Source organism: Cryptomeria japonica, chromosome 6 (assembly GCF_030272615.1).
Source record: "Cryptomeria japonica chromosome 6, Sugi_1.0, whole genome shotgun sequence".
Classification (NCBI taxonomy): domain Eukaryota; kingdom Viridiplantae; phylum Streptophyta; class Pinopsida; order Cupressales; family Cupressaceae; genus Cryptomeria; species Cryptomeria japonica.
The window spans coordinates 137,520,271-137,591,451 of record NC_081410.1 but is presented as its reverse complement, the minus strand read 5'-3'; the positions used below and the strand labels follow the sequence as shown (position 1 = coordinate 137,591,451).

The following is a 71,181-nucleotide window of genomic DNA, read 5'->3' as shown; positions in this document are numbered from 1 at the left end:
GTGGAAATTGAAGATGGAGGATCTTCTAGAAGAGAGAGATCAATGGTTGTTAGTTTCACAAGAAACAAAGCCATCATCAAAATTTGATGAAGAGTGGAAGAAGTTAGGCAAGAAGGCATGGGGAGCCATTTGATTGTGTCTTACAACTTTTGTCCTCTTGAATGTATCCACAAAAAACTCCGCATACTAGTTTTTTTTAATTAAATATACTTTATCGAAATAGTGAGTACATTATGAGGGGCGACAACTCCAAATAGTATCAACAAGGACCACCTAGCAAAACATAGTAAGATGAAGTACTCGTAAATGCATCAGATACATATCTTACTACATAAAAAGCTAAGGGGAGTTAATCCCAAGTACTAGCAACACTATTGCTGCATTAAGATTAGTCACAGTCAAAAGTGTCAAGGGGTGGCACAATCAGGTTGGGGTCCACTTTTGTAAAGGTGAATTGATTTGCTATCTTCATCTTACTAGTACCTTCATCTTCAGCTGGTTTAGGAATTTTCTTCTCCTCCATGAATTTCCTAATAAATTCAAGTTCTTGTTGATTCAAATTATTCCTTCCTTGTGGGAGAAAGTGAGTTGACTTGTGTAGACACCTAAAAATTGTGCAACTAATTAAATCATATCAAAATCAAGAATCATATTGAAATCAAGTCTCATATCGAAATCAAAGTCTCATATCAACATCAAAGAATCATATCGAAATCAAGAATCATATCGAGATCAACTCTCATATCAAAATTAAAGTATCATATCAAAATCAAAGTCTCATATCGAAATCAAGCAACATATTGACATCAAGAATCATATCAAATCAAGTATCATATCACAATCAGTTGAATCAATCAATCTAGGACACATATCAAGCATCCTATCAACAATAAGTTTGACCCATATCGACAAAGTGTGACCCATATTAACAATGTTTGACCCATATCGACAAGTTTGACCTATATCGAATCAGTTTGACTCATATTGAATCAGTTTGACTTATATCGACAATGTTTGACCCATATCGACAAGTTTGACCCATATCGACAAAGTTTGACCCATATTGACAAGTTTGACCCATATCGACAAGTTTGACTCATATCGACAATGTTTGACCCATATTGAATCAGTTTGACTCATATCGACAATGTTTGACCCATATTGAATCAGTTTGACTCATATTGACAAAGTTTGACCCATATCGACCAGTTTAACCCATATCGACAATCAATTTGACTCATACCAACTATTGAACATATCGACACTTGACTGCTATCGACAATCAAGATCCATACCAACTTGACCTATATCGAATTTGACCCATATCGATATTTGACTCATTGAACAACGACTCATATCGACCCTAGACCGACTTTTCGACATCTTGCATCTCAATAGACACAATCGACGCATATCAACACATCGACAAGGTGAAAAACATCACAACGAACCCAAAAATCTAATTTGCACATGTTATAACTTTCAAAAATTTCAACACTGTTTCGTACATGCGCTAAAATAGTGAACAAATGCGCTATAACAGTGAACAAATGCATTGTACAACTTAACGTATGCGCTACGGGAAATTTCATATGCACTAAAAAAAATCAACGAAAAAAAACAAAAACCTACCCGTACCGCACGAAAAACTTGAAAAATTCAAAAAAAAAAAGAGGAAATAAATTGCGAAAAATCACACGAGAGGGTTAGGAATTCGAACTTACTGGTGGGCCATACTCCGCTGGTCGATTGTAGTGCCTGACCTTCTCAAATCGATGCTTGTGATAGGGGGGGGGGGATTTTCTCTCTCCTCTCCAAGCTCCACTCTCCAAATGCCACGTGCACAAATGAGGTAAAAATGGGCCCTTAAGTGTTTATATAGCCCATGCTGACGCATTCGATTGTGGTGCCTCGGTGGATGTGTGGGGCATGTACGCGCTATTCCCACCTAGTCTCTTCATCATTTTAATCTATTTTTTTAAATAACATTTATTTGGGAGATAAATATCAAAAAATTCAAAAATTCAAAAAAAAATTTAAATTAAAATCATCCAAAATTTTCAAAAATCATCATGCATCGCGACACTACATCGAAAATCGTAATTTTTCTCAATTTATCTTTTGAGGGGGCATATCGACATCAATACCATATCGACATTAGTTTTATCATCGAATCTCATATCAAATCAATTCTTCATATCCAGGGTTTCATATCGACAATTTTGACGACAACACCATATTAAGAATTTTGGCGACATATCGAGTGTTTTTCTTTGAATCAACATGTGGTCACACGTCGCTTCAAAGAGGGGCAAAATGTAGACACCTAAAACTTGCGTAACTAATTAAATGAATTTTATTCATCATCATTCATTTACCTATTAATTAGACTAAGGTTTAATTAATATCCCTATTCCTCCAATCAACCTATTAATTAAATTAAAGATTTGATTAAAATCTTTTTCTTCTAGCCTAACCTATTAATTAAACTAAGGTTTGATTAAGTACCCATTCAATCTTATTTATTTAATTAAAACCCCTTTTTTTCCTTTTAATTGAATTTAAAGCTGATTAAATCCCTTTGCATTTAAATAAATCATTATTATTTGTGAATAGTCCCCCCACTTGCAAAATCCTACAAATGCAAGTTGCACCCCTTTTGGCTAAAATAAATCTTTTATTTTATCTAAAAATGCCTATTTCCCTCCACTTGCATTCTCCTACATTTTCCATTAGCATGCTAATATTCTTCTAGAATCCCTCTAACCCCTCATTATCCTAATTAATCCAAAGCCTAACCAATGTTAGTATTTATTCAAATTAAAAATACTACACATCTACCCAAACCCACATGTGACTAACAAGTCACTTCACATGTCCACATTACCTTTGACCAAGGGGTTCTCACACGTGTGACGATCCTCTTCCCCATAGAGCCACCCTACTATTTCCCCTTTTAGTTCATATGTCATAAACTCTCTTCCTCTAGCCCTTACACCTTTCCACAAGTGTTTCCACTTGTCACCTCTTGGACTTCCCAAGATTTGCTCACACATGTGTGAGCACACTTACCCTTGCACCCACTTCTCCTTGTGACACTTGTCACAAGGCTAATCCTTCAGGCTTGGGACCACATTACCTTTCAATCTAAGCCCTTGATCACCCTTTTAATCTTGACCATTGATTTCCAAGCCTCCAACTCTATAAATTGAGCCTCTATCCATCAATCAAGGAGATTATTTTTATCATAGCCTTATAATGCCTTTTTGATTCTAGATCAATCATCTTATGCATCAAACTTACAGTCATTTTTCAGGTTATCAAGGAGCTCAATTTGTCATCTTCAAGCACTTAGATATTCTTAGTTGCATGCTAGTTTAGCTTTCATCATGTTGATAGTATCATGCTAATCCCATTTTCATGCTAGCTTAATTCATAGCCATTGTATATCAATTTCATAGCAATCTCCATGTTAGTTAATTAGCACACCTAAGCTTTCAATTTTGAATCAGTCTTAGTCTCATATCTTGCATTCCATCTTTTCATATCATTTGATCATCTAGCTAGGATCTTAGTTGCATTCATTTCGATCTTGGAATATCCTTCAAGCTCGTTCTTTAGGTTGACATCTAAAAGATCAAGTGCTCTTCCAAGTGAGAGCCACCTTGAATCTTGAAGATCTTTGGAGATAGAGGAACATGAGGCATGCTTGGGGTTCTTGATTTTGAAGCTAACTTAGTTTAGTTTCTATATTGATCTCTAACTCTAACATAATGTTTCATGTGTGTGTTTGATGTTGTTTGATTCTCTTTTGTAGATTCCACACTTTTCAGCACACAACTTGATCTCTATTTTGTAGATTGTGGTGAGGTCCTCCTTTAGCAGAATCATAAATCAGTCCTTAGGAATTTCAAGAGCTATTGAGACCTAAAACATAATAAAAAGATAGGTGAGATCACAATTACTCACTAAGATGCCTCCTAATGCCTTAGAAAATCTCTACATTCCTCTTCTTGCAGATAAAACACATAATCTCATTTGAAAAAATAAGCCAAAACTTATTCAACTCGATATTAAAAGCATCAACGTAGCCAACAAGGATTTCATGCCATGAAAAACCACATGGATCGGTCCATTTAATAGGTAGTCCAAAAAAAAAGTGACCAAATTGCAATTGCACATTTATATTCAAAAAATAGGTGCTCAAAAGTCTCAGGAACAAAACATATATCAGACATTCTAGTAGACAAACCATAAGAATTTAAAACATGGCCAACAACAAGTTTTTTAAGTAACAACAACCAACAAAAATAAGCTTTCTTAGGTTGGACACAAAGTTATGCCAAATGTGAAGAAGCCTAGTAGACCATTTGGTATCATACCAGTCAAGGTTTTAGGAAAGATTAAGCTAGTTATAAACATTCCTCAAGCTAGTTAGGATAGAGTATATTTTGTTTACTGTCATATCATGAAATTTAGAGCCATCAAATGTCGTTGAGAAGTCTCAATTAGAAATCACTTGCCTCGAGAATGTTTCCCTAGACCCTTCCTAAGCATAGAGCATTTCTTCTAATGGGTCAGAGGAATACCAAATTAGCCACCTTCTTATGGGTTAGATGATAACTAGGACTAATAGATTTGATAATTTGTAATAGCAATTTTAGGAAAGTAAAATGTAATGTATGATATTACTTTGTTGCATGTTTGAAGAATGAATGATTTAATTGAAAATCTTAGAATTTAAGGAGTATATTATCAAGAACATGTGATAGTTTAATATTCACCTTGAGATCAAAGTACTTCTTTTCTTTTTTATAGGATGAGTTTGGAGATTAGTGCCAAGTTTGTAGTTGCAACAATATTCTATACCTATAGACTCGATATGATAAAATGATAGCTTTATAATTCACTTCACTTGGTTCATTTTCATGTCTTCATCATTTTCTAATATGCAACGATTACAACTATTTAAAATTTTCTTGGTACGACTTGTTGTGTAGCTAGAGGTATGTTCTCCTAGGTTAACATGTAGAAATATGTGTAAAGATTGAAAACAACATTCTTCAAACATATATATGCTCCTAGAATGACCATGTACATCTCGATTCTCTTTAGTGCATTAAATCTAAATGTTCAACACCTTAGAATGAGATAGGAGTTCCTAATTTAAAATGATGTAAAATGAAAGCATTGAATGCCTTTAAATATAAGGACATAACAACATTGTAATGTCCCCATTTTTCTAGTGACATCTCAAGAATCCTAGTTTTGCCTGTTAGCCACCTCCACGGGCAAATTAATTGGTTAGGAGGTGAAATTTTCCATCTTTGGTGGCTTATACTTAGTCATTTATTTGACTTGGATGGATAAATACATGTACTTTATAATATTTTATTATAAAGTAATGATAAAGTTACTTTTTCTTAAATTAGAAAAAATAAACTTATAAAGCAACTTTATAAAAGCACTTTATATTAAGTGTTTTCTTAAGTGAGCACTTGGGCCCACCTTGCACAACCCTCAAGAGGATATAACATTTTAAAATGTTTTAAGATTTTATAAATTGCATATCCAAGGTTGGGCATGGCTTTTGGAAGAAGGGAAGATTGGAATCATTAAAGATGCCTCCAAGTGGTATGAATAGGGCTTGGGATGATTAAAAACATTTTGGGAAAGCAATTTGACATTATTGTTATTGATTGTTTTAAGAAAAGAGTTGTTTCAAGTCTACAACGATTTGGAGGTGTGCTAGAAGGAGAATTTGGGACATAAACCTCAAAATTCTTCAAGATAGGACGAAATCCCTATCAAATTATACATACCAATTTGCTAGAATTGCTTATATCTTGCCAAAAAGAGTCAAATTCATTGTTTCTTCAGCTGTAGCAGTCTAGATAGGGTCTAATATATAAATCTAGGCCATTTATTTGGCAAAAAATAGTGATTTATTGCTTTTGGTGGCTCGTTGTACCTTCCCTAGCTGGGCCGTACCATTCCCCATGCCTGGGTGAGCAAATAAAATAAATGTGAGGGTTTGACATTGAAGGTTGTGCTCATATTTCATTGTCAGGGATTAATAAAGGCAAATTTGTGGTTAATCCAGAGATTTCATAATGTGTGTGAGCTGCACCAGCATTTATATGAGGAAAATTGACCAATTTTAGAGAATTTGCCTGGCAACATTTGGAATTTCTATCTGGGTCTTCTAATTTATGCTATATTTGATTTTGGTAATTCAATTTAGAGTCAAATAAGATGTGTGGAGATTCTACCTCAGTTATTGAGCATTACCACTAGCATTCTTCTAAATATAGTCAAATAAAGGAGGTGTCTTGGGCAAGCTTTGGACTCCTGGTAGGCCAATTTTGGCTTTGGATGTTATTTATAGTGATTTTTATTGATTTGTTGGTTTTTGATAATAAAATCTAGATGCTGGTTATTTATTTCAATCAATTACTATATTTTTTTGCATTAGTTTTCTTGCATCATAGCAAGAATCTCAAGCAAAAACCATATTAAACATCAAAAACTGCAAAAACATCTCTTCAAAACTTAAAACTTCAATCGCTGGCCAAAGAAAATAGACTTAGAAAATATATTAGGTTGTGGGAAAATTTGGTTGGCATCTTTCAAGGGTATCAAAGCAATGATCCTGCCAGCCTGGGGGTCAAAAGAGTAATTCTATGCAACGGGGCAGATTTGGTATCTACAGATATTACACACGCAAGAGACCTAGAGTGGATTTAAATTTTGTCACGGAATCGCCCTTTGAGACTAATATGGGTGATATACCAGAAGGACAGAGGAGCCCATCTAGACATGAGAGACAGATTCCACTCAATCCTGGTGAGATTATGAGGAGCCTGGCTGAAGCAAAGCCAAGAATTATTCAGACAATCAATAGGTTATAGGACACACTTGACATAATGGATTTGGGAAATAATAGGGGAAGGCACATGAGTTGTAGCAGGACAATATCAGTTGCAGGAAGTAGGGGCAGTAGTAGAATTCCATCTTCCCTGAGTAACGCATCCATCTCACCACGAAGAGACATGACCCATACTAGGACAACATATAGGCCTATGCTCCCTCAATTCACTCCTAGAGATGAACCACCGTTGGCTAATCCACATAATGGAATCACCTTCTAGGACACAGTTATGGCTGCCAACGATGAGTGGGCACGTCTACCAGCACATGTTAGAGATGCATTTTCGTTGCATCAATATTGTATGCAGCGTCGTGATTCTATGAGGGGACAGAATGACAGGGGACCCAGACAACAATGGAATACTGATCTCAAGAAGGCTACAGATAAGTTGATCTTATCCACTTTTGATGGCAGTGGCTCCACTAGTGCACGAGCATGGGGTCACAAGCTAGTAGATATATACCTCTCTTTGAAGCCCATGGTTGAAAATGAGGCCATTCAGTTTGATGTCCTGCATTTGGAGGGTGTTGCATATGTCTGGTGGCACCATGGATTGGTCACGCAGAATCATGCTCTCATTCATTCATACGTAGAGTTCATAGAGAGGTTGATTTCCAGATTTGACAGGAAAGATGTGGAACTTTATTACATGGATTTAGCTCTCTTGAAATGGTTAGGACATATGAATACATATATTAATGAATTTCAGCGTATAGCAGTGATGGTACCTGAGATGCCTAATAGGAGGCTAGCTATGCTATTCATAGAGGGACTTCATGAGAGATATCATGGTTTAGTCAAGGCTTTGAAGCCTAAGACTTTGTAGGAGGCTATACAACTTACCTTGGGCTTGGACACCACACCTCCACCTTCTACATTTCAGCAGAACATGAAATCTTCTGAAGGTTCTAAACCTTCTCAGAGTTCATCTTCACAATTATCCAGTGCACCACTTCCACCTAAGATGGATCATGAATCACGAAATGAATTAAGGAGGAAGAAATTGTGTTTCTCATGCAAGGAGCCATGGGAACTAGGTCATAGGTGCCTTGGAAAAGGCAAGGCACATCTTATAGAGGTCTTTTTTGATGGGGAAGATGAGAAGATGTAGGATATAGGTGATGGGGATACATTGGCTTTTGCCAACATTATGATTGCTTCATTGTCAGGAGTACCTTGGTATTACCCCTTTCGATTGAAAGTAACTCTTAGGGGGCAGCCAGTGGATTGCTTGGTAGATACTGGTGCTACCTACAACTTCCTTAGTGAGCAGACTGTAGAGAAATTTGGATTACAAGTTGAGAAATTTTCAGGATTTAGAGTGACAACTGCTAGTGGCAATACCTTGAGTTGCACTATGAGAGTTCCTCAACTTAGCCTTTAGTTGGGAACTTATCTCTTGACTGATGATTTATATGTGATATCGAGAAAGCAATATGATGTGGTTCTTGGTATGCAATGGCTATAATCTATTGGTAGGTACACATTTGATTATCATAAGATGCAGTTAGAGTTCTCAGCGGATAGGAAGGAAGTGGTGTTGAGAGATTCAACGGATGGCAAGCCTAAAAGTAAGACAACATACTGGTTGGAAGCTAATAGTGATGCATCTTGTAATAAGTTAGATTTTGTGCACTTTGGAACTGCTGATATAGAGCAATCCCAGAGGTTGAATGATGATTGGTTGGCAAGAGCACGACATGCCAAATTGATAGCCCAACAAGCTAAGAAGCGTCCCCTTCACATTCATGACATTTGCCACACATATGATAAGGAGAAATTAGAATTGTCTAGTTCCAATTTTTCAGTTGAAGTTGGTCATCTTCCATATAATGTTGATGAGATTGGATTTAATTTTAGAGTAGGGACAACAAAGGGGATGTTAGTTAGCGCCAACTTGGATGGCACCAAATAAATGAATACAAGGGAACTATTCAGTTCTAATTTTCAGATTTATAACATTAGTGAATTATTGTTCCCTCGTCATGGCATTGATGCATATAATCACGTGGCAGTGAGCCATAGAAATTCTGCAGTATTGAATACACGTGACACATGTTTTGACTCTTCCTATGATGGCATATATACTCCACCTTTGAGATTGTTACAGGTTACTCTTAGTGCGGTATCGTTATCCTTGTTGTGTCAAGGGTTATTTGACATCGTGCTCTCCTACTTCAGGTACTGTAGTGGATCTCTCATTTTGGTATGGGATCCGGGAATTGTTTTGCTTGGGAAATTTTATCAGAGTAGAGCAATGGGTTGCTTGATGTTGCTTGTGGGCAAGCAATCTCAGGAAGGGAGGACTGTAATGTCCCCATTTTTTAGTGATATCTCAAGAGTCCTAGTTTTGCCTGTTAGCCACCTCCATAGGCAAATTAATTGGTTAGGAGGTAATATTTTCCATCTTTGGGGGCGCTTATACTTAGTCATTTATTTGACTTGGATGGATAAATACATGTACTTCATAATATTTTATTATAAAGTAATGATAAAGTTACTTTTTCTTAAATTAGAAAAAATAAACTTAGAAACTAAATTTATAAAAGCACTTTATATTAAGTGTTTGCTTAAGTGAGCACTTGGGCCCACCTTGCATGACCCTCAAGAGGCATATAACATTTTAAAATGTTTTAAGATTTCATAAAGTGCATATCCAAGGTTGGGCGTGGCTTTTGGAAGAAGGGAAGATTCTTTTGGAATCATTAAAGATGCCTCCAAGTGGTGCGATTAGGGCTTGGGATGATTAAAAATATTTTGGGAAAGCAATTTGGCATTATTGTTATTGATTGTTTTAAGAAAAGAGTTGTTTCAGGTCTGCAATGATTTGCAGGTGTGCTGGAAGGAGAATTTGGGACATAAACCTCAGAATTCTTCAAGGTAGGATGAAATCCCTATCAAATTCTACCTACCGATTTGCTAGAATTGCTTATATCTTGCCAAAAAGAGTCAAATTCATTGTTTCTTCAGCTGTAGCAGTTTGGATAGGGTCTGATATACAGATTAGGACAGTTTATTTGGTAGAAAACAATGATTTATTGCTTTTGGTGTTTGGTCGTACCTTCCGTAGTTGGGCCGTACCATTCCCCATGCCTGGATGAGCAAATAAAATAAATGTGAGGGTTTGGCATTGAAGTTTGTGCTTGTCAGGGATTAATAAAGGCAGATTTGTGGTTAATCCAGAGATTTCATAATGTGCGTGAGCTGCACCAGCATTTATATGAGCATTTATTTGACAGGATCCTAGACATAAAAAGGGGTGAAATTAATGTAAGAATCAATACATGAGAGTATGTACATATATGTATAATAAATACATAAATAGAATGAATGTATTGAGATAAGTGAACATATGAATATGGTGAACAATAAATGTATAAGAATGTATGTAATGAATAAGTAAATGACATAAAATAAAAAATCTAAAATTTACAAAATTATATATTCCTTAATATATCAATGGATTAATACACTATCAAATCTAAAAAAATTAAAAAAATTAAAAACAAAATATTATAGATATACCAATTCCAGCATTACAAATAACTATTAATAATAATATAACACCCTTGTCCCATCAATTCCTTTGCCATTCAATGTTAATATAGATTTAAGACATTATTTAGGAAGTCAAAAAAGAAAAGAAAAAGTGCCATTCAAAAGCTTAAAAAGGAGAAGTTCCAATATTTAAATTGACCCCTGTGCTTTCTCTCGTTTGTCCAATGTCATGGTTTACTTCATCGATTCTCCACTGGACAAAGCTCCTTCCATAAACTTTACAGGATATTTGATATTCCATCTGCTCCTGCTTTAGAAACTCCTCTGGTTTGCCTCTACATTATCTTTGTTAACACAATTTGTACTCACATGACTCCTCCTGCATTTCTTGCTTCATTGAAATTTATGTTTTTCCCATTATAATTCAAGCGTTTTTCCTTTTAATTTATGTCTTCTGTATTCTACCAGCAGCCAAATCCTGCAAATCTCAACTTGAATAGACAGACTGTCTCAATTGCACAGCATTCTTGCATTTAGACACCCAAGTGTCTTCCAGGATTGATCACTGGGAGAAATGTTGTGAATTCCGTGAAACACCCGTTTCAATCACTTTCAAGCACCCCAATGGCCGTTTTGCTCTTATTGGGATTATCTGATAAATGTGTTCATGCCTACAGGTAAGCTGCCAGACAGCTTAGATTTCCTCTTTGTTATCAATTTCTCAAGCACCCACATGTTTGTCTAGACTGTTTTAAATTTCAAGTTGTTTTTGAGTTCTAGGCCCTACATGATAACCTAAATGTTCACATCATTATCCTGTATACATTCATTTAAATCCTCCAATGAGGTTCGGAAGTAAGCAGATGTATAACCAACTTGCAAGTTTATTTGCAAATCTAGTACTTAGGGGATAGGATTATGCTTTCTCCTCCTCCTTCATGGTGCCTGATTTACTGCTTCTCCTCTTTGTCCTCATCCATGCTTCCCTGATTCTATCTCTGATTCTTGTGGGTGTAGTCCTACTGTTAATTGGTGCACTGATCGTTTCTTTCCTTGTTATACTCTGGCTGCTTGTGTATGATCTCTATAAGCTGCTGTTCCTGGCGATGCATTGCGTGAAGAGTGTAGTGTCCTGTCTGTTTTGGTTTTTGCTGTTTTTTGCGTCCTTGGTGGTTAGTAGCGTGGTGGGAATTGTGAACACTGTCGTAGGCTTTGTTCATTCAGTGATCTCGGAGTATGGAGTATGGACAGACTACAACACTTCCAGCAATTGTTCCAGGGACTATACCTAATCATGCCTGTCTTACACTCACCCAAGTTAAGGCAAGGTGACACCCGACTGTGAATGATGGTTTGGTCCACTTTACATGGAGGGAACTGTTCAGGTAGCTTCTGATATAATGTGCATGCGCTTTGAGCAAGTTTTCTTACTCCACTTCTCCAACAGAGATATTTGTGCTTTACTGTTATATATCCTGCTTTTCCATTTTGAATTTCTGGCTGAAATTCACAGTTTCTCTAAACCCCCAATAAAATTGCACTTTTCATTTTTACTTTCTTTAATTTTACAAAACTGCACTGAGCTTGCAGCAATGTTTTCATTTCCGTCTTTCTTCCATTATGTTTATGTTTTTATGATTAGCTAGAGTTCCTTGATAATATGTATTCTAGAACACATCCCTCAGGCTCTATGTCCTCCATTAAACTGTTTGTATGTTGGATGCTAGAGGTTTGGTCAGCTGCAACAATGTGGAACCCAATATTTCAGGAATACATTTTGAGAACTCTATGAATTTATATAAACAAGTTTATCATGGACTTGCACATAAAAGAAAAATAAGAATAGAACTTAATCTGTTATCCTCTTATATCATTAGTAATTGGTTATTATTAAATCAAAGGCAAAATGCTATGGTTTATATCATTAGTACCTATTACTAAATCAAAGGCAAAATGCTATGGTTTTTCACATTCATGAATTTCTTTATTTTCATCACATTCATGGTATAATTAATCTCTCTAAGACATTTCAGATTTACAAACAAAGTCAAGATTGAAACGATTCAATTTATTCTAGAGTGTTGCAATCGATTCTCTTAAAATGTTGAAAATAAATTAGTTAGAAATCTTTGTTTTCCCCACTTTAAGTAGCTACTTATCGACTTTAAAGATTTTCTAAGCTTCTCCTGCAATTTAAATTCTGAAAAATAACTTGTGATATTTTAACTGCATCGTGTTCAGTAATGTTCAAATTTACGCAAGTAAAGTTTCAAACACATTTATATGGTAGAGTACCATGGCTTTTGTTTTCCAAATCTATCAACCTGTTCAAGCAACCCTTACACAGTGATACAAATCTGCATTTAGCACACCTGATACTATCATCTTCTGTAGCTTAATCTTATTTGATGAGAGTTCGTGTTTATGTTCTCGTCTATGAAAGCCTTCTGTGTGACATGCAAAACATCGAGTGTACAATATCTTAATTCCTCAACTTTTTAAAGTTTGGGTTCTTTCAATTGTAGGTCGCAATGTTGTTCCAAGTTAGGCCCTCGAATCGAGGCACAAGCTTTGGTTCGTTAATAACTATGCTCTATTAGGAACTATAAATTTATATTTCCCTAGGATCATCTTCCATCTGTCACTAAATGGGCAAGTTTGGGATCCCTTTGCATAAAACCATAGGTTTATCTTAGCAGAGTGGTGGCCCGGTGGGATACAAGAGTCAGAATACTGGTGAAGGTCGAGAAACATAGGCTTTGTCAGGTCCTAAATATTAGGGTATAAGGTGATTGTAAATGCACTTGTTTAGATTAAGTTTACTGATAAATTGCAATTTTAGAGAAGATTTTAGTATGATGAATTGCATTCTAGCTGTATGGTTAAATTGGATTTATTGTTATGAATCAAACCAAATTTTGAAAGAAATGAAAATTGCCCTAAAAGATGAAGTATCATTTCCTTAGAGTACAGGATACCTTTTTTATACGGAAGTATAAAGACACTGGAACTCTGATCTGATTACAACCAATAAAAAGAACAGTCCAAGCTCACAGGTAAGCCACCCACTTCAAAGACAACCATTCTCCTATGTTGAAGTGCTTTTTCACCAGATTGAACAATTTCGATTCTCATAAATCAACAATCAATAACTCCTATTTCAATCAGCCTTAAGTCTTAACTACATATTAACAAAGGACCCTTTTCTTTAATTGAATTATATTTGTGTAATCTTAAAGCAATAAAAAAATTTCTATAAAAATCTATCTTTAGCCTTTGCATGAATTTATTTATTCTAATTCCCCATATAATTTAAAATTTATCTAAAAATGCAGTTAACTAAACGAGATCAAATTCTATTTTTATATCATGCAAAATTCTACTTTGTTTGCATGAAATATTCTACCTTTGTATCCTTCATACTTATCCTTCAAAGTTTATTTAGATGGACATTTTATCTCGTATATACTTTATTTGTTTCTGCATGGATGTTATTACTAATAACCTTATCTTCTCTTAAAGATGTGCTCTGATGCTTAAATTCTACCCTACTTGACTTGATTGGTACCTAATCCAGTAAACAATGAAGTGTGTTGAAGTATATTAGATTCCCCCAACAATGTGTTTTGTATAGGGAGATCTTTCTACGCACCAAATTTAATGTAAGAACCCAGATTCTTGAACTTTCTATCTCTGTTTGGAGGCCATTTTTCTTCAAGATGGAAACTGGACTTGAGGCCATATTGGATTGGAGCTGAAACACTGCATCCTTCATCTAATTGTCAAATTACTTGGCCAAGATTGTTATCAAATCTCGGCTAACTATTTTCTTTTTTTCAACCCAATACTAAACGGTTTATCACTATCACACAAGTGAATGATACAATCTGCTATATATGTTTATCTATTGCTATGGTTTACTTCAATTTTTTGTGCACTTAAACTTTTGGCTTCATTTAGATGTTCTTTTTTAACCTACTTATTTTCAAGTTGAGATGCATATGTTCTCTACAATCATCATGAGTTGATGGGTGTGACCATAGTTAGAAGACTTGGACTTGGTGGACTGATTTTGCTTAGGATCAGAAAATTAAAAAAACCATGAAATATAGAGTTTTTTTAAAGATTTAAAGCTTTTACTATGAATTCTATAATTAATCAAGTTTAAAGACATAAAAATCTTATCAATTAGAAGCTACTTTTATTACATTCACAAAGTATACATCAATCAAATGAGTGCAAAAGTGGATTTGAGTTGAAAGAAACAACATTATTCAATATATAAATATTCTCAAGTGTTTTAGCTGCACAAAACTCATGGATTATGATATGTTTGATTAAGAAAGAATGAGATATAAAATAAGGACTCGTTGTTAAATCCAAATCCTGATTCTATGTCTAATGGTCACCTTCAATTAAACTAAGGAATTGCACAAAAAGATGAAAGAAATAAGGGTTCTCTCACACACAACTCGTTGTTGTACCAAAAGGTGGAGTGTGCTCCAATGGATTTGTGATTGAGAGATGTGATGTAGCTGCTCAAATTGACAACATGACTTTACATTTCATGAGCTTATAAAACATAGCCCATATGATGTGCTATTTATAGATTGGGAGGATGATTGATGAAGGGCTGAGATTGATTGGAGAGATCAATGGATGAGATTAATTTAGAGAATTGGAGTCATGATAAGCTTCCAAGTGGCATCTTGCAATTGGTGCATAAGAGGAGTTCCAAGGTCCAAGAGATTTGGGTGGTGGAAATCTTCTTGAGGAAAGATGAATGATGAGGATCAAAAAGTTTACTTATTTGGAAGTCAAAAAAGTCCTTTTTGGATTTATGTGAAGGGCTAGGATCTTCTTGATTGAATGCATTGGGCCATGTACATGAATGACATGGGCAAGTTTGACTTGGCTTAAGGGTGCCTAAGAATGTGCAAATGGATTTATTAGTTAACTAATTGCTTTTAGCCAACTAATAATTTGAAACAAGAGGAATTAAATAAATAGTTTGTATTTATTTTATTTTTAGAGGATAGGGATATGAAGGGTGAACTTAAATAAATATTGCATTTATTTAATTAAGGCTAGACTATAGAGGAAAGGGTAAAATGATACATGAATTAAATAAATGATTGAAATTTATTTGATTAATGCTAGGAAAATGATTGGAAAGGTTAATTAAATAATTGGTTTCAATCAATTAATGCTGGAAGGGGATAAATGCAGCTAAAGATTCATTTACTTGGGATTTAATTGGATAAAAACTTGGGAATAACAAAAGGTGTTTTTCCATTTGGCATGGCTCAAAATGATAAAATTACTCTGGATTTATTTAAAAAAGACTCAAGAATTAAAAGTGTGCTTTTTAAAAATAGAGTGGGGGTGGCGGAAGCCTCTAGCAGAGTCAAGGGGCAGAATCCCTTGCCACCAAACCCAACTTAAGGCCTTTGAGACCACACAGACATTCATGGTGCATGCTGTTTTTCATAATTTTATCATTTTTAACCAAGCTCCAAGAGTCTAGATTCGAAACCCTTGAAAAAACACGTGTGGAAGCCGTAGATTAGTAATTGGGTCCTATGTTCCTAACTACTTTTTGCTGGTTTTTGCTAACGGTCTTGTTTTCTCCTTGTTTGTTCTTGCAAATGAAATAAATAACCCAACAAAGTGATGTAGATCTCTTTCAAGTTTTGAGGTTATAGTTTTTTATTTTTATTTTTGCTTTTTCAAATCACTTTTACACCTCTGTTTTAAAGGTCAAATCTGAGGCTTGGGACTTGGTGAGTCCTGCAAGTCTTACCAGACTCACTAGCAACGGGGTCCAAATCTCTGGGACTCTTTTCATGCTGCTCGCCTTGGATTTCCCTGGTGTGTCTTGTAACACTGATTGTGACAGTTGCACTTGACACCCAAACCATCAATACTTCCTTCGATGCTTCAAACTGAAATTATGAATCTGCAGCATTCAGCATATGTTTTTCTAGTGAGCTTGAATCTCTTGACGCAAGGATTGCATCTTGTCAATAATATATACCCTTTGGATATATCTGTGCTATAATTTTTTGAGGTTGACTTACACTAGCTTGCAAAATTTCAGATCTTTTTAGAAAACTTAGCCTGAACATACATTATTCAACTATGGAAATTTTGTGTGCCATATCTGCAGGTTATAGGAGTTTTGCATGCAATATCTGTAATGTTTGTTGCAGAAATTTCTCATGTAGCATATGCTACTCCAAGTTGGAAGACTGCTTGTGTTTAACTGTACTTTTAGTGGATCCAACATCACGGGCAATGGAGATTACATCATGATGAACTGATAAATTCTTATTGACAATAGATTCATGTTGTTGAACCCTCAAAAGAAAATTTTTGACATCTACTCCAAGTGCTCGGCCTTATGTGATGAAGAAGAAAATGATCTATTTTTCATGTCCAACAGTAGTATTTGTAACTTGTATGGTTTTTGTCATCTGTGTCAAATCTCTGCTCATACTTTCCATATTCTAAACTTAGGGCTGGAGACTTTCTTGCATATCCTTTTTTTATGCCTCTTTTATCTCATACTTTCTTCGAGTCCATTCTGGAACAGCTGTTATCACTTCACAAGATGGTAGAATAACACTCTGATATCCACTGTAACAAGCCTAAAATTCTGGAATTCATAATTTTGGAATGGAAATTACCCTAAAAATTTTGAACATTACATTTTTAGAGTTAGGGAAAGAATTTATCTCATGGAGGACGCTGAAATTGTATGTGATAACTACCAATAACCCAAACTGCTGAAGCTAATAGGTAAGCCACCTCCAAATTTGAAGATAACTAATCTCCTAGGTAGCAGTATCCTTTCAACTATATCGCACAATTCCAATTCACATGAATCACGCATCACTAATCTCCTTTTACAATCATTGTCCACTACTTATAAAAAGAGAAAACTTGTCCAGAAATAAGTAATTTTTGATTCATCACAAAGCAGTCCAAAAATTCCTCTAAACTATCCATGTCTAGCATTTGCATGGCTTTATTTTTTCTAATTTCATGAATGACCAATAAACAAAACTTTATATTTTAACAATGCAAATAACTAAACTAGAATAAATTCTATCTTTATAGTATCACAAAGAAATAAACAGCATGACACGTAGGACCCAGACAAAAAACTAAAGAGTGCAATACTTCACCTGTACGGTGAAGTCGTACTGGCACCTCTGTACTGAATATCGTACAGCTACCACTCCTGACCACGTATAGTATGCACCATACTCCGTACGGTCACTCGACGAGTTTCACTCTCGGCAGGATCTTCGTCGATAAGATTATTGCAGGTGCGGGAATGAATAATCAACACAGAGTATACACCAACAACATTGAATGGCCAAGAACCAGATATTTGTAATTATATTCCACACGGTAGAGATAGATCCGACAATGAAGTACAAAGTGAAATATTAGAAATGATATCTCCAACAGTAGACTAGGGTGGCTGTTAACCACCGGAACTGCGATTACAGAATAGGGAGGGTCTTACCTCCGAAACTGCAACAATGCCAAACTCCAATTGTAATTCGCAAATACAAAGAAAACATCAAATTCACCATCATACCTACAACTATGCCAAACTCGGCCTTATAAATGGGCTCCGAGAAGTTTCCCGAAGTGTTACAAACGGCCGACATCAAAAGTTTATTATTTTATTAATTTGGGCCCCTTTATTTAGTAATTAAATTAATTAATTAAATAAGTCCTTATGATATCATTTAAAATTTAGGACCACTTAATTAATTAACTTAATTAAGTCACTTAATTAAAATTGGGGACATTACAAACTTCTAAACTTCGTTTTCAAGATATTTGCTTCTGAAATCAATATATTCCCTAATATACCACTCAGGAATTAGGATAGGTGTTTGTGGGGATATCTGGGTAAAGTGTAGATGCATCATCCATATTCCCACTGTCCGAGGAGCTGTCCAGTAGAACCTGCTGAATCCCTACATCAGGAATACCATCACCACCAGGATCGTGCTTATTAGCAGCCTAAATATAATCTCTATCCACTTTATGTGGAATAAAGCTCGTAGGAAAATTTGTATCTTCAGAGCCTGCATCATGCATAGGTTACCCATCACTTTTCTCATCTTGATGATGGATCATGGAGTGTGATCTGAAACAATGATGTAAAAAACTCTCACACAATCACATCCAGAAAGACTATCAATTATTGCTCCTTAAAAGTGATTGTCTGGAATGGGGGGGTCCCTCATTATCAAATTTCTTCACCTATTCATGTCTTTTGTTAACCTACTGATATGGTGGAAAAGTGATCCTAGGCTAACATGTACATTAGCCTAGAATCAATCTCTTCTTTTCACATACATATCTTTAGAAGAGGTGTAAATGGGTTTGACTTTAGTCCTCAAGAGAGAGCCAATTGTCTTGGATCCACACCTGATCTGTTTATATGTTGGTTATGTGTGGTTGGGATTGATTGAAATTATGCAACGAACTAGGTTAAAGGAAGCCAAAAATACAAAACAAAAGAATAGAAGAGAGTCATAGATCTATAAATCAGACACAAAGAACCTGGTGCTGAAATCTGGTGTTGATTATGTTGGACTAAAATGTTGGGTGCTTCTATGTTGAAGATTGTTTTGACAAAATCCGATGTCAGAATTGGAGTCAGGAGCCTATTGGGTTGCAGTCCTAAAAAATTCAAGAAGAAGTGTCCAGGCACTAGCGCCCAACACTAGTGTCCAAGGATTTTTCGTTGTTCAAAATATGGGATTGTTCGTCAATGTCTTCTTTGTTTGTTTGTAACTTTTGATCATCATCAATCTTTAGATCTGAACCTGTACACATGAAAAGGGGAAAAATGTTATGTTGTATATGGGCTTGCTTATGTCAAACCTTGTGTTGGTGTTCCCACCTCCACAATAATAGTGATGACTGATAAGTCATCGGGTGCTCCCTCAAGAGTAGAGGCAAATAAATAATGATGATGTTGAAACAACAATGATTGGCTTAGATGTGAAACCCTAGCTTCACACCAAGTGTTGATAAAGTCCTGCAAGTGTTAGTACATAACATGATAACAAATAAGAAACAAAATTACTTCAGTTGTGGATGACATCGTGCTTGATAATATCCTCAGATTTCTTAGCTCAGTTATTTGATTGTTTGATCCTTAGAGTACTTGGAGAGAATAGATTTCATTAGATTCCTTTGCTAGGCCCTTCCAAATGATAGAGGGAGTCACCTTTATATGTGACTTTCACCTTTTCACTAACAGTTATCTGAGACAAGCCAACAACGAGATTACAACCATTAAAGGCCTGAAGCTGGCATTCAAGTATTTGAATTTGGAGCCAAATTGGGAGGACACTAGATTGGGTGCTAGTGTCAAGCCCAATTTAGTTGCACAAAGGGCTAGGCACTAGATGGTGTGACAAATATTGCCAATCTAGACTCGAGACAAGCTTGTTTGCACAAGATCAGGCCCAACCACCAAAACAAGTGCTAAACACATCGTAACATTGGTAAGGATATACAATTTACGACGCTACACCTACAAGCTAACCTAGATAGAAAATCATGAAAATAAGGACTTCTCTAGAGAAGCCAGTGAGCAATCTATATTGTCCTTGAAACACATCTTTATTCCTTTCAATCCAAATGTACCATAAGATTTCAATAGAGAAAACGAACCAAAGCCTAGAAAAACATATAGACAACTACCACCATACTTAATAAATCTGAACACAATATCCCAATAGTCAATAATACTTTTGTTGAGCAAGCCAACTTGGATGGAAGAAAGCAATCTCAAACCAATTTAGATATGGGAAAATAAATTAATAAATGGTGCAATGACTCCAGACCAAACACAATTTAGCCTCAGCAAGAAAATAGTTAACACCAACAAGAAGTTTGTGATGAATTAACAACGAATGGAAAAATGACTTGTTGGGTTTGAGGAAACCAAACCAAATCCATTTAAAGCTTGTAGACCAAACATCCACTGGGTCATTAAGGTCACATAGGGAATTTACTTTGTAGAACTAGTCATTAGAGAAAGATAGCAAGGAGTAAATGTATCTAGTACATACATTCAACGTGTCATGTCCCCGCCATGACATTTCAATCATTATCAATAAGAAAATCCTCTTATTCATAAGACTCGCGATTTTCTGCCATTCTACATCAATGCATAACATAATGGACATAACAAGGGGATGTGCATGATATTAGCTAATGAGGAGGTGCCATCACATCCAAAAGCAACGGCCAATTGTTAAGTGAAGAGGTGTGGATTTAAGGAGTAATCTCATTAAAAAAATAATATTAAAATAATATGAGCGTCATCATTGAAGAGAGATGTCACCTTGAAAAGACATTTCAGAAAGGACATGACAGATCAGATGGAATATTAATAATTAGATACGACAGTTTGAACATACTTGTGGTTTTTGGTATGAGTTCTTGTACATAGCATGATAGATATTATCTGCTCATTGATGATTAATAATATGTTGTTGCTTATTTCTAATATATAGATATATAAAATACGTGACATAATATAGGATGTTCTATATATATTCTATTTTTCAACCATGGTAGGGGTAATGAGGGATTACAAAGAGGGGAACGGCGATGGGGTACTCTTCTAGGTACGCCATCTCATGGTGGTGACCAAATGGTCCCATGAGGCCAAGGGGGTACAAGGGGTATATTGCCTTTGGGCTTAGAAGGGATGGGCCTCCAGGGCAGCCTATTGTGAATATTTCTTATTCCTCTATCATGACGAGTTAATATACCAAGAAGTCCAATCATAGGAAGTGGGAAATGGATGGCAAGATGAAGGGGAACGGTTATATGACACCTCACTAGGTATACCACCTCATATGTATAGCACAGGCCACATGAGGCCTAGAGGGATGGTATATTTTCTCTTGGGCCTAGGGTAGAGGATCTCTAAGGAATCTTATCGAGTCACCTTATCCTAGCTTCTCTATGGTTGAATTTCACGAATAAATTTGAGATATCTTATGATTAAGTTTATGTTCCTAACCCTAGTAGGAAAGTTACTTGGAATTGTGATTTTAGGGCAAAAACTAGGGCATTTGCAAAAAGAGACATTACATGACTTACACCCACCAATATTTTGAATATTTTTCTATATATCCTCTCTAGTAAAATACAATTTAGGCTTGAGAAGATCCCAAGGTAATTTTCACTCCTCTAGAATGTTGTCCAATTCTCTTAGCTCTTTTGAATACCAAGATTTAGCAAAACATCCTCCAATACAAGCCAAAGGTGTGTCTTTATGCCCACAACTCCACCAGATAGATTTGAAAGCAAGAACATGACCTTTTTTGCAGGAAAAAACTTCATGACTAGTGGTACAGTCTGTAACAATGACCTAGGCCTTTCAAATTGAATTGAAAATAAACCATAGGGTCTCACCTTAAAATTACCAAATAGAATGTTCCAAATATGCAACGCAAACCATTAAGGTTTCTTTTTTGGTTATTTATTGACTAGATTATGCTGAATAAATAGTTTCCAATGTTCATTTCCACCAACTTCCCTAAGCAATCATTTCACAACAAGAGTTACTCCTCAATGAAAGAGATTTTTGAGGCCCATTCTCCCCAATTCTCTTGGTTTAGTATATAATTTCCACACAACTGCATGCCCTTTTTTATTTTATTTGCCATATGAATGTAAGAAATTTATAATGACCTTGTTCATTTGATCCATGTGTGAGGACCAAACTAATGCAATGTTAGCCCAACACAATTCAAATCAATTAACTTAAACAACTACAATAAACAAATAGGCATAGTATTCATTTGGGAAAACAACAAACACAATGAGGAACACATTCTTAGTCAAACAAAACCAAAAAATATCCAAATATCACTTATTTTTTCAAATAAGAAGCTTACATGGGCTTTTGTCTCTTTGCTGTTGTGACATTTTCATACATCGCCCCATTGCAAATGGGGACCCCAACATTTATGCTTCTTAGGTAGATGTTTTTCTTAGATTGCCTTGGCTTAGCAATGATTTCTTTAGTCTTTAACCTTTTAGTGAGAGGAGGTTAGCTCAGGTTGTCAACATGCAAGACAGAGGTTAAGTCACTAGGGTTTTTCATGGTCAGTGTGTCGAGATGAGATCAAGTAACCTAGCGAAATTGAAAGATTAACTGGCAAGATTGTCTATGTGAGCATGTCATTTGAAATTCTGTGCAAACCAGGATAGAGGTTGTGCCCTAGGAAGTGTGACCTCAGGCTTACAAAATTCCCTTCCAATGATGAAACACATCCAAATTCTTAAGAATGAAGGCAATGGATTCATGGAAATTTGAAGAAGAAAAATTTGACTAAGTCAAAATTTTGCTTAAGTCATGGTCCTAATACTAGCTTGCAATTTGTGCAAATGAACCCTAGAAATGTGCCTATCCTAGAGAGGCAAGAATTCCAAGATAATCTAAGGCAATGCTAGTAATGGGTCAAAAATTAAAGAATTAGGGTGCAAAGACAAAATTTGGTTTAAGTCAAGATTTTGCTCAAGCCAAGAACCTTACCCTGAGCAACAAATCTATGTGAATGAAGCAAGAAATGCGCCCAAGCAAGAGATGATTTAATTAAAAGCAACATCAACATGGGCATTTGAATGAATGATTTATGCAAGCAAGGATAAAAAATAATGATCAGTTGTGCAAATACCCCCTTAATTTGTGCCCAAGTTGTGCAAATGCATGATCAATTTGCGCCCTCCCTTGAAGCTTTGTGCAAATGATCATAGAAAATGTGCTCAAGCAAACAAACTTTGTGCAAACAAATGCCAAAAATGCGCTCAAGCAAGTAAAAATTGTGCAAATGGACATGAAATTTGCGCCCTCACTTGTGCAATTGAACATGAAGAATGCACCCAAGAAAGGCACGCCAAAATGACATTGCTGAGTTTGCTAAGTCGGCCACATGAAAGGAAGCACTCAAGGAAGGAAATGAAACAATTTGTTTCATTAGCCAAGTAGGCCTTGGAGATGAAAAGACACCACCTTTTGATGATCAAAATGCCTGTATAAGGAGTGGGTTGAGCATTTCATTTGCTCAACTATTCAAAACATTATGCCAAGTCTCTTCCCCCTTCAAGCACATTCAAGTAATTCAAAAAGCCACCCTCAAGATGTGCTCCTCACCATGAGTTGTACAAGATCATGTTTCAAATCTGCTTTGCAAGATTCAGCAAGCTTATCTTTTGTGCAATGGAAGGGAGAAATCCCACATTAGGTTCATGTGCAGATGGATCCTTGATTTGTGCCCAAGAGGAGAGAATGGGTTCATTTGTGCACTCTGCAAAGGGTGGGTTCATATGTGCTCAGACCTGAGAACCATAGGCAATTAGTAAAGGGTTCAGGCACATAAAAACTCAGACATGAGGCATGTTGGATATTAACCAGGGGAAAAGGCGTAGAATTCTGACCTTGAAGCATGGTTTGGATCTTCTAACTCAACTATCAGGTCCTAAAGCATGAAAATCAGACCTCAAGCAATTGAATCGGGCCTTAAGGCACTGAGAGATGAGACCTAAAGCTTAAACTCAGAATTGAAACAACAAAAAATCATACCTGCGAATTTGTGAGCAGACCTTAGGACTGATTACTGTATGCGGGAAAAGCGGGTCGATAGAACTCAATATATGAAAAACGGAGCTCTATGGAGCTTTGCTCACACACCCACAGGACTTCTTGGTGTAAGTTATGGAGTAATGAAGTATTACTCAGCTTTCCAAGGTTGGTCCCATGGTTCTCTATCTTACACGGTCCCTCAAACCAATGTTTTTGCTCTCACATCACTGAGCAAAATGGTTTAGGGATGGCAAATGCAAGAATGAGGGATGCTTTTTGTTGATTTAATATGAGATGCATCCTAAGCTATGCATGATTCTAGAAATGCAGTAAACTAATTATAAGATGACAAGGTTAGTAAACAAACTATCCTAGCATACTATATTAGTTAATGATTTAAGCTAATGATAATAGAAATACTCTAAAATGCATATTAGATTAATTTCTATTTTAAAGAGAGGCTAAATGATGAGCATATATGAAATGAAAGCTTGAATGTATTTGAGCATAAGTATGATACTACAAACTTGGATGATAAAAATGGAGGGATGAGAGCTCTATTTATAGCAAAAATAGGGCAATGGATGGCTAGGATTGAAAGATTCAATCAAGGGTTGAGTTTGAAAGTTGGGAATCCATGTTTGCAATTGGCACCAATGAAATGGTGACAAATGTCAACATAGGGTTGGGTTGAGAGAAGGGGTTGGAGACATTAAATGCCTGAGAAGACCTCATGGTTATCTAGAGGGTAAGGGTCAAGCTTAAGTTAAGATTACCCATTGGATTAAGTTTTAATCCAAGGATAAACTCTTGTGCAAATGATTAAGGGATAACCATGGTCAAAGCAATGAATGCTTGATGAGACCCTTGGGTTATATGGAGGTTGAGTTAGGCAAAAAGTCTCTAACCATGTAAGAGGGTTGAGTTAACCATTAATGGTTTGGGAGACTTTGGAAAATTAAGTGGTTGAAGACTTGAAGCCTTTAATGGTTATCAAAGACTTTAAGGGTTTGAGAAGTGACTTCCCTTTGCGTAGGGATGTGACAAAGTTTAGGAGATGGGTTAGGCTAATTAGAAGCGATTAGAAGAGTCTAGAAGGGGGGTTAGGAATAGGGTTTAAGAAGCAAGTGGGAGATGTAGGATTTTTGCAAGTGGATGGAGGGATAATAGGATTTAATTGAATTTAATGAATTTCCTTTAATTTGGTTGCAATTGGGGAAATTAAATAAAGTTATTTAATTTAGGATAAACTATTTAATTAAATCTGAATTTAATTAAAAGTGGATAGAAGGGATTTAATTGAATAAAATGATTTATTCATTAAATGGGTATAGTGAATTTAATTGAGTAATTTACTTAATTAAATAGAGGAATACGGGTAATTTAATTAAATTGGGTTTAATTAAATAGAGAAATGAACATAAAATATTCATTTAGGAATATGGTCATTTTTATACGTCTACAATTACAAACAAGTTTCATGCCAACAAAAGTCATTTCTGGAATTAGGAGTGCAAATCTCAGATTGGGAAGGGTTAGTGAGAAGTGTAAAGTATGAGGTATTAGTGTTATTATTTTTTATTCATTAGTATTTGATTCAAGGATTCCTTTGTTTTCCAGGTTAAAGCTAGCAGCTGGATGCATGGTGCGGGGAGGTGAACTTATCAATAATAGGGGCAAAGTTTACAAGTCAAGGTGTAAGGGGCTTGGGGCAGCATTTCTCTACATCAAGGTTAGAGCTACAAGTCACAACCTCAAGGATTCAAAACATTCAAGGTGAATCAAGATGTTTAGGACATAGCAATGAAGGACACTACATCAAGATATGCATTGAGGAATGTTGCAACATAAAGATACTTCACAACAAATGCAAGCAAGATGATGAAAATCAAGCATTTAAGGATGGAAATCATTACATTAAAATTCAAGAGGTTAAGCTTTAGAAATAAGATGAGGATTCACAAAGCAAGTGTTGGGAACAATATAACACAAGGAATGCATCAAGGCCGGCAATAGGGGGGGTTCAACATGTCCAAGACAAAGAGTCAAGCTCTAGAAGGCTTTACCAAGGCAAAGAATTTTCAACATCAAAAGGGCTTGAAAGAATATTTCAACAAGGATAATGCAATTTGAGAATATGATCATCATCACATCACGCCGGGCTTAGAGATGTTGAGTATCAAGAGATATTGCCCAAGGTATCAGCACTTCTTCATGATGAAGTATCAAGTCTACAAGGCAGGTTGAGTTGGCATCCTAGTCATCATCAACCCACTCAAGTTCTTCCAAGTCAGCACGTCCAAATGCATTGAACCTGACTGATCTCAAGGAGAACAATCACACATGTGACACATGTCATTACAATAAATATCATTTCACATACCTAACTTCATTTTCTATTGTTTCACATTCAATGTGGAACATATGTCAAATCAAATATAATTTTCTCATTGGCCGAAAAGGAGTCTGTTGTATTACAATAGACTCCTTTTCGGCCAATGAGAAAATTATATTACAACAGACTCCTTTTCGGCCAATGAGAAAATTATATTTGATTTGACATATGTTCCACATTGAATGTGAAACAATAGAAAATGAAGTTAGGTATGTGAAAGTTGTAACAATCCCTTATTAGGGTTTAACTGTAAAATCTTGGCCATTGATTGGTGAATCAATCTAAGCCATTGAATTGTATTGGAAGCACTATAAAAGGCTCAAATCTCTCATTGTAAAGGTTAAAGTTAGCAGCCAGATAATTAGGAGTAGTGTAGAGTAGGAGGAAAGAAGGAATTGTTGCTAAGACTTGTTGATTTTAATGCATGATCTTCATTGAGGCATGGTGGATGTCTATGTGTAACGTCTACATGTTGCATGGTTTCTTGTTACTTCTCAACTTTTAGTTGAATTTCATTGATTATGATGGAGAAATGTATTGATGTTGATAATTCCTTGGTTCATACTTTTTGTAGCTTGCTGATTGTATGCTATAGTGCAAAGTTAGCTTGAACCTCATACTTGTGCTTAGTTCAATTATGGACTCTTATTCAAGTTGTGTCGTGTATGGGTATTTGCATGAGTATTCATAATATGAAAACCTTTCTCATCCTTAGAAGATTGCACTAGTTTTGCATAGTTGTTGCTAGCGTGGCGAAGCAAAGCCCAGTTTAAGTAATATGTCTGTCTAAACCATAGTTCCAGGACTCTCTAGGACTCAGAGAGTCTTGGCGAGTCCCGAGTCGAGTGACCCTAGCCAAGTCTTAGGGGCTCGGGACTCTCCAGGAACTCGGACTCTCCAGGAACTCGCTCTAGGCAATACTCACTAGAAACTGTTTTTTTGCCAAGTCCTGATTCGGGTGGGCCTTTCCGAGTCCGAGTCTCGTTTCTATGGTCTAAACACCATCCCTTGCTATCATTGATCTTAGGAATAGACTAGCCTCTCTAAACCCTTTTCTTTTGTCTTTTCTTTGTTAGCGGAGATAGATCCAAGTTCTAGCAAAGTTCAAGCGTAAGTCCCCTTGTGATTCCAACAATATCACATCATACACACTGAGTCTATCCAAGAGCACATCAAGACCTGACATTCAGAACCTTGGAGTCATCCAATTTGATCATGCAGTTTAGCACTTGGGAGGATTTTGTTCAAGAGAGGATAAGATAGCTTGGTATTTTATTCTATGTATGAAGTGCATAAAAAACATATCAACATTTACCAAAAACTCCCCTCATAACTATCCTTCCTAATCTACTTAAAATCCCCCTTTTCTCAGGAGTTACCCCTATTAAGAGAACTCTAACTCTCTTTCTTTCTAATTTTAGCAATCGCATGCAACTGTTCATCAAAAGATTGGTTGTTAAATATCTTTCTAAATTTAGCAAATACAATTACAATCATTTCCTACTTCTGAGGATTTAGTTGGTGGTCAACCTCCTAAGTCTTAGGAATTTGTTTGCATCATTCTCCCCTTTTAAAATTTTGGACCTCTTGGTTCAAAGCTTATTTACATGAACAAACTTCAGCAAATTAAAACACTTAGGATTTTAACAACCTGACTATTACATTTTTTGGTGATGTGGGATTGCTTTTTATCCAAGAATGCTACTACATCAAACATCCAGGAAAGAGTTTGGAATAACTGATAGAACCATTCTTCTTCTTGAAGAATCAAGCGATGGTGTTCCCTTCCACCAAATTAGATATCTCTACAAATCATCATGTTTTTACTTCCTTTTTTTTCCAACCTCTTGTTGGAATAAGGATCTTCCTCCTCTGCCCATTGACTCTCTTTCACTTTTCCTTAGCTTCTTGAAGGTTTGGTAGTCCTCCATTGAAAATAATCATTGCTCTTTGCATCATTCATACCAGCTCCTCTTACACCTGCACATAATATGTTAAAAACATAAACAAAGTTAAGGGAATACAAATTTCCCATAAGTGCTTCCTCCTCCAATTATGCCATTTAGGCATGCTTTCAAATTTTTCTTTTATGAGGTATTTATTTCTTCACTTTGCCTGATGTTGTTCACAAATCAACTCTTTTTCTTCATTGTCCTCTTTTGCTGCAAAACAAATGTTAGCGCTTTTATTTCTTTTCTCAATCACTCTTGTTCTTTCTTTTAAGAAAATGATGATATTCTATTCTTTCTTCCTCACTAATGAGATTCTCTAGACATTCATCTAGCTGTTTTTGGCAAGTTGTGTTCTCAAAAAATATTAAATTCTCATCAGATATGGGACTCCTAAAGATCTCCATCTTTGCTGCAGCTTCCTCTTCAACGTGGACTGCTTCCACTACTACAACTGTTTGGGCATCCTCTGTGATAGGCTACATTCCTTCTTATTGCAGTTTTCCAACTCTTCTCTTTCTGCATTGTAAGTTTCAATGCCTTCCCTTCTTCAGGGTAACATAACCCAACAGCTCCATCAAACTCAACAATCTTTTCATCTTCATCCCATTCAACTATATATGCTCCTTGTGACTCTTGGAAGATCTCAATCAAAGGTCTTCTATCTATCAATATTTCTGCGAACTCTATCAGTATTTCTGCAAACTTGTAATGCCCCCACCATTACTTATATAGGAACTAGGGTTGCAAAATGAAGAAGAGCCAACCTAGGGCTTAGGTGAAAATAATAAAGATCATGGGCCGACTCTCCTTTGTATTATGAATGAAATAAAAAAAGAAAACCCTATGTCAGCTGACCTCATGAAAATAAAATAAAATGTATTTAATGCAAAAAGGGCTGACCTGAGTTATGGCACCTATTTCGGGAGAAATAAGTTTAATTTATATTTCTTTCAAAATCTCCTTGGCCGACCTAGTTCAAGGGATATGTCTTTTGGTCGAAGAGGCACACTAGGTGCATAAATAAAGGTTGATTGGAGGTCATTTTGGCAACTATTCCTGGAATATCTTTCCAATCAAAAAAGAAAAGTATAAGAGCAAAAAGTCAGATCTTTAAGATCAGATTATAAGAGCAGAAAATTAGATCTGAATCAGAAATAATTATTTATCACAGGAATAATATTCTCATCCATCTGTAGTATGCAGAAAATAAGAATTACATCTGATTCAGGGGAAGTAATTCGATCAGCATCAGCATTCAGAAAAGCAGATCAGAGAAGTTAATGGAACGAAGTCAGATCAAGTTCAGAACATTAACAGCCTGATTCAGCATACAAGACTAACAATATTTCTGCGGTTTGGTATGGAAGTACTAATAGTTGACAATATGATGAATATATTCAAATTAATCACTTGGAACTATATAGGCTATCTAGAACATAATATTTATATAATTTCATTTATACTAAATGAAGGCAATAATGCCTAATCTCTATATGGTTGTCTAATACTATCAGCCATGATTAAGGAATATGTGGATACAAGGAGGAGAAACAACGATGAGGTCCTCTCCTAAGTACACCACCTCATGGTGGTGATCGAATGGTCCCATGAGGCCAAGGGGGTGTAAGGAGTGTTGCCCTTGGGCTTAGGAGAAAGGGATCCTTGGGACACCCTACTATAATGTCTTGACTTCCCTATCATGATTGGCCTTGAGATTAAGGAATTCAGGTCATAGGGGGGAAGATTAAGGAAGGATGGTGAGGGGAATGGCTACGAGTATCCTCACTAGGTACGCACCTCATGGTGGTGACCGAATGGTCCCATGAGACCAAGACGGATTGAATATCCACTCTTGGGCCTAGGGTAGAGGAACATTCAATCACCCTAACATACCCTTATCTTAGCCTCCCTATGGTTGAGATCCATCATTAAGTTATGTCTATGTTATAATCAAGTTAATGTTTCTAAACCCTAGCAATGAGAACTATGTTTTGCTTACTATTTCTAACAAAATATTTGTTAATGTTTTTCAATGATTATCTAACATGTTTGTAGGACCTCAATTTGGGTGATCTAAGTTGGCACGCAACCCTATTCCATCTCCTACTTCCTTGGAAATTTTATTTTAGGGAAAAACTAGGGCATTTAATAAAAAGGGACATTACAAGTGGTATCAAAGCATGATCCTGCCAGCTTGCAGGGTAAAGATAAATCAATGGATGCATTCTAGTCAATGAGGAGTCTAACAATACGTGTGTTTGCATGTATGCTCCGTGTTTACATATATTTATGTGTATGCTCCGTGTTTGGCATGTCTACTACGTGAGTATCTATGATTACTGTAGACATATTCCTATCATCATGATTTTTCTATTTTTGGTTGGTGTAGAACACGAGAATAACTAGAGTGAACCAAAAGAGAGATGAATTTTCTTAGAAGGGAACATTGCATTTAAGGTCATAGATGTGTGTCATACTTCTAATCCTCATCTTAATAAATAAGTTCTTTCTTTAATTATATCTAGGATATTATGCAAACATTAGGAGAACCTAATCAAAGCTAATTATATCATATGAAGGAATCCAAAGATTACAAATCTTTAAGGGTTAGTTAGGGATCCTCGTATTGAAAAAGATTTGGTTAAGACTATCATTGCTTGAGGACAAGCAATTTTGGGAAGGGCAGACTGTCATGCCCCCACCATTACTTATGTAGGAACTAGGGTTGCAAATTTAAGAAGAGATAGCCTAGGGCTTAGGTGAAAATAATAAAGATCATGGGCCGACTTCCCTTTGTATTATGAATGAAATAAAAAAAGAGAACTCTATACTAGCCAACCTCATGAAAATAAAATAAAATGTTATTTAATGCGAAAAGGGCCGACCTAAGTTATGGCACCCATTTTAGGAGAAATAGGTTTAATTCAAATATCTTTCAAATGCTCCTTTGCCAACCTAGTTCAAGGGATATGTCTTTTGGTTGAAGAGAAACATTGGGTGTATAAAATAAAGGTTGGGACAAAGAAGTTTGGATGTTCGCCAAAAAATGGCAAATAGATGGAATGAAAGAAATTGAAGGGACCCGATAAACTTAGTGGATCTTCTATTTGGGATTCACAATCAGAATAGAAAGTTTGATGATTGGAAGAAGTCTGAAATTACATTGAAACTCCACAACTCCACAAAAGTTGCAAGAAATGAACAAAAACACCCCAAAATTAGAATTTGACAGATTTTTCACAACTTCTAATGTCTAACAGGATCATTGGGGATGAAGAGGAACAATACTAGGCAATAAGGCCATGGGAATAACCGTTTGATGATTTCTCAAGTTGGTTATAGATGATGGGCAATTTTTCGGCATTTTCTAGGATGAGTCCCAACATAAAGCATGGGTTAGAGGGTTTTACAAAAGAGCTAGAAATGTTTATACAAAATTTTGCCCCTCTCTTATTATTATCATTAACATTCTTAGATTCCACAGTTTGAGAGGAAGGAATAACTTCTATGGGATTCTTCTTATTCAAAACTTAGAGTTACTTATCATCATACCACCATTTGCATGAATAACAACATATTCATCCTAGTCTGAGAACCCTTTTGAAAAATATTTTGTATTGTCAACTTCAGTATAATTCAAATTAGTTTTATCCATATCAATTCCATACCTTCTTCAACAAAATTGTAATCAACAAAAATATTAGTATTGTGAACGTGTTGATGTGTGTTTTATGCACATAACATTTCAAAATAAAATACCAAGGTAATTTACCCTCTCTTGAACAAAATCACCTCAGATGCTAAGGGTAAGATCAACTAAAATGATTCCAAGGTTTCTACACGTTAGGGCTTGACGAGTGGGTAACTCAATGGTCGATGTGAATTGTTGTATTCACTTGGGGACTTACACAAATGTTAGGAGTATCTTCTTTGATCATGAAATATGCGGAATAGGTGTGCTGACAACTTAGGATTTAGCAATGTATTTCCGGACTTAATTCTTACTAAAAAATGGGCAAAAAGAAAAGGGTTCAGGAAATCTATTCTAGGCCTAGGAATGTAGGAAATGATGAACAAGTTTAGTGGAATCAAACTAGGCAGGGTCTCACAAATAGGTATTGACACAAGCTTAGTGCAATCGTCTAAGGTATACTCAAGGATTTTCAGACTATCGCCATCACACGTTTACACCATCCAAGTTGATGCTTGTCAAGGGACACGTAATAGTTGAAGTTAAGCTTACTCAAATTTCCAGTCGACCACACAAGGCACACTTACCAGCGGTAAGAGGCTAGTGGTATAGATTAAGGATTCCACACAAATATATTCCACAAATCTTTCACTCAATCTAATAAACATGAAAATAAATTCTAATCTAACTTGGAGGAATTGAGAACCATGAATGCAAAGACAACATTTGAAGAGCAAAATCACCAACAGTTGAACAATGATTTAGATTCAAATAGCTGCAGCATATACCAACAATTCTACAAAAAATCTCTCTTACAAATGAGAGACAAGGAGGTATATGTAGAGTCTCTTACAAAATGGATGGCCAAGATTTAAACTAAATCAAGGGTCAAGATCGTGCCAACAAAACTCTAGAATTGCCCTAATTAGGGTTTACATAAAAAATGGTGCCACCAACATGTGGCCCACTAAAAAGATACCTAGTCATCAAATAGGAATCTTCTAGAAGATTCCTCCCTGCATCTCTTTCTCTCCTAGCATACTCCAAGAACCTAGCCAATACAGAATCTAACTCCTCCATGGAAATGCTAGGTAAGGTATCTTGTTGCAAATCAATCACGTCCAATGAATCTGAGGAAGCATCCAAAGTGTTCTCCCAATCTAGCATGAGCTTCTGCGAACTATGAACATGAATCAACAAAGAGACCAAATCATCCATCTGACTCTTCTTCAAAGAGTCCAACTGACAAAAATACATAAGTTTCATCTTGTCTCCTAATTCGGCTAAGTGTAAACCACTAGCATCACTAACATCAACACCCAATAACTCCTCAATTGAGGCAAGTATCTTCATCGGAATGTCCTGAATCAATCCTTCCATCTCTGTACAACTCAGCTGGGCACTCTCATAAGTTGATTTCTTCACGGCCAATGAACAATACCAGCCATGGAAATTGTACCTGTCTCCACTGTGCACAATGCTCTTGCTGATCAACGTGGACTTAGGAATCTTCTTCAAAGCTCTGAGGCGTGGAATAGTCTTCTTTTGAATAGGTCGGAATTCTTCCCAAACTCCCTTCAAATACTGGATTCTAAACATGAGCCCTGTTGTCCTATCATATGCCTGGACAATCTGAGTAAGGAAATCATCTGCCTGTTTTCTTGCACTCTCAATCCACTTCTCCACCTCCGAGAGTGTATCTCTCGCTGCCTCATAGTGTGAATGTAGTCCATGATCAACCGCAATAGGGGAAATAAGGGTGGGATTCTCACACCTTATCCCCGCAATATACTCTCTAAGTCTAATATTTTCTTCTCTGTACTTCTTCTCTTCAATTTCTCTATCTAATCTTGCACTGATCGCCCTAAGGTTATCAGCAACCTCCTGAAACTCTTGCTCTCTTGTAGTACGACCAAGGGCAACTGAAGTAATCTGGAAATCCATAGGAGTAGCAATGTCCGCTGTCACACCCCCAATAGGAACAACCACCTGCGCAATCCGCATTCCTATCTCATCTGTAGCTATGTGCGACAAAATCTCAGCTCTCTTGGGTTCTTTCTCCTTATTGCTCCTAGCTAGGTAGTCATCAATGTTATCAATAGGTTGTACCTCTATCATCTTCTTACTCTTTTCCATACTTTTCATCAGCCAATCAGGAATAGCGGCCATCTCCATACCATCATCGAGACACATCTCTATCGAGTCCTCTCAATGCCGAGATAACATCATCATCATCATCAGGATTACTCCTGGTCAAATCATATATCTCATTTCCCAAACTAACCTGCAAAAGGACGGTAGGGGATCCCGACTGATCATCATTCTCATTTGGTGGAGCAAATGTCGTTGTGGCATGTAAATCCTGAATATTCTCTGGTAGTATCATTGTGTTGGAACATTGTTGGGTCTCCTTATTCTGTTTTGTTATTTCAACTTCCTTAATTGATGAGACACTGAGAGGGGGTGAAGGAATGATAGTCTTTTGTTTCTTCTTTTTAACCTCCTCAATCTTCTTCCCTCTGGCCTTGAATCCTCCTAGCATGTTTTTCCTTCTCTTGGGAGCTTGACTCTCTTCATCTACATGAATCCTGACATCACTAATAGTCCTCTGATCATCTTCGGAAGTAGATTCTTCCGGCTTCATCTTTTCATAAGTGAAGGAAACACCCATGTCAACTAACTTATTCATCTGAATATCCACCCATGTACGGGAGAAACTCAAGACCTCTCTCATCAATATCTTTAAATCTATCTCTTCTGATTCTGACCAATTAGGCAATAAGATTGCCTTCTTCATTTCATTTTCATACTGTGGATGTGTATGATCCTTGTCATCTAACACCTCATCAGGAATGAGGAAAATTCCACACTTCCTCATGAAATCCATTGACATTCTCGACCACATTCGTCTCTTCACTACCTGCTCATCCATCAGGTTGGCCCAATAATATTCTATGTCTACCTTGTGGATGAACTTCTCTCCCTTGATCCTTCCAACTTTCTTTATGGATTAAATCTTTCCCTTTTCTTGAAGGTTGTAAATTGATAGAATGCAAGTTCCTCACTCGCAGTGTTGGCGGCTAAGGTAGACTGGCAAACCTCCAACGTCTTCCCAACTGAAATAGGGAATGTCATGCCTGTCCTATGCTTCTCTTTCTGAATAGAATCAAACTCTAGAAGTTGTCTCACCACTTCTAACAAGATCATTTTGTCGGAAGGTTACCTAGGAAGCTTGTAAGGTTCGGATTAAAACCCATGAATCCTAAGGTACGTGAAAGTGGGAAACTGAATATACCACGATCCATATTTCTCTATTAGCTCTGTTGCCTCCTTGAACAACCTCCTGTGGATTCCGCCTTGCAGCATCCGTGTGATGTACATTGTGAATACATCATTCACTCTCTTATAATCTTCAATTCTATACATGTTCAGTTGGGGATAGCACTCATAACTCCTGAATTGTCCTTGCCCATTCCCGACTTCACCTCTGTATATCAATCCTTTGTATGTAACAAACCGTGCAAGCAAGTACACCAAGTAGGAAGTCATGGCAAATGACTTGGACCACTCTACATTCCTTAGCTGAAAGTCCAAATTGTCACTTATGATTCTAGACCAATTTATCAATGTCCCTCTAAGACAATCCTGGATGAAATAGAACATCCATCCATCATATATTGCACCTTGCGGCATCCCCATCACTCAGTTAAGCAGAAATACTAAGTCACTATATTCCTCTTTGAAGTCTATGCACATGAGTGTCTTGGGAGCCTTGGAATGATGAAGTGTAGGCTCGATCATCGACTCTTTGTTTACTATATTTTTACACGCATCCATCTTCTTCGTGTATTGATCTTCATATTCATCCTTAGTTACATTCTTCATATCTACTCCACGTGGAATTCCAAACACCTCAGCAATCGCATCCTCAGCAAGGTAAGCAATGACAACACTCTTAGGAGTCTTGATCATTTGCGAGCGAGGATCATAACATCGTGCACACTCTAGGATAAGCTCACTGCACTGTATGGATTGTGGGAATCCAGTAGCTTGAAAGATACCACTCTTCATAATGTTTACATATGCTGGGGAAGGAATTTGATTTCCAACTCCGAACATCCGCTGTCGCATCAGGTTTAGGCTCATGAAATGCATGTTCGTATCCGCAATCTCCTTCCATCTGGATGGCATCTTGGATTTTGGATAGAATCCAGTCTCCACAATTCTCTGTTGTTCTCTTCTTTCCTTAAATCCAGACTTCGACATCGCACCTGTACGAAGCTTGAAGTTAGAACTTAGGAAAAAAAATACAATATTCTTAATAAAATTCCTGACTTCTTAATGATTTAGATCAATTAGGGTATGGAAATCAGGAAAATAGTCCACCCTCTAGGTAGATTTTAACAATTTTAAATACAAAATGTGAGAAGATTAGGGTACGAAACCCTCGTGAAATCAACACCTCCTTATACTTAGAAATTTTGTGCAAATTATAGTGCAAAGGAGTATACCAGATCAAGAGTGACTAAGGAAAGGCGTGAAAGATTGTGTTTTCACACAAAATTATGTCCGGGGACCCCTTTCAAAGTCAACAATGGAGGTCAACAAAGTCTGAAGACTACCTGCAACTGTACAAATTATCCTTTCAAAACAAGTTGCAATCACCTAAATGTGCATAAATTTGATGGAAAACAACTTAGATAATGAAAGCAAATCAAATCCGGCAAGAATGGTATGGCTGGTAAAAGGTAAATTTTTTGAGGACAAGCAGCCATGGCGAAGTTGCAGACCTGTAACAGCCCTCAAATGGTCAAGTGATTGACTGAAAATGACTTGAAAACTCTCCCAAAGGCAAATCGTTAAGTTTGGAGTTGGCTGGCAATGAAGGTTTAAGTCTGAAAAATGAATGTACAGCCAATCAATGAAGCTCACTCTTGCTGCAATAATGGCGTTTAAGGTCGGATCTGAGGAATGACAGCAAGTAAGGAGCGATGGGGGCTAGGATCTTGCCTTCGAGTCAACAATATTTGGCTCCGGCTGCAAGAACATGTGCTAGTGAAGGATCCGGAGTATCAAGCATGCATGGAATTCATCAAAATATGCCCCCAAAACACTTGCCAAACAAAATCGAATTTTTCTAACTATGGCATCACCTTCAAATCTGGAAAATGTCTTCAATCTGCATAAAACCTGCCAACAATGGTCTGAGAACAGCAAGTGAGGATGGCGGCATCAAGGAAAATCTTCAAAGTTTGGAGTGTAGGAATTCAACACAAATCGCCCTTCACCAAAATCGTGGATTTCATCCAAAAATGGCGAACTTGACCAAAATCGTGGCAAATGATCTTCAATATGCACTCCAAATCAGTTGAATCAGGTCTGATAACAGCAAGTTGAATGGCGGACTTAGGGAAAATCGCAATAAGAATCCTCTAAAATCACCAAAAGTCGCCACTTAGGAAAAAATCGCTGTCTCCAAAATCGAAAATCTGAAAACAATGGAGTCAATAAACTCCAATGGCAGCAATCAAGTGGATTGCCAAGATGGAAAAATGGAGGAAAAATATAAGTCTTCAATCAACACCTCTCCAAAATACTTCGTCAAAAATTGCCAATAAGAGAGAAAATTGCCCTTGCATGGAGACACCTGGCAAATTCAATAATAAAATAATGCTGCACTCCTCTCTTTAAACTTGCTTTCATCACCAACTTTCACCACATAAACAATGTGGGATAAAACACTTGTTCTTATACTTGCTTGGATGAAACTGATTTGCTTCAAGAAGGTTAAAACATTAAATGCTTATTGCAAATTATTTAATTGTTTTTAAATTTATTAAATAATCGTTGCTTTATTAAAAAAACAGTTAAAACAAGGTTCACTTTATTAAAATATTGCAATTTAAATCAAAATTTGAGCCACTTGGGAAAATTGATCCAGTTAGGGATTTAAAAATCCCATCAAAATCATTTAAAACGTCAAAATATTCCCCATAAGGGAAAATCGATCTTAGTATGGACAAAATTTCTCAACAAAATACATCAAAATGCACACAAAATGGGGCTAGGAGAAAATCGACCTTAGTCTGGATGAAAATCCGGACTTAAAAATCACTTCATTCACTCAAGTCTCAAGCTACCCCTTGGTGGACAATCGACCTCAGTCTGGATGAAAATCCAGACTTAAAATCATCAAAAATGCTCTTAGTGGAAAATCGCCTTTAGTCTGGACTAAGAGTCTGCACAAAAATCTTCAAAACTTGTCACAAAAGACCTGGTGGAAAATTGACCTAGGTGTGGAATGTCATCTGCAATCCTATCCGTACTTCCCTGGTGGAAAAACGTGGGTAGTCAGGACAAATCCTGACACTTGGTCAAAATTCAATGCTTCCAAGGGAAAAGACCCTAGTATGGATTCACAGTGGTGGAAAAATGAAGCAAGTATGGATTTCATGGATTTCAAGGGAAATCCATGTCCAGTTTGGATTCTAAGAGAGGAAAACCATGGGTAGTCAGGAATATGAGGGGAAAAGTACCTCTAGTATAGAATTTTGACCTTTTAACCCTTAGGATATGGATTTTCATCCGGAAAATGATGATTTTCCCACTCAGAATCACTTAGAAACTTCAAAACTCAATAAAACTCAACTGGACTTAGGCAAATTCATCAAAAATTGGAGCGTAACACAAGAAAATCTATTGGAATAAAGTGCGAAATCAACTTGAACAACTCCCTAGGAGTGATAAAACAACTCCAAAAGGTCTGAAAACAACTTAGCACTTAAAATTACCAATGAGGACATTTAAAAACATGTTAATGCTCCAAAAGGGTCTACACTTGGACAAAACTAGGATCATCTAAAAATCTCAATTTTCACGCGCTTGATCCTATAACTTCAAAACCCTAAATGGCCCTAGGCATGATCAAAACTCTGAGACTCGGGCACGAGAAACACAAAATTGCCCACTAAGCAGCCAAAACCCTAACCTAACAACGCAGAAAGTAGGAAAAGAGGGGGTCCCTGTTAGCAATGGGGCGATGTGTGAAAAGGTCACAACAGAACGTTAGATTCTTTATTCAACAAGGGACAATCTATTTTCACATGACAATCTCTTTTGCAAAAATACTAGCATTAAACCCTAAGACCCTTTAACTTTCCAAGTCACTAAAGAATCATGAATATGAACAAAGATAAACTCTAGAAATAGGGGGCTGGTTTCAATGAAATCAATAACCTGGTATTCATATGTGGCAAGGAAATTTTGGGTTCTGCAAATTTTATTACTTCATCAAAGGATTTCAAAACCTGAGGAAACATAAACCATAATGGAGTTGAAACATCACATTTATTTGAATCCATATTGGAGATGACTAAAGAATAACATCATGTGGTTGGTTTAAGGATAGGGTTCCATGCAAAAGATCTAAGCATTGAGCAGCCAACATTCTGGTTTATTTTAGAATTGGCCCTTTTTTGCATGTTATTGTTCTTAAAACAAACAAACAAAAAAGCCTTTCATCACATATACACTTAATGCTTTTCTCTCGATAGAAACCTTCCAATCACCAAAGAATTTACAAGACAACAAAGTATTCAGGGTTAGACAAACAAAAAAATTCCAACAATATTAATCTTTTTTCTTCATATTCAATCATAGATTGTATAGCCTTGTTGGGAGATAGACAAAACCAAAGAGGACTCACCTTGCATACCTATTACTTTATCTTGTGCTTGGATGGGCTTTATATTGAATCTTGCAATGCCAAATTCTGCACCTGCAACAATCTTACTTCTTTCCTAGTGACCAGGGTTGTTTGAACATTTTGTACTCACCAACATTGCACAATGGCTTATCTTTTCTGCCTTTGCCCTTCAAAACCGTGTTGAACAGAGAAAATTGTGAGGAATATCACATCATTGGAATTTATAGTTTGTTAGAATATCATTTGTAGGATAATATAATGTTTGTATGCTCATGTTTGTTTGTTTGCATTATGAGTTGTTAAAACAAATAGCTATGTAAAGGAGTTGTTATAGGAGGTATAGTAGTCCTCTAATAATATAGGATATGGAAAATCTTTTAAATATGTAATATGTATTGAACACATTATAGAATTTTATTTTTTGTAGAAAATTTTCTGTTTATCATCTATAAATTGTGCCCAAATTTCTGATACAAATTAATCATCTGGCCTCCTTTGTACCAATGCCACTCTCATACACCATGGTTTCCATCAAATCTTTGTAGGAGCATACAGACTTAGTGAATGAGGAATAGGCGACAGAAAAAGAAAAGGAGGAAAACAAACACTTTAGAGTTTAGACAACCAACAAACATAAAAAGACTTAATCGTGATCAGAAAAATCAATATCAGTTTTTAAGGAATGAAGAAGAAGAATAGAGCAGTAAGAAGGAGAACAATGAAGGATGACTTTTTGTCTTCCAAACAAAAGCTCCACCCTCTTTCTCTTCCTCTCCCTCAACTTTGTCCTTATTCTCATACATATCTTATCTTCATAATACATATCATTTATACTAATTATATATTTGCATGGATATTAGCTTGAATATACTTTATTTGCTTGATCATCTCTAATATCATTCATCTGTTTCTGCATGGACACATTTTGAGAAGGTTTGTGATTTCGAGGTATATATTTTGAATATCTTCCTTGCTTTTTGCAGTTTGATTTTCTAAATTGTAGTTTTATTTATTAGCCTAGTAGAGGTAGGCTATAGGTGTGTATTGGGTAGTGTTACTTGTTATGGGTGGTAGAAAGAGGTAACCTTGTTTGTATATTTTAGGACATTTAATAGAAAGAAATTAAAGTTTCCCAAGAATATGGGATGTAAAAATCTAGGTTCCCTTTAGTTTTATTGCACAACTCTTGCAACTCTTGAGACTAATGCATGCTGCAGGGTGCATTTCTCTAGGGATAAGATTTTCTATGCATGATATGAAAATAACTAGGTCACCAAGAGATGGGGGTACTTGGAGGCTCCGGAGACTAGTAATGGTACCGATGCGACTAATTTTCAAGAATAGGAAATGGGGGTACTTAGAGACACCATTTTTTTTTAATATAATTTAATAATTTCCAAAAAATATCACATTAACTTTAAAGTTTAAATACACAAATCAATATGTCAAATTTCATTGTGTTAAAGAGTCAAAGAGTTCAAAACTCACACTACATATTTCATATTAGATTATCATTACATAATGAAATTAAAAAATATTGATATTTTGATGTTGATACACAAACAAAAAACAAAAATCAGAAAGCTATCATCTACTCTTCAATGTTTTGATCATCCATATTAAGGTTCTCAGCTATGATGCTCTCTAGATAATCATCTCTCAAACTCAGGTTCCTCTAATAGCAGTAGAATTGGGGGTAATTCATTAAGGCCATCTGGTTCAACCACTTCATCCACCATGGCTGCTGAATGATGGAAAATAGCGTTTTTGTTTTGTTTTTGACGGTTTCACGTGCCTTTGGTCGGAGGAGACATGTGGAGACAGCCAAAAACTTAGCGATAGATGTGGAAATGAAGTCTTTGAGATGTGTCTCCGTCTCCGAAACACATCGTGGGGGGTGGGGGGAGACATGTCTTCGGGTTACAGAGAAAAATAACAATTGCACTTGCACAAAATGGGATCTCATAAATTGAGAAGCATTTCCCTCACCATGCCACTACATAGAATAGAACTTCCATAGGTGACTTTTTAAGAAAGTTTACCTCCAAACTGATGAACCTCATCAAGGAAATTGCTAAGTCAATGCAATTTTTATCCCTGTGGCTACTCTTATTGTTGATTAACTCCTTAGAGCACATTCTTTGCATAGTTGCACCTTGTGTGACATAAAGCAATCATCAAATATAAATTCAGAAATACATAGTTGTCTGAGACTCCGTACAACAGTAAAAACTGATTTACGATTGGCCTTCAGTTCTTTACTTTTTTGTCCAGGATTTCTGCATCCCTAATTTCTTAATAAATAGGACTAAATGATAGTACATTGCACCTAGAAGAAAAGACATTTCTAATTGTTCGTAGATGTTACTTGTATTCATCTATTTTGCAACATTTGTTGAGTGGGAAGTTTTCCATTGGCATCATCTTTGTGAGCCAATAAACATGATTACTGTTCTCAACTGAATAAAATGGTTCAATTTGATATCCCTTGTTCCATTGGGGTATTCTAGAAAACTCTGTTTTTTCAAGCTGTTCTTGACTTTGACTGACAATTTTTAGTTTTTCTAAAATATGCCTATGTAGACCTGACTCATTATGCTTACTGTCTTAGAAGTTGATAGCCATTTAAAAGAATGCAGATTTGCTTTTCCCCAAGGATGGATTGGTTTGATAAGCATTGACCTCTTAATTGGCAGTTTGTTAGAAATGCTCACATTCTCACATTCAGGAGTCATGCATCCTAGCTTCTTTTAGAGGAATTTGTTAGAAAGTGATCCTCTATTTTTCTTTGTCAGTTTAGAATATGCATCAAACATGAATACATCAATGACAGATCGATTTGATTAGCACTGATCTCTTAATTGATCTTATGGTTAGCAATGCTCATCCTCACATTGAGGAGTCTTGCATAATTACTCCTTTCAGACAAATTTGTTAGAAAGTGATCCACTATTTTTCTGCCAGTTTGGAATATCCATCAAACAAGAATACATCATAGTAGTCACGATGCTGCTACAAGTTTCTAAGAACTGGCTATTGTTGAAAAGTGAAAACTTATCTTTCTAGGTAAGGAATGGTACCTTAGATTGAATTGTTCGCATGCTAAGCGGGTTTACCAAAGCCAATCAGGCAGCAATATTTCTTTTTTGTTTTTCTTAAGAGCCTTCATTCAGGGCTTCCTTCTTTTCTGCAAGCCAAATTTTATTTACTTCTAGTTGAAAGAGAATTCTAATTTTGCTTTTAATGTTTTCTGACTAGCTTTTGAATAAGCTTCTCAGCAACTGCCACTTTTCCAGCAATTCCGTCCATAATTCATACCCTTCAGCTTTTGTTCTCAATGCTTCATGCATATTACATGACACAACTCATTCATAATCAGGCTCTATTCTTTTGAAATTTCAATAAAAGATAAATAATCAGCTGTGGTCTCTGCCTTATTTTCAGCAGATACTCATTTTTGTTGGCAGCCTAAGGTTGTATGTAACATCTAGATCTGAGCCCTGTCCTGAGTTGAGTGTGGCTGCATTTTTCTTCATCCAGAATGTGAGGAGGTGCGCTACATACACACCATCCAATCCAGTGGATATGGAGTTTTCTGATGGATTTATATTTCCAGAAAAATATACAAATTCACAAATTCATTCTTTATGCATTTTTGACAAATGCCAAAAATGATTCTTTGGTTTTTGTAATACTTAAAGACTAAGAATATTTACAAGTTTTGTCATGAATTTATACCGAATCATTACCTATGTAAAAATAAGTCTTGATAGAAATTCATATATTTGGTAAGGCAATTAAAGCCTTTACCTTTAACTTTCTCTTCTTTGTCAAAGCCATTTCAAAACTTCATTATAATTTCGGAACAATAGAATATCTGTTACAACTTACTACAGAAAGTACTTGACAAAATACTAATAGGTTACTGTGTACTTAAGTTGTTCGGAGACGCTTTGAATTCTATGATCATGAAAGGATGAAAGTTTTAATTGGAAGTTTAAGATTCAGCTGTAGGCACGAATTTTACTTGGTCAATCAGGTTTTAAGTCTCATCGACAAACATCGCGAATATGTATCATTGCTTGTTGTGATGCTATCTGACACGATATATATTTGGACCGTACCTAAAGCTCTTATGTCTCTAAAAGATCTCAGATACAATCATACAACTGTTCTCATAAAAAACAATTCAAAAAATATATTGGTTCATGAATTAAGACTACTTTAAATTCGTAAACAAATTAATATATAAATGTATCCAGAGACATAGCGAAACGAAACTTGTTGAAACTTTATTAACTTTATTAACTAGACGATCAAAGTCACAAAAATGTAGTCAGAATGCATGGAAAGTAAAGCCTAAGGACTTATATATCTAGAGTCTGACTATAACGGATAATGTATTCCAGCAATAGATGCAGAAAAAATAGATTTTTTAAGATCTTTGGTGTCTTAGTTTGTCTATAATATTCTCAATCACGATAATGCTTAAGAAATTGGAGAGACTGTTGTGACACATAACTGTTTTACGCAGACAAACAAATCGGATGTAAATTATTTTCCATTGAAAATGAAAAATGTATCTCAAGATGGGAACTGGATACCAAAAAATAGCCCACATTTGAAGGCATGTGTGGATTGGCAAGGCCTGATTTTCTCTTGACATTTGTGACGAGGTAGAATCTTGTGGGATACCAAATTAAAACAACTAGGGTGAAGTGAAATGCTTCCCTTGTTTAGGCAATGGGGTCCCATACTTCAAGTACGGTTGTTGCCAGTTGGCTGTGCCAGGACCTAAATTTTAAACATCCCTTTTAAATATATCTTCACTGTTATTAAGAATGCTACCAAATGATGGAATTCAAATACCTGTTTATTAACTTTTATGATAATCTCACTTGTTGATCTGGTTCAGACAGTGAATTTTGGACTTGCTTGCTATCTCTGTGTTCTGCCTACACGGTTTTTTGTCTGATCTTTTTCATCTTACCCTGCCTCAATTTTTTTTTCCATATGGCAGTTATGAAGTTGTTTAAGGACACTACCAAGACATGAAATTCAAACACTCATTTATTAACTTTCTGATAATCTCATTTATTGATCTGATTCAGATAATTAGTGAATTTTGGGCTTGTTTGCTCTCTCTGTTTCCTTCCCACATGGTCTTTTCTGTGTCTTTTCTGTTTCCTACTCAGTGGTTTTTTTTCCATTTAGCAGTTATGAAGTTGATTAAACTTTTGATCCTTCTCCTAGATTCTGCTAGCTCCCATGGGGACTTGGAAATATTGGAATTCCTCATATGAACTCTTTTTGTAAATGCATCTACAACCATTCTGTCCACTTAGCCTGTGCACCTTTACTATTACATTCAATTCCCGATATAATGTTAATTGAATGTTAAAGTAATGCAGGCCTCCTAAATGAAACTAATTGCAAGTTTAGGTGAATTTGACAAGACATATCTTTCAGACATGGCTTCAAAGCTAAACAAAAGTTTAAGCTTGCATCATCCATAAAACTTTGACGGAAGTGAGTGATTACCAATTTAGTGGGAAATTAATTTTTTTAATTGGCATAACAAGGGATCTAATGCTGCCCTCACCCTTTCCAAAACTGACCAAATTCAGTCGAAAAAGATACACCTAAAACAAAAAATAGCATCCCTGTGAAAAAGGGCCGGACATTCCAACAAGAATTCTAATGTTTATTTAAAATCCATGCCCGCAATGCAAATTATCTACAACATTCCTATATGTTAGTGTGAAAAAAGGTATTATCAAACTAATTAGCTTTTAACCTACTTAGTAGAGCCCTATTCTCACTACACTTAAGATCACTTAGAGGTTATCTAGACTTTTGTCTCATCTCATATAGACTCACCAAGTGTCCCAACACTCCATAGAGTCCTACACTTGTTGTAGACTTGGAGGGGTAGTCAAAGTTTGACTCCTCACCTCTTCTTGCTTTCCTTTATAAATAAGGTTCATTTGTCCATCTTACAACACATAATAACATTCATATGATATTTTCCCATTTTGCCCATTGCTTATTTGTGGAGATTTTTGAGCTTGCAAGTCGATCTTGGCTGCTCCAACACTAGACACCTCGGACAATTGAGAATAGGCTAAAAAAGAAAGGAAAAGGAAAACAGATTTGATCTCTTTTTGATGTAGTTTTTATATGGGTTGCTTCATATATATGTCATAACTTTGTAGTAGTTGGTTTCTCTAACTTGTTGTGAGTTGCTCTAGTTTTAGGATGACATTAGATCTAATGCTCTGTGGGAGCTGGTTTCTTTGTTAGATTTTGCTTTCCAACTTCTTGTATGAGCTATATTCATTTTTTTTTTCTCAATATATATGAATAAAATACCAAAAGCAAGCTAAAACCTTGCCAATATCTAACAAGTTATGGGCTAAGATTAGTTACCACCCCCTTCTTATATATATGAGCTCCATATATTTGGTAGCCTTCTCTCAAAGATGATTTTTTGTTTGTGATTGTAATCCATTCTTCTAGACAAACCAAACAAAGTCCCCTCTACAAGGATACAACACTAGGTATACCTACCCATCCAAGGAAAAAGAACCTCATCTCAAGTTGAGGAAGGAGACCTACCATCCATGGTGATTGAGGCTAGGAGGGTCCTAGACCCTAGCTCCACAAAAGAAACATGCTCAATAGGAGAAGAGGGATTTTGAGGGAGAGGTCTTCAAAGAGGACCCCTGAATCCTTGCAAATGGGATCTAGAGGTGTTAATGAATGAGAAATGGGGTCAACCATTATATGTTGATGAGACTTAACTCCTTTCCACCTTGAAGCTAGCCTAGTAGTTCTATTTTTGTTATTTGTGCAAGACACGTGTTTGAAGGCTAGTTGTTGCTAATCAAATTGATGCTTGATAATATGATCTTTGATCTTGAGCCAAATCTCATTTGGGAATTTCCCTAAAAGATTCATCTTAACATGAAGCCAACCAAAAGTGGGTGAGAGCAAGAGGCCATTTTAGGAGAAATAGAAAGAAGCTTCCTTGAGGAACTTCCGATTGTAATTAGGCTAGGGATTAACCATAACTGTTGGTGGAGGTTAGGAAACCTAACCCAAACTAGAACCATTCAAGAGAGTTTGTGGAGAGATTGAAATCAAGATACTAGGGATTAATACATAGAGTTACCTTAAAAAATATCTAATCTTTAATTGATCCACTTAGTACTCTAAAAAAGACTTAGGTGCATGAATAAATGACTAGATCTTTCTTGACAAAAAGGGTTTCTAGCTCTTTGAGGTCCAAGAATGGGGATATGCAAGGCTCAACTAGTATTTGTGGAATCAAGCCCATTTTTTCTTATTGCTCCTCTTCCTCTATAAATTCAAGCCACATTTTCAAAATAGGAATTTTATATTCTTGAATTGAATTTGGAAACTATGATTTGATTCGAGGTTTTAGAGCAATTAGCAATTAGCATAGGCCTAAATTTTGCTACAAAAGCATTAATTATAGCAATCGAACTAATTGCCTCTAAACTAAAGTCCATGGCAATAGGCATAGATGCCTAAGGGAGAAAAATCTTCTAAAAATGGTGTTAACCTACCACCATTGTGATCTTCTACAATGGTGGACCTATTCCTAGAGTTTGAGGGGGGCGAACACCAGCTTGCAACATAGTAGCAGTCCCTATCTACACAACACTAATAGTGAGGTTTAAGATGGGGATAGATGTGATGCCAAAATGCTTTCAGTTGTCACTTTTCAAACTAGCATCAAAGCTCAAACACACTTTATGAGTTTGACAAGATAATGTGTGATCACACGAAACATCAACAATCATCCACACATTTTCCTAATACATTTAATATAGTATTGATACAACACAGTTTTAGGAAAATAAAAAATTTAATTAAAAATGATGAATGGAATTCTTAGCCAAAACTATATTACACTTTGAATATAATATTAATACCACAAAGTCTTGGGATAACAATATTTTAATTTAAAATAATGAATGAAATTCTTCGCTATAACTATATTACACTTTGACCATTGAAGTATATGTCAATTTATGAATGTATCCTCTATTATATGTCTTGAAGTAACTTTAGTAGTTAGACACTTTTATGTGTGTGTATTTATGCTATGTCTTCTTTAATGATAAAGTAGCATTGTAAAACTAACAAATGATTGTTAAGTCCAACAATGTTGATTGCCTCTTTAAATAATGCAACTCTTTGTAGACTCTTCTTGAATGTGACGTCATTGTTTCCTATCAAATTACTATTATCAATCTTACTATACCTAATTTTATAGCCTAATATGCAACACAAATGTCAAAGTATATAATCAATTACAACTCAATGTTAAGGTTGAATATTTTTATTTATCATTATTACAAAATGCAATTTTTGTTCTTCTTGACACTATATTGCCTCTGTGAATAATATAACTCTATATAGACTCTTCCAGTTTATGTCATTTGTTGGGTCAACTTCTTTGTATCCTACCAAATCATTATAATCACTCCTATTATAGCTAATTTCATAGTTTTATGTGCAACATAGATATCAAAGTATACAATTAACTACAACCCAATTTCGAGGTTCAATGTTCCATATTGTTCTTATTAACTACTCTCACAATAGAATGTAATGTTTGTTCTTGTTGACATTATCAAATATAGTAACCTTATACAATTTCATGATATGAAGCATAGTTGTGTCTCTTTTATCTTTATTAGTTTGAAAATATCTCTATTTTAATGAACATGTTTTCTTTTGTATTTTTCTTTTTAATTTTAATATACAATATTAGATTGGGTGGTGAAGGAGAAAATTTTCAAACAAGAGCTATATGACACAACCTCGGAGGTAAGCATGCCTAACATCCTTTATTTATGAGGACGTGAGAAACAATTCCAATCAAATTGAACATCTAGTAGCCCCATTTCTTTACAATACATATTCCCCTCATAATAATGAAAAAACAAATGTTTTCACTTGTCATTTCCAAAATTATACATCATATTTTCACATGGTAGTATTAGCCTTTTTTTGAAATGTATAATTTTTTCCAACGACATTTCAAAACACACTTCCATCACGAAGATGCAAAATAATCATCCTAGCCTCTTTTTGCGTCTATTAGATCATAATTTTGTAGTTGGATATATTAATTTTCTATAACTTAGCATAGATGTAGTCATCTACAAACTCTATATTAACTCTGTTGATTAGGTTGAAAGCACCAAAATATTGAGAAGGGGGTGGAGCATGGGGGTGAATTAGTATTCCCACATATTTAAAGAAATTTTTTTCACCAATTATAACTATCCACAAAAATATCAAAAAAACTTGATTGATATAAAGCAGCTAATGTAGAAAAAACATGAAGAACACAACCACAAGATAATCACCAGATGTTATACGTGGAAAACCCAAGATGGGAAAAACCACAGAGAGTGTTAACTCTTAGGAGAATATAACTAGTTATAGTTGAGTTTACAAAGAGGTGGCTCACTACCGAGTGGCTCACTACCAAATTACAAAAACGGCTCACTGTCGGACTGCTCACTACAAATATACAAAGAAATGACTCATTGTCGAAATGCTCACTGCAACTGAAAAGGTTTGCATCTCCAAATGCATGGGATCAGTTCCAAGGTTAGGCTTAGATTAAAAATCTCAAACTCTACAACAAATTCGGTTAGAGATCTCTGCACAACTGTTTTGCAGCAAGTTCGGTAAGGGACTACTACACTACTACAATATTGTCTGCCTTTGTCCTCTACAACTCACATTTCACACACACTGTTATATTCGATGCCAACTTTCTTTCGCATATCACACACATTCTCTTGTTTGATGTTCATACCACTACATACGTATATGTATATATACCAGAGGGCACAAATACAAAATAGTGTGTTGGCCAATCCCAACACGTTATCAATAAGCTCATGTCGGCCTCCGCAAGACTTCTACACGCTTCCTTTACATACTCTGATTGCCAATGCATATATTGAGATTACCGGAAAAGGATAGGGTCATCTGGACCCTAGAATACCGACCCATTATCACAAGATCAAGCCCAATATCTCCAAAATGTAGGCTCCACATGTACCAAGAAAGCCGCAACACAAAACTTGAAGAGATACATCTGACAATAACCGGGACACATAACTAATATCGGGATCATTGAGAACTCTTACACCAGGATACCGGGATCAATGAGAACTCAATGAAACCTCTAAAGTCATCATCCAAGGTTGTCCATGATCCATAATAACTTTTGACCAAAACCGCAACATTTGAACTGCACATCCATACTGACTACATACAATATTCACAACAACCATAACATCCGAACTAATATCTGAACCTCATACATTGTCTAGTCCAAAACCGGATTATTGGTTTGACATCAATGACAACATTATTTACACAAGTCTAACAAACTCTATTCTTAGGATGCTTGTAGGGAAATTCAATTATCAACACCATTTTTCAAAAAGTTGTTTATCATACATTATTCTTACTTCAAGATAGTACATGGTACTAAAAAATTGATGTCATTTCTTATAATTAGAATTTTTTTTATCCAAACTAATATCCTAATTATGAGAGAATTCTTTTATCATAAAATTGACCTTCTAACATTTCTATTTTTTATTTCTTCTTAAATGTCCACTTATAGATAATGGCCTTTCATATTAAGATGAATGTTTTCAAGAAGTACTATTCACTAGAGGCTACTTATTTTGGTCTATTGTGCTTCTTTCATTTAGTTGCACCAATATCTTCTAAATTCTTTTGCATATTTTATTATGTGTAAGTACATGAAAGTACAAATGTTTCCTAAATTTTTTTATACTTGTTGTTTTATTAATTCTATTAGAAGTATTCATAATAAATTCAAACTTTTATCTTTTTCAAATTTTTTTATTTGTTTCATAATCTTCTTCTTCATTGATCATATAACAAGACAATTGACATTGAAAATATATCAATTGCAAGAAATGAAAAAGCACAAAATAAGAAAAGTTACACTTTACTAATAATTATAATGTGGAACCATACATTCCTAAGGTGAACAACAAGGTAGAGACTCATACTTAAGAGATTGTTTTCTATAAAATAAATTTGGGGTTTAGATTCTTGTTTCTTTTATAAAAAGATGGACATGTAAGGATGAATTGTCTAAACATTAAAAATATAAGTAATCATGCAAGTGAAGATATGAATGTTTATAAACTATGGGACTCCTTAGTGATGGTTCTATTAATGAATTTGTTAACAAAGAGGATATGAGTGAGGCTTTAGTTCATTTTGAAAAAAAATAGCAATCTTTAGAGTATATTTAAAGAAAATAATGGTATTTGTAGCTCTAGTTTTGTAGACTTGTCAAAATGCTCTTAAATTGATTGATAAAGTTGTCAAACAATCTTTTTTCTAAAAGACATGCACATTTGTTGATGTCTTAGGTAGGTATGGACTTGCATATTTGTTGATGTCCTAGGTAGGTATGGACCTAATCCTTTGGTTTGTAATGATGGGAATACTAATGATGCTTCAGCTCTAATGTGTATCGATGATGAACATTAAAAATGAGCTAATATTGATTCAATCTACTTTTAAAATTTGATGTAAAAGGAAGGGGTCCTTCCAACCTTTCATATCCTAAAAGTGGCCAGTTAGAATGTTTAAGGGGTGGAGATGTTTGAAAGATGTTATTAGTTCTTTTTTAAATATATTATAAATTTGGATATATTGTATCCGGAGAAAGTTAAATCTATTGGATTTTTTACTAAAGTGTGCATTTAATTTTTAAATCAATATTTTTTGCTTCCAATAGTATAAAGATAGAGATGATTATTATTTGTTGAAGGATTATGTATTATGTGATTGATAAAGGATTTAACCTTGTTCTAGAGTTGCTTTGATAAGGTTAGTTGTGACTGGGATAGATTATATAATTTTCTTTGTTTATGCTCTTAATGATTATAACGATAGGAATGACTTGTGTTTGTGTTTTTGTTCATGTTTGCTTAAAGTTCTGTAGATCTTTGAAGGTGACATTATCATAGTGGAAGTTAAAGGAGAAATTTGGTGGTATTAATTTTGCTTTTAAATGAAATAAATTATATTTTAGTCTAACTTTGTTAGGAAATCTAATTTGGTGGATCGTTTGAATGGCTATAAAAAGGATAAATGTGGTTGGATTACATGGTCTAATGTGCATAAAGGAAATATGAAGATTTTCTCTATGTTGGGTAGATTTTACTTTAATATGACTAGAAAGAGAGTTACGTTTAGATCTTCCAAGGCCAAGGTTGAGGTGGCATGAGTCAACGGTGGAGATTCGATCTGGAGATATCAACGGTCGAAAGTGAAGAATTTAGGAAGGAGGTTGAAGGGGAGGACACTTGTCATCCTAGAGAGGACAAGTGACATAGAAGATTCTCAAGAAGGCCACACTTGTCCCTCAAGAGGGAAAGTGGCATGGAGGAAATGAACATGTGGCAAAAGTGCCATGTGTCCTCTAGAGAGGCTAAACAACCCATAGGAAGTTAGGATAGGATTGGCTAGAGGGTAGGAGGTTAGGCTAACCTGTGGTTGGATGGAGGTTGAGTTGGAGGGAGGTTAGAAAGTGGTTAGGAGTAGGAGACATGTGGTTTAATTCAAATTTAAAAAATCGAATTAAATGAGAGACACATGTGAGATTAATTTGAATTAACAATTCAAATTAAGAAGAAAAGAATAATTAAATGGAACAAATTAATTAAACTTGTCCATTTAACTAGGAAAATAGAAAAAATAGATTAAGATAGGAAGAATTAGAAATAATGAACTATATAAATAAACTATAAAATTCATTTATATAGTAGAAGAATAAAAAGTTTTAATTAATTAAATAACTTTGTATTTAATTAATTATCTCTAGACCAAATTTAAGTGTATACATTTTGCCCCTCTTTGAAGCGATGTGTGGCAATGCATTGGTTCAAAGAAAAATTCACTTGATGCCCCAGACTTCAAAAATTGTGTGGTAATACGTGTATGCTCCCTCGGGAGATGAATCAGATAATTTTTTCAATATTTTTGAATTTTTTGAATTTTTTTATGATTTTGTTGGGATTTTTGGAATTTTTAATCGATTCATCTCCCGATAAAAAGAAAATAATGAGAAGGCTTTGATTAATTAATTAAAATAAAACATCAGACCACTTAATACACTTACCTTCTCATCTCTTAAAAGGTAAAAGTGGAATAGATTTACCATTCACTTCATTTGCACTTGGTAAATTTGGAGTTCTGAGAGAGAAAATGACGATCCCACATCACACACACTGATTTGAGCGAGTTAGGCGATTCAAGCGACCTCTAGCCTATGGTCTTCCAGTACGTAGATAAAAAAACCCTCTTTGTACGATTTTTCTTTGAATTTTTAGCATGTATTTCTAATTTTAGTGTCGAACTTTTCGTTTTGGCGTTTTTAAGCTCTGTTTTAGCATTTTCAGTTAGGGTTTCAGCGTGTTAAGTGTCTTAGCATTTTAGATAATTTAGCATTTTTCATCTTTCTTTTAGCGTTTTCAGAGATTTAGCATTTTGAGTGATTCTTTTAGCGTGTTAGGTCAAAACATTAGCACTTTGGGGCTTTTAGCATTTTAGTGCCTAGATTTAGCGTTTTAGTGGCACGATTTAGCTTTCTCATTGATTTGGCATTTAGATCAAATTATTTAGCATTTTGAGTACACAGATTAGCGTTTTTATTTTTGTAAAGCACTATCAGGCATTGTGTTAGCGTTTTGGTATCAAAATACTTAAAATGTGATTCTTCATCCTCTTGTTGGATTAGTGTTGATCAGTCTCGATTACCATGATATGAATCTCTTGATAGGATAGATGAAAATGACCTCATGATGAATTAGAGTCGATGATAAACACTCAACGAGATTGATTGAATCTCACCTGAGCTAAGTAGATTGATAAATTGATTGATAGTTAGATTGATAATTCAAAAGTTGATATAATAATTTGATGTGATTATAGGAGGACTTAGGTGTTTTACAGTCTCGAGAGAGATTCCTGAAGACATGGTAGTTGATACCACGCTTGGTACAACAGATCTAGACATCATCGATAGATGCGGGTTGTCCTTTTTGATTGATATGCCTTGATATATAACGATTAACTCGGGTTTGTTGACTGCGCTAGCCGAGAGATGGCATAGAGAGCATAACACCTTCCACCTTCCTACCAACGAGATGATCATTACGCCTAAGGAAGTCTACGAGATTTTATGGATTCCAGTGATGGGAGATCTTGTTTTCTATGATTTAACTGAGTAGGGTGGTATAGATGCTTTGAGGAGGATATTTCACGATGACCATATTTGTGGATATGACATCCCTTGGCAAGAGATGCTTGACTTATCCTATGCTCCATTGCCTTTTGTTCTTGCCAGATTCGTCGGAGGATTCCTTTGTCTTGATCACAGGTCAAAGTGATTATCGATTGGTTGGGCTAACTTGCTGGAGCAGATGATCGTGCAGGGTATGCGGTATTCTTGGGGTTCTTGTATGCTCGCTCACCTGTACCATGATCTACACAGGGTTGTTTACCTTCGTGCTACCAATTTTTCGGCGGGTGTTACTTTACTACAGGTTTGGGCCTAGGAGCACTTGGCTATCACTAGGCCATTGGCAAACAAAGATCAACTAGCAAGGAGACCATATGTTTAGGGTTATACAGGTGTTGTTGTCTAGCAGAAGCTAGGGAATCTTGAGTATTGATGCAGAGTTCTAGATGACCTTGATACAGTGATCTATAGGTCGTACTTGGATTGCGAGCCATGGGCGAAGGATGAATTAGAGATTCCCTACGTATTCAACACTAGGTACTTGATTGGATCGACACTGTACATTATTGAGTGCTTCATTGTCACCCAAGTATTGAGGCAATAGGATCGGTTACAAGTATTTCCACTGGGGACTACAATATATGCCCGTCGTCGATAGGATGTAGCAGATTAGGGACCTACCATCTCCTATGAAGTAGCATATGCAAAGTATCTTGGTCTTGGTGTACAAGCTTGGGATTACTTACGAGGCACTTACGATGGGGGTATGGTGCCAAAGTATGCTCGGTACTTTATTGCACACCCATTTCCTAGATTATCAGACTCAGATGAGCCCATGCCAGCATTTGATGATGGGGAGGAGAGACCATCACAGAAAGCACCTAGGAAGAGGAGGGGTAGAGCTTAGGGGAGAGATGAGGGCGGAGATGGAGGAGGTGATGGCGTTGATGGAGGAGATGGTGGTGGACATGGTGGGGATGGTGGGGGTTGCGACAGAGGAGATGGTGGTGGTGGTGGAGCTAGGATCTCAACAACAACAGGAGGAGATATGGAGCTACCTAGTGACTGGGATACATGGGTAGTGAGGAGGAGGAGGTCTGGAGGACATGCAGGATAGGTGCAACAGGCACCCCAGGCAGAGGCCCAACAACCAACACAATAGATATAGATCAGAGTGTCGTCTAACTAGCAACAAGCACAAATCAGTGGCTTCCAGAGTCTTGTGCAGCGGTTATAGGAGGAGGTAGCACAATTATGAACCCAGTTGGCATAGGTACAGATGTAGACACAGGCTCGGATTGCCTCACTGACAGCAGAGAGATGCAGTTGTTGATAGGGCTGAGAAAGTACAGGTTGAGGGTACTACAATAGTTGATGCCTTTAGAGAGATCCGCCATGCGAGTCGAGAGACATAGTACTACCGTTAGTTGTACTATGTTGTTGTTCCTGCTGCTCAGTGTGCACCTAGTTATGCCAAGGTTTCTGCTGCTAGATCAAGAAGCAGTCGCTCACAAACTGAGAGAAAAGGTGTCACTGGGCCACTTCGTAGAGATCCTCCTATTAAGGATTGCGGTGTAGGACCGTTAGGTGGTGCCGCAGTAGGCACATATATAGCTAGGCCTATAGAATTTGGGGAGAGTTCAGCTCAATGCCCCACTTGACATATAGAGACATGACCATTGATCTGATTTTTGTATACACTATTGATGAGACATTTGATGATTCTTGCTATGTATTTTTTTATGTATATCCCAGATAATGTGATATCATTACATACTGGACATTGATTCCTTTTGATTATATGAGATGCAGTTAATACTATTTTCCCTATATGGTTCATGATATGAGTGATGCATTTATTTTCTATATGATTGATGTAACCTATATGTTGGATGCATGCACATACTTACTTGTCTAGATGATTTTGTGATATGCCATGCATAATGATGTTATGTACGATGTTTCATGTTTATTTACTGATTTATGATGGACTATGATGTGCACATGTATGATGTTATGATGCTTATCTATTATGCAATGTACTTTTATGCTATTGTTGATGAAATGGATAATATGCAATGGTTACTAATGTGTGATGGTTGATGCATATATACATGATTATGTGATGTAACACTATGCAATGTGTAATGATATGATGTGAAATGCACTATGTTATAAAATGTGATGATATCCTAAACGAAAAATAAAATGCATGGATTAATTACATGAATGCACTTATAATGCTCTAAAACGAAACCATGAATGACATGATATGTGATAATTACCTAAATGCAATTATATACCAAATGATTAATGCAATGCAAATTTTTAAGACAACTATATGTGAAATGAATCCAATGATGGTAAATTGCAATGATAGGATGCTAATGGAAGATGAATCACTTGTTTTATTAATGTCCAATATACTCAATCACTCCATATGGGAGATAACACCTTTTGGGGCCTTCAGTCTTGGAAAAGGGAGATGTCTAGCTTGCTTTGGGCAAAATTCAATATGAATGCAATCTACTGTACATATGCAAATACTAATTAGTGCAATGTCGCGATTGGACCAGTCATTTAATCATGTTTTTTTTCTCATCATTGAACCTTTAAAATGTTGTAAGCTAATTCAAACATCAGTGGTATAATTGAACCATGATGACCTAAGTACCATGATGACCTAAGTATCGCTTACATGGATTTTGATATTGCAAGTTAACACAAGCATCAAGGTATAACCCAGATGACCCGAGTGTTGCTTGCATTCAACAGACAAAAGTTAATCATTTTCCTATGCAAATAAGAAATGTCATTAATGATGTTTGGTTGATCATATCCCATGACAAATTTGCACAGTACTAATGATTAACTAACAAACAACAGACAAAGAAAAGATCATGCTCCTTCCTCATTCCTCTAGTTCGAGATATCCTTGAGTTACTCGGGAGACATGATTTCAAAATCAAAATACAACAATTGAACATTTAGGCTAAAGTGTTTCAATCATGATTCAAAAGATATCATCCATTAATATCGGTTTGCTTGTTTACTGTTGAGTTTGATTTTGATACTTGTGTTTAATGTTCAATGTTGGATTTTGCAATCTCTAGTTTTATAAGCGTTGCCTCATTGTTGTTCATCTGTTGTGTTTAAGCTCAATGTGAATTGCCACCAGCTAGGTTCAAGATTTTGCCCCCAAGTCAGAAACAAACCTTTATTATGGGTATATACAATGATCCAAACCATGGTGAGAATTTACATATGATGTCTGATTAGATACAAAAGGCTTTATTGTGAATATATACAATGGTAGCAGATGGATGCAAGCAGAAAGATGTGTGACTGAATAGATTGAAGAACTAGTTGACAATTACCACCAATTTCCAGGTTTTCACTACTCGTTTTTACTGCACTTTTTCTCATATTTGATTTTTTTGTATTTTTCTTGCTTTTTAAAATTTTTCTTTTGCTTTTTATATTTTTTTATTTTTCTTTTGCTTTTTGTTTTTTTATTTTTCTTGCATTTTTTTTTTTTGGTATTTTCTTGTATTTTGTTTTTTTTTGTTTTTTTTTTCTTTCTTTTTTGATTTTTTTGTTTTTTTCTTAGACATAATTTTTTTAAGATGCAAACTGTTAATAGGTTCCTCAAGAGGATCTCCTTTAGGTGTTGACAACTGATAAGCATCGGATCCATATGCAGCTGTGATAATAAAAGGACCCAACCAATTCGTCTCAAACTTCCCTTTCTTTTCCCGATTTTGCTAGTTGTGTGAATTTTCCTTCAAAACTAGGTCACCCACCTGAAATTCCCTAGGCTTGACCTTGTGATTGTATCTCTTTGACATTCTTTGTTGGTAAGCTCTCAAGTGATCAAAGGCATTATAGCGATGTTCTTGCAATAATTCTAGCTCTTGTAGCCTAGACACTCATTGTTCTTCATCTGGAATGAAGCCCTTGAGTGATACACGCATGGAAAGTATCTCTACCTCAACAAGCAATATGGCTTCAGATCCGTAGACAAGAGAATATGGGATGGCACCCGTGGGTGTGCAGATACTGGTATGGTACGCCCATAACGTAGGATTCAGTTGAACATGTCAATCTTTGCCAACATCATTGACTGTCTTTTTCAGGATTTTCAACAAGAACTATGGCATCATGGAATGTAATGATAAGCCAGGCTACGCGCAGAATGCAACTATGATTGCATTCTGTAAAATGAGGTGCATTATGCGATGAAAGAAATGTAGAAGCATTTTTGGTTTCAAATCACATTGGTATGGAGGCTATAGTAAGGTTGAGTGCATAGAAAAGAATTTCATATCCATCAAATCAAAGAAGCCAAACGTCATAGGTTGGACGACTATAATGAAGATGAAAGGACTAATGTAATGAGAAATTAAAAAAAAATCGTGTTGCTAAGAAATAAAAGGGCATTAATTAAGATGGCCTAAGGAGAGGAATCGATGTAACCGTAGAGTAATGTGAGGCATTAGATTAAATCAAGCAAGGGGAATATGGAAGGGCATTAGGGAAAATGACTCAGCAAAAGAAAAAGAATCAATCCAAGAGAAAATTGGGGGGAGGAATGGATAAAGACACCATTGACATATTAAATGGAGAGGAGAGACATCGATTATGGAGTAGTGGGCTACGTAGTGAATTTGTGTGAGTGTGGGTGGGCTACAAGAAGTTAGAGAGTTGAGTAAAATATAATGTTAAGGGAGGTTAAAGAGAACCCATTTGTAAATATTGTTTGCAAATTTAACATGAATAAAAAAATTATTTGTTGTTGCAATCCAATTATTTCACTATGAGCAAAGAGTCTTTGTTTTGACTATGTTTTTATGAGTTTTTGAGTTGATAGATAGAGAGGGATTTATGTCATCTTGCATCAAACCATATTAGAGCTATAGGTTCTAAGTACATAGGTAGAGCGTCGAAAATGAGGCAACCTATGCCAAGACCTACGGGTGAAGAGTGGAGTTGTGTGAATAGACAATCGACCGTGAGGTAGTTTACACTTGAGAGTGTGAAGTGGTTGTGAAGAGATCAAAAGGATCATTGTAGGTTTATGGAGTCCCAATCAGTTGAGAGATTGAAGCCGACAAAAAGTAAATGCATGAGAAAATTGCAATAGACGAGAGGACGAGTCTAAGGAAGAGGACGAGGTGGGTCAGGAAGAGGCTCATATTAATTTCATTCTTGGATCAATATTGGGAAGAGAGCTATGGGATGTGGAGATTCCTATTGAGAAAGAATGGTTGTTGTCAGAAGAAGAAAGATGTTATAGCATCCCACACGAATGAAGAGGAAAGAAAGGAGAAAAGTAGACAATCAGTTGATGAGTGAAAGTCAAGAACACGATGAAAGTGAGTCCCTCACAAGTTGAGGTAGTAGAAGAGAAAAAAGTTCAAAATGAAGAGGTTATCATAGAAGTCAATTGAGACCTTGATGATGATGATGCATTGTTCATGAAGAGTGAAAGTGTACCTAAGGAAGCTATAATTGCAGACAACGGTAATGAAGAAGACATAGCAGAAGAGGATGAAGAGGATGTTGTAGCTGTTGAAACTATAGAGATAATTGATTTTATTGTTTCATGTAGTAGAGATGAAAAGTATTGAGTTAGTGTATGCAGTTGCAGTTGTGGATTGATGATAGAAGGTTACTTGTTTACATATTGAAGCTGATGCACTGCAAAATAGGACAGATGTTAGGAAACACAACACAAGAAGCAATTCAAACATTAGTGTTAGTGTCAGAAATGAAAGACTATCCTAAGCAAGCATATCAAGAGAGATATTAAACATGTAATGGAAAGCATGCAAATACAAAAGAGATACACTACACTCCTCCAAATGCTAACCAAGATGTTCATAGTTGCTCCTCCCTTGTTCCTCTCCTCTCCAAGTTCCACATGAGTGTAGCTCTCATCTTTGCACTACTATGGAAGTCTTATGGAGATTCAAGATTGAAAATGATTATGAGATTATGCAAATACAAGCTTAATATGAGAGAAATGAGTTAATTTGAGCTATATTAATTTTAACCAAAAGAAGAACAAAAGCAATTATGTTCCTAAATGTTCTCTCTTAAATTCACTATAACTTAGATGCATACAAGATTTCTGGATTATGGCTAGATGTGTGAAAATGAGAAATGAGAGCTCTATTTATAGGAAAAATAGAGAAATGGATGGTTGAGATTGAGTAATCTCAACAAGGGTCAGGATTGATGGGTTTATGATCCATGTGAGGGCTTTCAACCCAATCCCAGGATTAAAAATGTCATCATGAGATGGCTTGAGAGGAGAGGGAAGAAGCATTAAATGCTTGAGATGACATGAAGGTTAGTTTGGGAGGTAAGGTTAAGCTTGAGTTGAATGAATAAAGCCATTATCCAATGAATAATGTCTTTATCCAAGGGATAAACTCTTGTGCAAGAGTTAGTGGGGATAACCATGGTCAAAGCAATGAATGCGTGAAGAGACACGAGTTAAATGGAGGTTGAGTTAGAGGTAAAGCCTCTAACCATGTGGGCAAGTGGAATTAACCATAAATGGTTATGTAAGAGCCATTAATGGTTATGTAAGAACCTGTAATGGTTTGGAAGACTTTAGGGGTTAACTTGTTGAATACATAAAGCATTAAATGCTTTTCAAAGACTTTAGAGGCTTTGAGAAGTGACTTCAAGTTGCTTAGGAATGTGACAATATTTAGGAGATGGATTAGGCTAATTAGGAATGATTAGAAAAATTTAGAAAGTGGTTAGAAGAGTTTAGAAGGGGATTTAGGATTGCAAGTGGGTTTGGTGGGTGAGGGAAAATAGGATTTTAATTAACATAAAATTAATTTATTTCAATTGTGGTTGCAACTTGCATTTGTAGGAGAATGCAAGTGGGGGGTGGATAGTTTAGGGATTTAAATAAATGTTTTATTATTTATTTAAAAGAGGAAAGGGGGTTAAATTAAATATATATATTTTATTCATTTAATTGATTTAAAATATAGCTTGATGAATTAATTTAAATAAATTGAACAATATATTTAATTAATAGGAGAAGGGGTTGAGAATGAATTAATTAAATATTAATTTAATTAACTGATTATTGAGGGTTAAACAATCAAATAAATAATAAATATTCATTTAATTAAGTGGACAAATTTGTGTGACTACAAAAGCAGTAGAGGGTGTTGCGGGTAAGATTTGATGCAGGTGGTTGGTTCATGGTGGATTGAAATCCATGAAAGAGGAGAAAAATAGGAAGGTCATTTGGTGGAAGATGTTGGTTGAAGGCGTGTTGGATCGCACGAACGAGAATAGGAAAGGAGAGAGTTTTTGGTGGAGGAGGTTGGACTGTGGTGGACATGAGTCCATGAGAGGGAAGAGGACAAGAAGACACACTTGGTGGAGGACGGAAAATGTCTTAGCCAAGTGCTAGAAGAGGCGAAGGTAGAAGGCTTATGATGTATATGAAGTAGCAATGGGGTTTGTTATAGGCTATTTAAATCTTAGAATAGTTGTTTGATTACTTAATCCCAATTTGTGAACCTATGCTCACAAATTTTCCAACCTGACATGTCTAGCACGTAGGAGCACATGGGTCGGCAAGCAATATAACACCATTTAAAATAGTTTGTTTCTAGTTTGTTTGTTTTCTCAATTTTGGTTTAATTTTGATTTTGGCATCTCTCCATGTTGATTTTTGCAAAGTTTCCCTATATTTGATTTTCTCTAAAACTTTAGATTGGGAGTTGAAGGAAAGCCAGAATAGATTTGTTGGTAGGCTTTAGAAGATTTCAAACAAATGTTTAAATGGCGGGTGTAAGGCCAAATTACACAACCTTCACCAGGACTCTCCCTGCCCATGTCAAAATAGGAGCTTGAAATAGTGTTATGTGTGAATTGGATTTGTTGATAAGGTTCTAGAAACCTTTAAGAAAATGCAATTGGCAGTGTAGAGCCAAAAACCTCCTTGCAGGTGCCAAAGTGGGTGCTTAGGAATAGGGTATGAATAGATGTTGAAGTTGTGACTAACCTATGTGGAAGCATAGGTGTGCCAAGTAAACTATGTGACAAAATACCTCAAAGAACTATGGTGTCATGAAATGTAATGATAAGCCAGTCTATGCATAGAATGGATCTATTGGTTGCATTCTATATAAAAAAGGATTCATTAAGTGATGAAAGAAATATAGAGGCATTTTTGGTTTCAAAGCGCATTGATATGGAGATTGCAATAAGGCTAAATACATAGAAATTATTTTCATATCCATTGAATGAAAGAAGTTATATGTCACAGGTTAGATGATAGTGATGAAGATGAAAGGACAAATACAATGAGAAATTAAAAATTTGTTGAGTTACCAAGAAACAAAAGAGCATCGATTAAGATGGCCCAAGGAGAGGAATCGATGTAACCATAGAGTAATGTAAGGCATCAAATTAAATCGAGCAAGGGGAATACAGAAGGGCATCAGGGAAAATGACTTAGCAAGAGAAAACAAATTGATCCAAGATCAAATCAATGAGAGGAATGCATGAAGAAACCAATGATATATTATAAGGAGAGGAGAGACATCAATTATGGAGTAGTGGGTTGCATAGGGAATCTATTGGAGTGTAGGTGGGATGCAAGAAGCTAGAGAGCTGAGGAATATACAAAGTTGAGATAGGTTAAAGAGAACCCATTTGTATTTATATTATTGGTAGATTTGACATGAATAAATTTTTTATTTATTGTTGCAATCTAATTGATTCATTGTGAGCAGAGAGTCTCTATGTGTTTCTAAGTTTTTGAGTTGATAGATAAAGAGGGAGTTATATCATCGTGCATCACATGTTCATTTAAAAATTTGAGAGAATTACTGAAGAAGTTGAGAAAATACAACTTCAGAGATCCCAAGAACACCTGCAAGCAAAATACCTGTCACAAGAGAAGATCGGAGGCAAAAATCAATAATGGCTCTGAAGAAGAAGATTATCATTCAGAGAGGGAATCAGTTAATGAAAAAGTACAATACAATCCTTATAAAAGGATATTTGCAACCCTAAATATGTGCAACCCTAAAGAAACCCTAAAGGGATAATGTGTATTTAATAATTAAATAATTATTAAATACCTACAATATTATTAAATACCTAAGTTTAGTTTAAGCGTAGAGTATAATAGACTAATAATTAAATAAACAATTATTAGCTAATACAAGATAACTCTAACACTCCCCCTTAAGATGAACTTAGGGAGTAGCTAAAAAACTAAATGCATGAAAGCAAAATGCAACTATATGAAGGCAAATAATTTGGGTCCTGACAACAAAGCCTGATGAGGTACCCAATCACAACCAAATCTCTATGAACCGAAAAAATAGAGAAAACCACGTGGGAAAAAAACTCTACCAAAAAGAGATGGAAAAATCGAGAGAATCACTGAAGCATGAAGAACCTGCAAACACTATCGAAGAATAACTGTCGATCTGAAGAACCTCCACTGAAATAGAAGATGGTTAGGTAGAGAATATTGTAATCTGCATGAGTGCCCTCTGTATGTCAAAAATGTGGTATCAACCTGCAAGAGGAGAAAACAATTCAAACACACACATGAAACATTGCATTAGAGGTTAGAAATCCAAACAAAGCAAGTTAAAAAGAATCTAAACTCTTTAATAGAGGAGCATGTTAATTAAATGAATAAAGTTCACTTAATTCATTGTGCAACTTTTAGGTGTCTACACCCTCAAATAACACTATTCGAATCAGATGGCAAACAAAGGCAAATAGTTGAACTCGAAGATACAGATGGCATAAAACACCAAAGCCTGAAGAGTTGATCCAACGAACCAAGGAAGCATTAGAACAACAGGAGAAACCCCCCATAATGTGGACAAGGGTGAGAGATAGGTTCACTGAAAAGGACGGCCAACCAGAACTGCATGACAAAGAACCAGAAACATCGAAGGTGCAGACAAAGTACATAGTGTCGTGGAAGGAACCCTCACTTAACACACATCATGAGGCTAATGTCATGGAAGGAACACTCATGTGACAAAGGTAGATCGCAAACAAAGGCAAACATCAACACAACCCCCCCCCCCCCCCCCATGGCACTTTATAATGTAGTGCATTTACAATAAGGCACAAGATGTGCAGGATCCCAAGTATACAATGCATAGTGGCACTTTATGGAAATATAGAAAAAACAGCCAAAGACGAGACATCCTACTCAAAGAAAGAGATCTCAGAACCTGAAACATCCAAGATATTCACCAGAGTGTTGTAAAGTAAAAAATTGAATAAAATGTACCTGGAGAAGAATCTAGAAAGAAAACTCATATGACTGGAAAGTGCACAGAACAAGCTTTCCAACAATATAAAGTTTTCAAAAAACAAAGTTCGAATGCTCAAGTTATGTCTCCCGGAGTGCAAAAAGGAACTTCTAGATTTGACAGAAAAAAAAATGCCATCAAAAAAGAAAATTCAGAAGATCAAACCTCCAAATTTGAAGAAAGCTTGAAAAGAACTTTCCGACGATATAAAGTTTTTTAAAAAGCGCCTTTGCATGACCAAGTTACGACCAAAAGAAAAAAACCCCTCTTTTAGGGCATAAAGAGGGTAAAAAAAAAAAAATTTAAAATAATAATTTATTTTTTTTGATGAAAACTTTCTGACACATTTGTAGGTACAGTCGTACGGATTTTGGTGCCTCGTAAAGTGTGCAAATGAAAAAATCATGGCCCAGATGCCTTTGTCACCGAAATAGGTCGAATTGTATATCAAAATGATTGAAAATGCGCTTCGAAAGCCCATGATGAGGTATTTTTTTGGCCCAAACTGCTCTAAAAAAAATTAATGATTTTTCTAACGAATTTCTCGAAATTAAAAAAAGGCAAAATCAAAAAAATATCCAGAACCCAAATTTATTGAAATTTGACAAATTTTATATGGAAATGTGGGGTTTGGGGGTGTTCTGAGCTCAACGATGAGGTCTGTTTGAGCCCAAAATGATCAGAAACAAAAAAACTACCCCAGATCCAATAAAAAAGCTTTGAAAAAACTAAAACCCTAACCTCCAAAAATCTTTTGAAAAATTCAAGAACAAGTAGCAACAGATGTAGGCTCTGATACCATGAAGAAGTTGAGAAAATACAACTTCAGAGATCCCAAGAACACATGCAAGCAAAATACTTGTCACAAGGGAAGATTGGAGGAAAAAATCAATAATGGCTCTGAAGAAGAAAACTATCATTCAGAGAGGGAATCAGTTAATGAACAAGTACAATACAATCCTTATAAAAGGATATTTGCAACCCTAAAGAAACCCTAAAGGGATAATGTGTATTTAATAATTAGAATAATTATTAAATACCTACAATATTATTAAATGCCTAAGTTTATATTAAGCGTAGAGTATAATAGACTAATAATTAAATAAATAATTATTATCTAATACAAGATAACTATAACAATTACAATTTTAATGCATTAGAAAATAATCTAAAAAAAGGTATTTGGGTAAAATATATACTAAAAGGGAACACATGTATGTAATCAAAGTGGACTATAAATTTAGTACATTTATTTCTAAGGGTTTATGCAATTCAAGAATTTGCATGACTAATAAAAGTAAAAGAACCATACAATCAGAGTAAAATAGTCGTCATTGATTGACAATAATGATTGACAATAAGGTAGTTGAATAATCATGATAAAACATTGAGAGTAGTTCATTTTTTAGATAAAAATAGATCTTAATAGAAAAAATCACGAGATCACTTCAAAATAGAACACTTGATGTAATGATTTTCCCTAAGTTATAATCAACAATATGTATTACATATTTAATGAAAAGGTGATGTCTTCTTATTTAGGTGCAAGGGACACATGTATGGTGTTATTGTCAAGGAATTGAATTTTGCATGATATCCCTATATATATCACAATATTATTAGTAGTTGTGTCAAGTATCTCAATCATGGTTTATCTTAATCATATAACTAATAATTTGGGTTTTGGTTAGTTATGGGTGGCATTATATGGCTTTGATTAGACTTGTGAGTAGATACTTGTTATCATGTAATTTCCTAAAGTTATAACCATTTTATTTTAGGAAATCGAGGTAAGAAGGATTAAACATCTATTATTCAATTAAATAATATATTTTATGTACCTTACTTCTAGTAAACGTTATTCACCATTCACAATGTAATAATTTCTTATGCATAAAAAATTGACCTAGTCTGTATATTGATAGGATGAATTGGTAATTATTCTAAATTTATATTTTCAAACACATAGCATGATGGTATATGTATCTGGATTGGTATTTGGGTTTCCTTTTAATTTGCATAGTACTTTAGGTTTCCTTTTAATTTGCATAGTACAATGTCTGCTAAGAGATGAACTTAATTTTACTTTCTCTACTTATTCTTAAGCATTACAAATTGATGGGAATAAGTAAATTAAACCTTTTCTATGGGAACCTATGATAACATTTTTTAAAAATATTATGAGGAAACTACACACATTACATGTTACCACGAGCTATAGTTTTGTACTTTTGAAATCTATCTACTTTGTAGCTTGGGGTGTTTAGGTTTCTAGAATCTGATCCACCTTGCATTAACTTGTGGAGTCATTGAGTAGGTATGTAGGTAGTCCTTAGATAAAGGAATCTAACATAAAAAAATCATATAAGATAGAGATTATGTGATAACTCAAAAGCTTGGGATTATTACTAAACATGATTATCTCTTCCTCCTTAGTATGTTATACCTTGAATCTCATAATTGCAATAGATGGTTGTCAACGAACTAGGAAGTTTTATTTATCTAATAAATAATGATGCAATAGACTCGACCATGGTTTAGCTAATGAGGAGTTACAATAACCTACTAACCTAAATATTTCATTATGATGTCAACTTAAGCCATTATGGCATGATTTGATGATGAATGGTTAATAATTAAGACCTTTAGGGTTTAAATTTAAGTGTTTATTTTAGTGTCAAAATATTGATGTCAAGTTTCATGGGTTATTATTTAGGGTCCAGGGTCTAGGTTTTAGGGTTAATGTTTGATTATGGATGATTAAGCATTGATATTTTTAGGTTTAAGTTTAAGTTTTTTTATATTTCAGTGTCAAATTATTAGCGTCAAGTTTCATAAGCCTAGATTTTAGGGTTAGGGTTAAGGTTAATGGTTAATGGTTAGGCATTAAGTGTTTAGGGTTTAAATATAAGTGCTTTATTTTAATTTTAAATTAATATGGTCAAGTTTCACAATCCTAGGGTTTAGGGTTTAAATTTAAGTGTTTTTATTTTAGTCTCAAATTATTAATGGAAAGGCGCATGGGTTATCAAATAGGGCCTAGAGTTGCCATCATAAAAATAGTTGAGATTTTAGGGTAAGACACACAAATTTGAAACATGAATTTAAAAGATTATTAAAAACTTAATTTAGAAGGTTATACAAAAAAATCTATTTCACTTGTTTTTATTTATTTATATCAGTAATTGGGTCTCTTACACTTTTGACTGGAGCTTTGTACTAGTAGGATCACATTGGGGGATCCCATGCTCGTGGTTACATTGTTGAGGTATTAACACCTCCTAGATTTGACTCTTGCGGCTTATCTCTCCACATTGTCGCCCACAAGCAAGAACCCCTTATCACTCCATCAATCACGACACCACCTTATCTCTCAATCCACGAAGCTCGGGCCACCTTATCTCTCTGTAAAGTCTCCTTCTCTCTCCATGCTAATAACTCCTTATCTCTCCAATCGTTGCTCTGCCTGCAACCAAAGTCGAGGCCTTAACACCTCGTACCGACTGTCACTGAGTCTACATTGTTATTGGGCATTAACACCCCTTTGACTAGCACCATGGAATGTAGACCATACACACGTCGCATCACCAGCCAGGAACATGTGAACCTACTGGGACTCGAACCAAGGATTGCCCAAACACCAGGGCTTTGCAACTTTCGTTGCGCTACAGGGAAATCCCCATCTATTTCACTTGTTGATTCTATGATCCACCATGTTACCAAATAGCTTTGCAAATAGAGGATAATTAATGATGGTTTGATAATTAGGGGGATTGTTCACATCCCTAGTCTTAAAAAGAGCCCCTATGGCTAATCTAGTGACCCAATCTTTTGGGAACCCATTTTGGTTAATTCTTAAATGAATATTTTTATGATGTGTGTAGTGAGGGTTTTCATCCCCCACGTCAAATATTTAGTTCGTAGTTCAACCATGCCCCTAGCCTTTCCACCAACCTCTTTATTCCCTCCTTGACCTCTTGTAAAGTGAACAGTTTATTTATTATGACTAACCTTTGAGGCATTTCAATTCTTGAATCTTTCTCATACATTTGTTTTGCATATATCAAACCATTGAGTTGTCATAATGCTATTCTCAATTTTTTCTCTTCTAGATTGGAGTTCCCTTTAATTTTTTTGGGTTATTATTCCCAATATATATCAACTCTTCTCCTCTTAAAGTCATGAACACCATTTTTAAAAATTTAATAATATGCTTGTATAAGCTTGTGTTATCCTTTTCTTTACTTGGCTACTTACTTGTTGTTTTACACTCCTCATCAAACCATGCATTTGTTGGGAATTGATTTATTTTCTTATTATTGTTCTTTTCCATTTTGTAGGTTCCAAGTGCTTCTTGAATTATGTTTGTTAGCTCATGACTCTTCATACCATGTGAATATTTCTTTTCGTTCTACATTAGTTGCGTGTTTCCTTAAAGGTATTGTAGTTTTTTTGTGATAAGAAAAATTTTCCTTATGGAGGAGAAAGAAGAGTGGATTGTTCCCTTATCAAAATATGATAATTTTTTGGCCAAGATATAAAAAAATGAATTGGATTATGATAAGATTTTAAATCATTGAAGACTACTTCAATCACTACATCAATTACTTTGCTAACCAAACTTTGTGAACGATTGGCATAATTAACAATGTGTGCCCCATGTCTTGCATGTGAAATTCCTAGAGCTCTACCATTTTCCCACACCATTACAACTAACCAAATAAAAAATGCTACATAAGGAAAATAACTCTTCACCAAACTAATTGATGTCCCTATAATTTGCTAAACATCTTGGCCATTGCTAACTTTCCACTTCTGTAAGCCATAAGGATTTTCATCATTCTTGCTACTCAAGCTACTAGTTTTGTCATTAATCGTCTTTGTGTTGAAGTCACCCACCAAAAACTTTTCCCTATTGCAAGGAAGAGGAAATATCCTTTCTAGAGTTGCATATGGATCCTTAGTGAATAATTCATTTTTTGGTAATTTTTTGACTCCTAAGATGCAAAGTAACATGCAACAATTATAATGTGCTTATTAGTCCTCGTATATTTTAATCCAAATTATTGCTTATTTGGGTCTTTTTTTTCCAATTAAGTAATTCTTCCCCAAGTTTTTTTTAATTAACACAAATATGCCACAATACCTCTTTCTATTTCTAATTACCCCATTCCAAGTTGCAATTTTTGTAAAACCTTCAAAATTAGGTGTATTACATCCATCACATTCATGTGTTTTTGTGAAACATATTATGTCTCTTCCATTAGAAATAGGCCCTAACCTAGGTCCACTTCTCCAAGGGTATTCTTGACAGTTCCAACACACTACCTTTAGTTGCTTTGGAGGGGGCCTTACTTGCTATTTTCCTTGTGTCTAAAGGCACAAAACAATTTTTTTATTTTTTTAATCCATTCTTGTTGAGTGATATATATTGGTGCCATGTTTAGATTTGATTTCCCTTTGCGTTTCTCTCACTGTGTTGCTCTATTTTGAGATGAAAATCTGAAAATAATTTCTTTTCTATTTTGTAGCCACACCCTTTTACCTTCATCCCTTGTTGCTATAACTTTGATTGGAATTCCCCTCTTCTCATTTCCTCTTTCAAAATGATTAGATATTCATCTAAAAGAGTAGGATCCTTTTAGAAGCGTCTTTTGGTTTAGAAGCTAGTATTTGTCTTATATACTCTTTAATTTAACTTTGTAGGTCCTCTTCCCTTAAATTTCCAACCCATTTTGCTTAAAAAATTGTACCCTTCCAATGCAACTTCTCCTTTAAGAAGTTACTTGTAAGACTATAAATATTCTCATTTGTGCTATTATCATAAACTAGGCTCTAACATATGTCTCTATAGAACATTTGTTTAATCATGGAGACGGGTAGATGGTATATTTAATATGAAAATTAACTTTTACCCTTAAAATGTGAAGAGATGAAACATGCTAATTTTAAAGTATTTGTCAATGGTAGGAGGGCACTTGATTGATTAAACGAATGAATGTTTTAATAATTTCCACAAGGCCAAATAGCCTATGGGACCCATAGGTAGCCAACAAAGAAAATCGTGTAAAGCCCAAAACATTGCATCTACTAAATATATTTTTTCCTTTTGCATCTTAGATCTTCTACTACATATCATGATCAAGAAAATTGCAACTCTTGTTATCTTTTCTTCTTCAAACAAATTACTCGAAGTGTTCACATTTAGCATATCAATATAGTTTATCTGAATATCCTTGTAAGTTGAACACTCCATGATGTAATGCCCTTATATCTCCACCACTTCTTTAGTGCAATAACTACATATTTTGTATGTTTACTCCTTTTCAGGTATCATCCATCTTTTGATTTCACATCTAAGTTGATGCGAACTAGTTATTATTTGAGTAATTAATGATTTTTATTTCCATTCCTATACAGTTCCTTTGTGTATGCTCATATGTGGGATTGAAATGATTGATATAGTATTCCTTTTTCCTCCCAAGTTGCTTTGTCCATATGCTTTCTTTGAATTTTCCTTGCACATTTTTTTTCATTGTTATTTGGGCATTCACTTATGCTCATACCCGACTCATTCATCCATTTGATGTTTTGTTTCATCCACGCGCTCTTCCTTCTGTCTAGTTTCTCTTCTACTACCATTTTTGGCTAGCGATGTATCTCCATGTTTTCTAATCTTC

The 71,181-nt window shown here is 35.5% G+C and overlaps 1 long non-coding RNA gene across 3 annotated transcripts; it reads left to right on the top strand.

Annotated features, from left to right (window-relative positions):
- Positions 1–10,576: 10,576 nt before the first annotated feature.
- On the top strand, positions 10,577–51,619 carry LOC131040533 (uncharacterized). 3 transcript variants are annotated; one of them, XR_009104880.1, is made up of 3 exons: positions 10,577–10,756; positions 10,898–11,814; positions 51,292–51,619. It is a non-coding gene; the product is annotated as an uncharacterized LOC131040533 (long non-coding RNA). The 3 variants fall into 3 exon arrangements; XR_009104881.1 differs by lacking the exon at positions 51,292–51,619 and adding an exon at positions 43,265–43,638; XR_009104879.2 differs by lacking the exon at positions 51,292–51,619 and having other exon boundaries at positions 10,898–12,022.
- Positions 51,620–71,181: the final 19,562 nt, after the last annotated feature.